This window comes from Zingiber officinale, chromosome 11A, assembly GCF_018446385.1.
Source record: "Zingiber officinale cultivar Zhangliang chromosome 11A, Zo_v1.1, whole genome shotgun sequence".
Taxonomy (NCBI): Eukaryota; Viridiplantae; Streptophyta; class Magnoliopsida; order Zingiberales; family Zingiberaceae; genus Zingiber; species Zingiber officinale.
The window spans coordinates 42,246,593-42,318,681 of record NC_056006.1 but is presented as its reverse complement, the minus strand read 5'-3'; the positions used below and the strand labels follow the sequence as shown (position 1 = coordinate 42,318,681).

The window sequence follows — 72,089 nt, the reverse complement described above, 5'->3', positions numbered from 1 at the left end:
CTAGTTAGCACTGAAAAAGAACGAGTCCGGTTGATGCTCAAGATGCTAAGGCCAGAAATAGCAATGAACGTGGCCAGCGGCGTTCATAGGCCGCAAACAGCTGAAGACTTAGTGAGCAATGCTTTTACCACCGAGCATTATCAGAACAGTATCAAACAGCAGAAGCAAGTCCTCTCAGAGTCTAAAGGCCAAGGAGGCTCAGGTACTCAGAAGCACCAGGGCCACAACTCCCACGGCTCTAACTGGAAAGGGAACTCCAGCAACAAACACAAACCAGGGAGTTACCCAAAAGGAGGACCAGCTAGTAAACAACCCAGCTATCCCAAGTGTTCCACTTATGGAAAATTTCACCCAGGAGTTTGTCGCAAGGGCACACGAGGATGCTTCAAATGTGGACAAGAGGGGCATATGGCCAAGCAGTGCCCGAACAAGACCAGTTTTCCTCAACCACAGCCGATTCAGTATGGAGGCCAGCCAGCCCAGTTACACCAGATGCAGGCTGCTTTAGACGGTCCATACATCAGCCAAGGCAGACTAGAAGCCCCCTCAGCCACGACGAACGCAAGGATCTACTCACTGGCCAGAGAAGACGTAGCGAATGTCTCGACAGTTGTTACAGGTCAAATTAGTATTTTACAGCAAAGTGCAACTGTCTTATTCGATACTGGGGCAACCCATTCTTATATATCTAGGACATTCGTCGAAAAGTTAGCAATACCTCCAGAAGCACTTAGTGGCCAATTACTTACCACACTGCCTTCAGGAGAAATTATGGCATCCACGCACTGGCTCCGAGCAGTGCCAGTCATTATAGCAGACAGAGAGCTTTTTGGTGATCTGATAGTGCTAGATATGGCTGACTACGATGTCATTTTGGGAATGGATTTTCTGATAAAGTACGGTGCCTCCATAGAGTGTCGTAAACAGAAAGTAGTATTCCAACCTGAAACAGGAGTGTAGTTTGGTTACATCGGAGAACCAAAGAGAAAAGCCAAGAAGTTTCTCTCAGCTATGAAGGCACAGAAACTACTGGATTCAGGGTGTACGGGATTCCTAGCCCATGTAGTCAGTACTAGTCAGAATAAGGACCAAAAACTAGAGGAGGTCCGAGTCGTATGTGACTACCCAGCAGTCTTTCTTGAGGAGTTACCAGGCCTAGCGCCATACAGGGAGATAGAATTTGAGATAGAGCTCATTCCTGGTACGAATCCCATCTCCAAAGCACCCTACCGCATGGCTCCAGCAGAGCTGAAGGAACTTCAGGAGCAACTACAGGAGCTGCTTGACAAGGGCTTCATACGTCCTAGTCACTCACCATAGGGAGCGCCTGTATTGTTCGTGAAGAAGAAGGACGGGAGCATGCGCCTGTGTATAGATTACAGAGCACTGAACCAAGTCACAATCAAGAACAAGTATCCTCTTCCCAGAATAGATGACCTGTTTGATCAGCTAAAGGCAGCAGCAGTGTTCTCTAAAATAGATCTCCGGTCAGGATATCACCAGGTTAGAGTTAAAGAAGGTGATATACCCAAGACAGCCTTCGGGACCAGATACGAATATTATGAGTTCGTAGTCATGCCCTTTGGCATGACAAATGCTCCAGCTACCTTCATGGATCTCATGAACAGAGTATTCAGGGAATACTTAGATAAGTTTGTTATCGTGTTCATCGACGACATTCTTATCTATTCCAGAACTCAGGAAGAACACGCAGAGTACCTGAAGACAGTACTACAGATCCTTCAGCAGAACCAGCTGTACGCCAAGTTCACGAAGTGTGAATTCTGGCTCGATCAGGTGTCCTTTCTGGGGTCACATCATCTCCAAGGAGGGTATTATGGTAGACCCTAGTAAAATAGAGGCTGTGAGCAACTGGAAAAGGCCTAAGAACGCCAGTGAAATCAGAAGCTTTTTGGGGCTAGCAGGCTATTACAGAAAATTCGTAGAGGACTTCTCCAGAATAGCCTCCCCACTGACAGCTCTTACCAGAAAGAACAGAAAATTTCAGTGGACAGAGGACTGTGAAAACAGCTTCAGCGAGCTAAAGAGGAGATTGACCAGTGCTCCCATTCTGGCTCTACCAGAAAATACAGACAGCTTTGACATTTATAGTGATGCCTCTAAGTTGGGACTAGGAGCAGTACTGATGCAAAATGGCAAGGTGATCGCCTATGCCTCCAGACAACTCAAGGACTATGAGAGGAACTATCCTACTCATGACCTTGAGCTTGCAGCAGTCGTCTTCGCTTTCAAAATTTAGAGACATTACTTGTATGGAGCTCAGTGTAGAGTGTATACAGATCATCAGAGTCTGAAGTACTTCTTCACTCAGAAGGATCTGAATATGCGACAGCGTAGATGGCTCGAACTAGTCAAAGATTATGATGTAGACATCCTCTACCACCCAAGAAAAGCCAATAAGGTGGCAGACGCACTTAGCAGGAAGTCCAGCGCCACCTTACTATCATTAGCAGCCATGTCACCGTCCCTACAGAAGGAGATCATAGATTTCAGTCTCGAACTTATAGTGGGACAACTCTCTACCATGACGTTAGAATCCACTTTGCTTGGTGACATCCAGACAGCTCGGGGACAGGATCCTGAAATTCAGAAAATCAAGCAAGGACTAGAGGGATCAGAAAATGAAGAGTTCAGAATATCCGATAGTGGGGCATTACATTTTGGTGATAGACTCTGTATTCTAGATCAGGAGGAACTAAAGAGAAAGATTTTAGACGAGGCTCACAGGACTCCCTATGCGATGCATCCGGGTTCCACCAAGATGTACCAAGACCTAAAGAGACGTTTTTGGTGGCCTGGGATGAAAAGAGACATCGCTAGATATGTTAGTATTTGTCTGACCTGCCAGAGGGTGAAGGCAGAACACCAGAGACTAGGAGGAGCTCTGCAGCCTATCCAGATTCCAGAGTGAAAGTGGGAGGATATTTCCATGGATTTTATAATGGGACTACCCAGAACCACGAATGGTTTTGATACCGTCTGGGTAATAGTCGACAGGTTGACTAAATCAGCCCACTTCTTAGCTATCAGGATATCCTACTCCATGGAGCAGTTAGCTCAGTTGTATCTCAAGGAGATTGTCAGACTACATGGAGTCCCACGAACCATTATTTCAGATAGAGACAGTCGATTCACATCACACTTCTGGGAGTGTGTGTAGTCAGCATTGGGCACCAAGTTAAAATTTAGCACAGCCTTCCATCCTCAAACAGATGGTCAGACGGAACGAGTGAATCAGGTACTCGAAGACATGCTTCGAGCATGTGCCCTAGACTTCAAGGGAAGTTGGTGCAAATATCTGAGTTTAGCAGAATTTGCATACAACAATAGTTATCAGGCCACTATCGGTATGACACCTTACGAGGCTCTCTATGGGCGGAGGTATAGATCTCCAATCTGCTGGTACAAAAGTGGTGAACAGAAAGAACTAGAACTTCAGACAGACCTAGTAGCAGACACCACAGCAGCTATACAGCAGATCCGCCAGAGGATAGAGACAACTCAGAGCTGCCAGAAAAGCTATGCTGATACACGGCGCAGACCCTTAGAGTTTTCAGTTGGGGATTCAGTGTTCCTCAGAGTAGCTCCCATGAAGGAGTAATGCGTTTTGGGAAGAAGGGCAAATTAAGTCCCATATATGTGGGACCATACCTTATCACAAGAAGAGTGGGCAAGGTAGCATATGAGCTAGAGCTACCCCAGGAAATGTCAGCTATCTACAATGTATTTCATGTCTCTATGCTGAAGAAGCATATCCCAGATGCCACTCAGGTGATTGAGCCCCAGTCGGTACAAGTCTGCGAAGACCTCAGTTATGACAGTCGGCCTATTCAGATAATAGACCGAGCAGTTAAGAAATTGTGGAATAAAGAGGTACCATTAGTAAATGTTATTTGGCAAAGTCACACAGTAGAAGAGGCAACTTGGGAGACAGAAGCCAATATGAGACAGAAGTACCCAGAGTTATTCTAAGTTCGATGACGAACTTTTTATAAGGTATGGGGGATTATAACGCCCAAAAATTTCCAAATAAATTATCAAAAATATTCTATTATTTTCCTGGAATTTTAGGATATTTTTATGGAATTTTTAGAGTAGCGGAAGTAGCAAAAACAAATATAACGTAAAATGGTATAGGCGAGAGTTGAACCCGAGACCTATGGGCCCTATGCCTTATAGAGGACTCTAGTAACCAAGTGAACCCAGCAGGGCCGTGCTGAAAGAAGAGGGAACCAATTATATTTATATTTAAGTGGGCCGAATTAAGCACTTGATATAAATAGGAAACTTAAGTGGGGATTGGTTTTTCCAAGTTTCGGCAACTCCTCCTCAACCCTCACGTCGCCCCCTCTTCCTCACCTCACGGCACACCAAGGCCCTGAAAGACCTAGGGTTTCACTCCTAGAGACGCAAGGGCACCTTCCGGCAACGACTCTGACACGAGGGTGTTCCTCCCCGCGAGAGGAGCACATAGACGCAAGAGGATCGTCGAGGGAATCGTCTCCACCGGAAAATTAGCGACTAGAATCGTAAGAAATCTAGCGCAAGAAGTAAGAAACCCCTCACCTGCAGTATAAGTAGCTCTTTTTGAGGTTTTACGCATTAGTTTAGTTGTATGCAGAATTTTAGTATGTAGGGTGTGAACTAGTACACACCATATGTTTGATAAATGTGTAGCTCAGTTAAATGCCACCATAGGCATTATAATAGCTCAGTAAATGCAATAGAAGCATTTTTACAGCATGTTCAGTCTTGTTTCAGCTTATATGGGACTACGGTCCAATGGGTGGGCACCCATAGTCGCCTCTAAGTTTAGACAACCTAGTTCTAGGTTTGGACAACCTAGTAAAAAGCAAGACAAGAATTATTAGCTATGTTCAGTATTTTACTTTTAGTAGTGGCACTGTACTGGACTAGATGTCCATTGGGTTGGGCTCCCATAGTCGTCCCTAGGTTTAGATAACCTAGTAAACCCTACTAGATTCAGAATTTGCAACCCCGGGTTTAGTTAGGGATGCGCGCACAGCAAGTACAGTTGTCGGGCCCATCAGTAGCATGATTATGTATTTTCATCTATTTATGATAAATAGCTTTCAAAACTTCACAAAATAGTTTATGTGAATACAGAGCAGCTTAGCATCAGTTAGCAGTAGTATAGCTCCGCTTTTATTTCAGTTTAGTTCTTATGGATCCACATGATGGTTTTATGCTTATCTATGATTGCCATGTATTGTAGGTGATTATGCCATGTTTTAGAATCCATGTTTAGAAATGTTCAGCATATATTTCAAATAACATGTTTTAAAAGCATAAATTGCATCGTATGCAGATTTTGTGAGGTAGATGGTTTCTTACTAAGCTCTCGAGCTTATAGATACTTCTTTTCCTTATACTACAGATAAAGGTAAAGGAAGGATGGATTAGCGGAGGCTGGAGGACAATGCTACAAAGATGTGTGTGGGCAGGAACTTGGAATGAAGACCCTTGGGAATTAGCAAATTTAAAGAATTAGAACCTTCTGTTCTTTATAAAGTTTATGCACTTTTAGAATGTTTAAGAATTTTGAATTGTGAAACCATGCTTATGCCATGCCTAGGACACTAGCTAGCTTATTGATGAGTAGTAAATCATGCATAATGTTAGTGAAGACTATTTACAATGTTCTCTAGGCATTTTAGGGTTTATTATATTGAGTTGTGTATGATCGAGCTCTGAAATCAGAGTTCTGCAGCGAAATCAGAAACTCCAATCGATCGACCGATCGATTGGAGGGACCTCAATCGATCGGTTGATCGATTGAGAGCTGATTTCCGTGAACAGTAAGCTCTGGAATCGATCACTAGATCGACCGGGGAATTAGCCTCGCGAACAGAGAGCTTCTGAATCGATCACTGGATCGATTAGTCATAGCTGGATTGATCAGCCGATCGATCCATAAATTCTTCCGTGCACAGTAGCACGCTGAATCGATCAGTGGATCGATCAGATGACTCCAATCGATCAGCCGATCGATTAGAGTGTCTGATTTCAGCTCGAAGGGTCTCAATTCAGTCTTTTGAGCAAATAGAAAGTATGAGTTCCTTCCCTAGTGTATGTATGTCATTGGAAAGGTCTTTGAACCTAATCTTACAGGCTGTAATAGTCATTAGCAGAGTAAGATTTTATTCAGCCCAGATTTCCGCACCTTATAGTTAGCACAACATAATGTGACGATCCGGCCTTACAACTTAGCCAGTAGGAGGCGGGTCGTTACACAGTGTCTCGTCGTAGTGGGAGAGTTGTTAGGCAACCTGAAAGATTCATGTTTTTGGGAGAGTCGTCAAACTTGGTCCCATGTAAAAATGAACCTAATCCCAGAACATATGAAGAAGCACTCCAAGATATAGATGCAGCATCTTGGCAAAGAGCGATGAATTCTGAAATAGAATCTATGTATTCTAATAAGGTCTGGGAGCTTGTAGAACCACCAAATGGTGTAAAAGCCATTGGATGTAAGTGGATCTACAAAAGGAAAAGAGAGGTAGATGGGAAGGTGAAAACCTTCAGAGCAAGGCTTGTAGCGAAAGGGTACACTTAGAAAGAGGGAATCGACTATGAGGAAACTTTTTCACCGGTAGTCATGCTTAAGTCTATCTGGATACTCTTATCCATTGCCGCTCATATGGATTATGAGGTTTGGCAAATGGATGTCAAGATAGCTTTCCTTAACAGAAGTCTTGAAGAAAACATCTATATGAAGCAACCAGAGGGGTTCATTGAAAAAGGCAAAGAGCATCTAGTGTGCAAGCTAAAACGGTCGATTTATGGACTGAAGCAAGCTTCAAGATCTTGGAACATCCGTTTTAATGAAGTAATCCAAACATATGGACTTATTTAGTGTCCGGATGAGTCTTGTGTATACAAGAAGTGTGATGGAAACGTGGTGGTATTTCTTGTACTATATGTAGATGACATTTTGTTAGTTGGAAATAATATTAAAGTGTTGTCGGAAGTAAGGGTATGATTGTCCAAACAATTCGATATGAAGGACTTAGGAGAATGCGCACATATTCTTGGGATCAATGTAATAAAGGATCGCAATAAAAGGATGCTGTGCTTGTCACAAGCTTCATATATTGATACAATCATAGCTCGTTTTAGCATGCAAGACTCTAAGAAAGGTTTTCTACCTTTTAGGCATAGAGTATCTTTATCTAAAGAGATGTCTCCGAAGACATCAAAAGAGATAGAGGACATGAAGGCAGTTCCTTATGCTTCAGCTGTCGGAAGCCTAATGTATGCTATGTTGTGCATGAGACCGGATATCTGTTTTGTCGTGGGCATGGTTTGCAGATATCAAAGTAACCCTGGATAAGGACATTGGACTGCTGTAAAGCATATATTGAAGTACCTGAGAAGGACTAGAGATTATATTCTGGTTTACCAAGCAGATGATTTGCTCCCTGTGGGTTACACAGATTCTGACTTCCAATCAGATAGGGACAATAGTAAGTCTGCATCAGGCTATGTGTTTACTTTAGGAGGTGGAGCCATTGCATGGAGGAGTGTTAAGCAGAAATGCGTTTCTGACTCAACCATGGAAGCTGAGTATGTGGCAGCCTCTGAGACAGCAAAAGAAGCAGTGTGGCTCAGGAACTTCCTAATGGACTTAGATGTGATTCCTGGTTTGTCCAAAATCATCATAATTTATTGTGATAATAGTGGTGTAATAGCAAACTTGAAGGAACCACGAGCCCATAAGGCGAGTAAACACATAGAGCGCAAGTACCACTTAATACGAGACATCGTAAAGCGAGGAGAAGTTGTTGTCGCCAAGATTGCATTAGCAGATAACCTGACACATCCTTTCACTAAGGCCCTTCCAGCGAAAGCTTTTGATCGGCATGTTGAAGGAATGAGAATCAGATGTATGGCAGCGTTTATGATAGCATAGTCTTTTAGTATAAGTGGGAGATTGTTAGAGTGTATACTAAAAGTCTAGTTTTTTGTAAACATTTATTTTGAACTAAAGAATCACATTGGTCAAATGTCTACATTTGTATGCTAAATGTAGTTGTTCAATTAATTTATATTGTAGATAACATGGTGTGTGGTGTCACACACAGAAGATCATGTTATCAATTCCTTATAAATTATAAACAGTAGCTCACGACTAAGATGGAAAGGAACAAACCATTGGAATAGTCGTAGTGTAATTTGGTATTAGTGTATCTTTACTATAAAATTACACTAGTACACTCTGAGTGTATTGAGCAAGACCATTTAAAGTAAGTTCTTTTTATACTAACTGAATAAAAGAATAATACCTTTTGATATTATGGAAGTGTGTGCTCTTAATCTGGATATAATAACAAATACATATATCTAGTATTTATTTCTTTGACTTATCAATGGGTGAGATTTAGTTCGATAAATCAAGAGGTCCGATAAGTTGGGAAATGATATTATTTATAGTGTGTGTTGTTGATTATAGAAGGAAACTGTGTCCTAGTAATCTAGGTTGATAATGTCTCCAAGATGAGCTCATAAGGATTGTCATGTAAACCCTGCAGATGGACTCAGTCCGACATGACAATAAGATTGAGTGGTACTACTCTTAGAGCTAGATATTAATTAAGTGAGTTGTCAGTAACTCATTTAATTAGTGGGCATTCGATATCTTAAACACAGGGAGATTAACACACTCATGATAAGAAGGAGTCCAAAATGTAATTTGGGATTGGTGCAGTAGTTCAATAATAATTCTTTAGTGGTATGAATTATTATTGATAAAATTAAGTTGGGTGTTCAAGGCAAACACGGGAAGCTTAATTTCATCGAGAGACCAAAACCAATTACTCCTCTCGGTCCCTATCGTAGCCTCTTATTTATAAAGTATTATACCCACCCATACCCACCTTCTTACCCACCTTAAGGTGGTCGGCCAAACCAAGCTTGGAGCCCAAGCTAGGGTCGACCAAACCAAGGTGAGTTGGTTTCATTAAGTGGTCGGCCCTAGCTTGAACCCAAGCTTGGTGTGCCGGCCACATTAAATTAAAAAGGATTGTATTTTTAAAATCTTTCTTATGTGGAAGCAATGGTTTTAAAAGAGAGTTTAAAATTTAAATCTTTCCTTTTATAGCTTTTTACAAAAGATTAAGTGAAAGATTTGATATCTTTCCTTATTTGTAGTTAAAAGGAAGATTTTAATTTTTGATAAAACTTTTCTTTTTTGTAACCATCCTCATGATTTAAAAGAGAGTTTTAAAATTAAAATTTTCCTTTTATAGTTTCTACAAAAGATTAAGAAAAGATTTGATATCTTTCCTTATTTGTAGATTGAAAGGAGGATTTTAATTTTAGAGAAAACTTTCCTTTTGTAAATCACCCACATGTTTTAATAGAGAGATTTTAATTTATAAAAATTTCCTTTCATGACCAACCATGAAGGAAATTTTTAAAGAGAAATTTTTATTTAAAAATTTCCAGAAACAAATTAGGAAGTTTTAATTTTGTGTTTAAAACTTTCTTTGTTTGGAGGGATTAAGGTGGCCGGCCAAATAAAGTTTGAAAGGGAAATTTTATTAAACTTTCCTTTCATTGGCAAAGAGAATAAGGAAGTTTTAATAAAACTTTCCTTATTTGCCAAGACCAAGGAATATAAAAGAGATGGTAGAGGTGCCTCACCTCAGAACAATATCTCTTCTATTGGTTCCTCTCTTTCTTGGTTGTTGGCCAGCCCCTTTCTTCCTCTCCATCTCCTATTCTTCTTCCTTGGTCGGCCACATCTTCATCTCAAGGAGTTTTTGTTGGTGGCCGGATATTGTTAGAGGAAGAAGGAGAGATAGGAGACTTTGTTTCTAGCATCCCTTGGAGCTTGGTGGTAGTGGTCGAACCTTATCTTTTCTTGGAGATCTTGTTGTTGGTTGGTCCTAGGAAGATCATACCGGTTCCACTGTACAAAAATTTTGTACAAGTGTCGAACATTTCCTAAACAACCTATTGTGTTCTTTAGAAGTTAAATTAGAAATCGCAAACGGAACTTAACATTATTGATTCCAAATTTAACTTATCTGTTCTTAATGGTTTAGATTTGGATCACAAGTGAAACTTATCACTATTGATCCAAATCAACCTATGTTATAAAGATAATTAAATATTTATTTCTAAAATCGGCTCCCAGGTCAAACATGGTGAGACACTAGGCCTTCTTGGGTATGTGATCATCCACCACTGCCTTGACAAAGCCTTTAATAGAAATTCAATATTTAATTTCCTAAAATAACATTAGGTTTAACCGAAAAGAACAATCGAATCACAAATTCAAAAAATAAAAAAAACACAACTCGAATTACAAATTCGAAAAACTAGAATCTAATGCCTCTTGTGTTTGGAATTCATACAAAGAAAAATAACTAGAATGATGCTGAAAACAATTACTAGTTATACCTTTTCTTTGTATACTAATAACCTCGAGATCTTCTGCCATATTCCTCACCTCGCCTTGGATATCGTGTGGATGACGATCCTCCAAGATGAACACCACCCAAAACCTTCTTCCTCCTTCTCTAAAATCCGGCCACCACCACCACCAAGGAACCAAAGAGAGCAAGGAGAAAGGGAAGGGAGAGAGGGCCGACCACAATAGAGAGCTTAACAAGAGAATAAGAATTGATTAAACATGAAGTCTCCCCTCCCCTTCTTTTATATTACTTGCCCAAGGCAAATAAGGAAAAGATTTTTACAAGAATTAAAATCTTCCTCTTGTTTTTCCTTTTCCCCTTTTATTTTTCCTTTTCCTTCCTCTTGATTGATTCAATTATTGATTAAATTGATTGGTCGGCCCCTTGCTTGGGCACCAAGCAAGGGTGGCCGGCCCTAAGAGAAAAGAAATAAAATTTTTTGTAAAAATTTTATAAGCAAAGTAGAAAAGCTCTTATAAAATTTTACAAACTCTTTTTTAATTTCCTAACATGGATGTTAAAAAAGGAAAGTTTTAAAAATTAAAACCAAGTTTTAAAATTTAAAACTTCTCTTCTAAAATTTCTTTTTTTTTTAACATGGTTACAAAAAAAAAAGTTTTAAATTTAAAACTCTCTTTTAAAAAACTGTGAGGATGGTTAAATAAGGAAAGTTTTAAAAACTTTTAAAACTCTCTTTTAAACCATGTGGCCTAATTCAAATAAGGAAAGTTTTAAATTTTAAAATCTCTCTTTTAAAACTTGTAGATATCTACAAAGAAAAGATTTTAAAAATTCAAAACACCCCTCATGATTTGAATTATGTGGCTGACACCCTTTAAATTAAAAGTGGTCGACCACCTTAAGGAGATTATGGCCGGCCCCTTTGTCTTGGTCAACAAGTCATGGGCCGGCCCCTTCTTGGATACCAAGATGGGCTTTTCATGAGTAGATTTAAGGCTTCATTGAGGCTACAACAGGGACCTAGAGGAGAAATTGGTTTTGGCCTTCCGACGAGCTTGAGTATCCCATGTTCGTCCCGAACACACAACTCAAGTTCATCAATAATAACTCATTCCACTAGAGAGTTATTATTACACTACCGCACCAATCCCAAATTACATTATGGGCTCTTTCTTATTATGAGTGTGTTAGTCTCCCTGTGTTTAAGATATCGAATGTCCATTAATTTAATTGAGTTACTGACAAATCATTTTAATTAATGTCTTAGTCCAAAAGTAGTACCACTCAACCTTATCGTCATGTCGGACTAAGTCCACCTGCAGGGCTTAACATGACAATTCTTATGACCTCCTCTTGGGGACATTCTCAACCTAGATAACTAGGACACAATTTCCCTCTATAATCAACAACACACACTATAAGTAATATCATTTCCCAACTTATCGGGTCTATTGATTTATCGAGCTAAATCTCACACTTTGATAAGTTAAAGAAATAAATACTAAATATATATGCTTGTTATTATATTAGGATTAAGAGCACACACTTCCATAATAACTAAGGTCTAGTTCTTTTATTAAGTCAGTATAAAAAGAACTTATCTAAAATGGTCATACTCAATACACTTAGAGTGTACTAGTGTAATTTATTAGTCAAGATAAACTAATACCTAATTACACTACGCATATTCTAATGGTTTATTCCTTTCTATCTTAGTTGTGAGCAACTGTTTATAATTTATAAAAACTGATAACATGATCTTCTGTATGTGACACCACACACCATGTTATCTACAATATAAATTAATTGAACAACTACACTTAACAAATAAATATAGACATTTAACCAATGTGATTCTTTTATTTCAAAAATAAATGTTTACAAAAGCTAGGCTTTTAGTATACACTCTAACACTTGTGGTGGTCGAAACTTGTTGGAGAAGAAGGAAGCTTGGGTGGTTCTCGTCTCGGTAAATCGTCGCCCACACGACGTCCGAGATAAGAAGAGGAATACGATAGAAGATCAAGAGGTTGTTGCTTACAAAGGAAGGTATAACTAGTAATTCTATTCCGCATCATACTAGTTTTCTTTATATAGATTTTGAAATACTAAACACAAGAGGCATATGATTCTAGGTTTCGAATTTGTGATTCGAGTTTGTGTTCTTTTCTTTTCTTTTTTGATCTTGTGATTCGATTGTTCTTATTGGTTAAACCTAGGGTTACTATAAGGAGATTGAATATTAAATTTCTTTAAAAGGCTTTGTCAAGGAAGTGGTGGATGATCCCATAACCAAGAAGGCGCCTCGCCATGTTTAACCTGGAAGCCAATTTTAGAAATAAATATTTAATCAACTTTGTAACATGGGTGGACTTGGATTAATAATGTTAAGCATCGTTTGTGATCCAAGTCTAAACCTCTAAGAACAAATAAGTTAAATTTGGAAACAATAATATTAAGTTCCAAATTTCTAAAGAACACAATAGGTTGTTAGGAATGGTTCAGGACTTGTACAAAATTTTTGTATAGGGGAACCGGTACGATATTCCGCGTATCAACCAACAGGAAAAAGGCTCAAGTGATGCTCGAGATTAAGAAGAAGCCTAAAAGAGTCATGCCCATGGTATGTAAAGGGAAAACACATAGTGTGCTTTACATGCAATGAGAAAGGACATTATCACAACCAATGCCCTATCGGAAGACAACCAAAAGGAAAAAAAGGAAGAGGCAAAGATTGAAGGGGTGCTCCTAAGGTAAACCTTGAGGTATTTGTTAGTTTCCCTACTGTTCTTGTCTGATACCGTTAACGGGTGAACCACAAGGTAGTCTCCTTGTGCTTTGATGAAGTTGTCGAGCATAGGCTCAGCAGTTAAGGAGTCTATGTTAACCCATCACGTGCACCCTTATTTATCTCTGCATCACCCACCATTTATAATGTTACATCCTTTCATGATAAACATGTAAAAAAAACTTAGTATGTTGACTTTAGTAATAGGTACCATGAAGATGGAAAGTTACATGTTCCTAAGTATAACTCTAGGATCAAGCAAGCAAATGTCATCTTCATTCTTGTAATCATTTGTTAATTCATTCTTTATGTATTTCCTTTAATTTCTTATATACCGTTTTATTGCTTGTAAGAACATTTGTAAGAGACCTTTCTACACCCAGAGGGTATTCAAGAAGGAGAAAAATAGAGGCATTTTTGGAAGTGACTCACCTAAAAAGTCATAAGTAGTGGAATAGAAACCGAGGGTTCCAAACCACATAAAAGGTTTGTATATTGTGTGTTTTTTTTTTTTGTATTTGAATTGTTTGTTTCATATTTCCATTATGCTAACTCAAATCGTAGAGAAGAATGAAAGAAATTCAAAGCATTCACCTCCTCTAGCCGTAACATTGATCCTACACATATGATATAGCTAAGGACACTTTCACATTGACCTTGTCTGTCGAAGAAGAGGAAAAGAAGATACAAATCACCAAAAGTTAGTCTGGTGTTCTTGGATGGAAAAAAGCATTAGAAAAATTTTAGAGGACTATGTGTTGTACAAAGGCTTTGAGATTAGACACATGAAGACAAAACTATAGGATGAAGTTTTGATCCTGCCCGGGAGTCGAGGTGACGGATGCTGGAGATGTGGCGCTCCTGTTGACCGTGCATGGACCTCCGAGCTGAATAGCTTGCAAGCACAAAGCGTCAGTGCCGAGCCAAGGAGTGGTTCCCCGATGATGGCCCTCCGACTCTCAAGTCAGATCTCCGGCAAAGGCAACAAGCAAGGAAAGAAATGAAAGTGGCAGCGTAACTGTAGCTACAGTGGAATGTGCATACCTTCGTCGAAGCTTGGGGTTCTATATATAGGGCTCTCGGGGGTGCGCAAGCACGCTCCTCAAGACATCACGTATCTCAAAGCTCTCCCTGATAGGACATGTCAGAAAAGTGTACTTGACACCATACCTCAACAACCCGAGTATATCCTGACAAGATAGTGGAAGCTTCCATCATACGATTCTCTGCCTGATCATGTCGCCAACCATGCTATCTATCTGCGACATGGGTCTCGAGGAGGATACCAGTTGATCCTGCCTCTGTCTGCCAGTGGGTCGAGCGGGTGGGCCGCTTGGCCAGCTTTTGTATGCTAGCGGGTCGAGCGAGGAGGCCACTCGGCTAATTCTACTATCTGGGTCAAGCGGGACGACCGTTCGGCTACTTCCATTGTCCAAGTTTGCTGGGTCGGGTTTGCACTTTGATCATTGTGATCTGATCTGTGGCCGATCCGAATGTCCACCTAGCACATGCCCAGCTACTCAGCAAATGACTTGCTGGTCGGCACCTACTTTGGTTATAGTTGAGCATCGGAAACTCGATGCAAGACCGAGCTATAATAACGTCTGACCGACCATTCCCTAGTTCGATCGGCAGATGGGGTCGCCCGATCGGACGCTAGCCCAGGGCATTGACTGCCTTGACTTTGACCTTCCACGTGGCATTGACCTCTTTGCGAGGTGGGGCCCGACCTTGTCATCGGATCACATACCTCTCCCTTAAGTCTAGTCGAAGGAGGCGGCAAGTTCGACTGACTGGACAAGGTAGTTTGGTGATTGGTTGGCCGATTGGCTAGTATGCTGGTTGGACCCCGACCAGTCTATGTAGGACTGATATTCAAGGTTGCTCGGTGTTCTGAGGGTTTGCACTTCCTTCGGTGTCTTTGGATGAGTGCGAACTGCACGGACAATGCTGACGTAGTCCGAATCTCTTCGGAATTCGTGCAAATCCCCCCATTAAGGTCGAGCACACGCCCACGTCTAATAATGGCGCCTAGTAAATGCCACCCTGTGAAAGTGTGCCACGTGTCACCGTCACAGTCGTCGCACATCCGAGGTGACAGATGTAGATGTGACGTTTGATGGTTTGAATTCAACGGTTGGATCTACGCTCCGATTCCCGTGACCTAGATCGGACGGCTCCGATCGGTCGAGGCCATCCTTTATAAAGGCTCCGCATCTTCCTTTTGCTCACTTTGTGTCTTGTTCTCCGATAGTTGCTGACGATTTTGTGTGTGCGACCAGTGCTCCGTGTCTTTGTGCTCTTCTCCCTCGGTGACTTCTCCTTTTCGTAAGCTCCTTTAAACTTTCCCGTCATCCAGTTCTTGTCATCCTTTTCTCCCCGCGCCACTATTCCGGCATGTGTTTCTTGTTTCTCCTCCCTTTCGTCCGTCGAGCTTTCTGTTTTTTGGTTTTCCGGCGATGTCGAGCTCTTCTCAACCATCCAACCCCGCTTCCGGTCTCTGGTACCATACCATGGAGACTCGGTTCGACTCGGGCGATGTTGCAAGCCTTATAAATGCTTTTGACCTTCCTTCTGACCATGAACTAATCTTGGCCTCCCCGTCCGATCGACCAAATGATCCGTCGACCGACACAGTCTGTTTCTTCCGAGACCAATTCGTGGTCGGTCTTCGATTCCCCATCCATCCCTTCATAATTGAAGTCTGCAATTACTTCCGTGTCCCTCTTACCTAGCTCGTCCCCAACTCATTTTGCTTGCTGTGTGGTGTGGTCATGTTATTCCGAATGCACAGAATTCCATTAACGCCTCGGGTATTTCATTACTTTTATTATCCCAAGCAGTCCGAGTTGGGCACCTACCTCTTCCAGTCCTGGGCTGATCTGGTCTTTTTCGATAAAATGCCAACTTCCAATAAACATTGGAAGGATTATTTTTTCTATATGTGACTCCCCGAGCGGTCGGGCTTTCATACCAAGCGGCAGGTCAGACTGCCACCTCCACCAGATCTGAAGAAATACAAGAGCCAGCCGAACTACCTCCACGCAGCTAACATGCTGGCTGACCTGAAATTTGACATCCATAAGCTGTTGCCAGAGGGGGTGATGTATATGTTCGGGCTGAGCCCCATCCGAACGAAGCTCCCGAGAAACATAGGTATGGAATTTCTCAGCCTTCTTCTCTTGAGTCTAACTGATTGATTCTTTCTTTTGCAGCTGACATAATGATGCGTGCCCAGGCAGCCGGTTTGATGAAGTTGAAGGACGTTGAGATAGAGGCGGCAGCGGTGAAAGAAATGGCAAGCCTCGGCCTGAATCCAGTGGGCTCGCACGAGGATACACCTGAGGGCGAGAGCACACCGACTGTGGACGCAGGTGCTGCTGATCGGACAACCCACCTAGAAGGGACGAGTGACCTACCTCCTGACGTGCCGCCAGCCGCTCGAACCAAAGACTCGGATTCTGAGGGTGATAGCCTTCCGCTCAATACACGTAAGTGATGCCGAACAGCCACACTGTCTCGTTCTGCCACTTCGGCGGTGCAAGTCCTAGAGCATGGGGGCACCCTATCTTCCGCAATCGCCCGTGAAGTAGTAGAAGCCATTTCCTCCGACCGGACTCTATCACTTTTCGATCTGCCACCGGACCCGATTACTGCCCAGTCGATCGCGTCTCCCCCTCCAGCTCGGCGGAGGATTCTGTGATCTGGTATTCTCCCAGCTTGAGCCGGTCAATCCTCTAGTCCCACGGCGTTGGCTCAATCGGCCCCGAGCGGCCGCCGATTCGTGATGGTCATTCTCCACATCCCAACGGAGGAGTTCCTAGTGACCGGTGATCAACCACAAACTCCCGAACATCAGATATTCATCTGCGGGCCGCTTGCCAAGGTTTGGGAGGAGGCCAGAGCACGCGCCGCAACAATGCCGCCCGGGCTGCTTGCTAACAGCCACCTACAGATGTCCACCGGGGTATGTATGCAATGAACAATTCGTGGTTTTACCTTTATTCAGTACTAATGTTTTTTAGTTCGGCGGTAGTACTAGGTGGAGAGCTTGGCGATGTGCCGATGCCTGTCACTTGTGGAGGATGAGCTCAAGAAGCTCAAGATTTTTGGTAGAGTATCATCATCCCGGGGGCCCTCGATTGCCGAATTATAGGCTGACTTGGCCAAAACCAGTAAACTTCTGGAGGTTGAGCAGAAGAAGTCTGCTAATCAGGCCATTATGCTGGGCCGCTCGAGTGCCAAGTAAAAACTTACAACCACAAGATCGAGCTGGCCACCAACAGGAAGAACCTAGCCATAGCCGACCTAGAGTTGAAAAACCAGGATGCTCAGAATCTGGCTCAGAAGCTCAAGGGGCTTGAAGACAATCTGGTCGCCGAACAAGATGATCGATCGACCGAAGTGGCTTCTCTCCAAGGTCAGCTGAAGATCCTTGAAGAAGCTTTGGAGACCACCCGCTCTTCTATGGCAACTTACTAGGTGGACGAGCTGAACCGCTTCGAGACCATGAAGTGGGCATACCTCCGCTCGGACCAGTTCCTTGACAAGGCAGTCAAGCAGATCGTTCGATCATTTGAGCTGGCCATTGATGCGATGCTTAGCCAGCTGAAGACAAATGACCACCTCTCCGAAGCGCTGTCTGATAGTGCCGTTAACCGCATCCAACTCCTCAACTTCATACCTAACGAAGCTTTTGACTACATTGCGTGAGCAAGGAGTTTGTAGGAAAAAAGTTTTGCAAGTCTTGAATGTATCCCCGCCATTCGGTGGTGCCCTTCCTGTCAATGCAAAGCATGCTCGCTCGTTGTAGCGCTCCCTTTTCCATGTTTGCGTGCAGTCTTCCCGACCGGGGGTAGTCATTAGTTATATAATCCCGTATGGATGACCCCTCCGCGGGTTTGAGCCGCCATTTGACCTCAGGAATTTATCAGGCTTTTACCTTTCGGGTTTAAGGTCGCCGCCCGACTGTCGATGGAGACCTGAGTTTAACATCGCCGCTTGACAATTTGACGAAGTCTTGGGTTTAAGTTCGCCGCTCGACCGTCGGTGGAGACCTGGGTTTAACGTCACCGCTCAACGATTCGATGGAAACTCGGGTTTAAGGTCGCCGCTCGACCGTCAGTGGAGACCTAGGTTTAACGTCACCGCTCGACGATTTGGTGAAGACCGGAGTTAAGGTCGTCGCTCGACCGTCGATGGAGACCTGAGTTTAACGTCGTCGCTCGATGATTTGGTGAAGGCTGGAGTTTAAGGTCGTCGCTCGACCGTCGATGGAGACTTGGGTTTAACGTCGCCGTTCGATGATTTTGTAAATGTTGGAGTTTAAGGTCGCCGCTCAACCATCGGTGGAGACCTGGGTTTAACGTTGCCGCTCGACAATTTGGTGAAGGCCAGAGTTTAAGGTCACTGCTCGACCGTCGATGGAGACTTGGGTTTAACGTCGCCGCTCGACGATTTGGTGAAGGCCGGAGTTTAAGGTCGCCGCTCGACCGTCGATGGAGACCTGAGTTTAACATCGCCGCTCGATGATTTGCGTTGCTACTCGACAAAGACTTTGACAGACATTTGCTTTTGATTTTAGTCCTGCACTTCAAAGGGTGCAGAGATATATGAAATACATTAATTACATCAGCGCACCTCTCATCCGGCTCGGTATAGCTGGAGATGGTTAGCGCTCCATGGACGCTCGAGTCACCTCTCGTCCATATCCTCCAAGTAATAGGCGCCCGTGCGGAGCTTCTCGGCGACCTTGAAGGGTCCGGCCCATGGGACTTCCAACTTGGTGGCGTCGCCAACCGGCTTCACCTTCTTCCATACGAGGTCACCAACCTGGAACGACCTCAGGATCACCCGCTGATTGTAGTTCTGCCTCATTCTCTGCCTATAAGCCATCAGCCGAATGATTTCTTTATCACGTGCCTCATCCACCAAGTCCAGCTCTAGAAGCCTCCGCTCGACGTTGTCTTCGCTATAGTGATGTATCCGATCGGACTCGACTCCTACTTCCACAGGGACGACTGCTTCGCCGTCATACACCAGATGGAACGGGGTTGCTCCGGTCCCTTAGGAGTTGTCCGGATCGCCCATAGCACACTGGGAATTTCATCGACCCAGCTTCCTTCGACATGGTCGAGCCAAGCCCGTAGGATTCGCAGGATCTCCCGATTGGCAACCTCAACATGTCTATTGCTCTGAGGGTATACTGCTGAGGTGAAGACTTGCTGGATGTCGTACTCCTCACACCACTCCTTGAGCTTCCGACCGACGAACTGCCTCCCATTATCCGAGATGAGTCGGCAAGGGATGCTGAATTGGAAAATGATGTGTTGCCAAATAAATTTCTGAACCATCTACTCGGTTATTCTTGCCAGCGGCTCGACTTCAACCCACTTGGAGAAGTAGTCCACTGCAACAAGCAGGAACTTTTGCTGACCGGTCGCCATAGGGAAGGGCCCCATGATGTCCATGCCCCACTTGTCGAATGGGCACGATACCATGGAAGCCTTCATTTCTTCGGTCGGTCGATGCAAGAGGTTGTCGTACTTCTGGCAGGACAGGCAGGTGACAACTATTCGAGCGGCATCTTCCTGTAAGGTTGGCCAAAAGTATCTGGCAAACAGAATCTTTCTTGCCAACGACCGGCCGCCTGGATGTCCTCTACATGAGCCTTGATGTACTTCTTACAGTATGTAGTCGGTGTCCTCTAACCCAACGCACTTGAGAAAAGGTCGGGAGAAAGCCTTGTTGTAGAGCTGATCCCCGATCAGGGTGAATCAACCAACCCTTTTCCTTAGCAGCCGGGCTTCCTCCCGATTGGATGGTGTAGCTCCCGATCGCAAAAATTCTATTAGCGCAGTCCTCCAATCACTCGGGAAGGTGAGTCCCTCCATCTAATCGATGTGCGCCACCAAAGATACCTGCTCGGTCGGCTGCGCTATAATGATCGGCGAGAGTGAGCTCGATAGTTTGGCCAATTCGTCCGCCGCTTGATTCTCCGCTGGGGGGATCTTTTGTATGATTACCTCCTGAAAGTTGGCCTTCAACTTTTCGAAGGCTTCTGCGTAGAGCCTAAGACGCGTGTTGCTTATCTCGAACGTCTCGGTCAGCTGCTGAGCGGCCAACTGCGAATCTGAGTGCATGAGGACTTGGGTAGCTCCGACGTGCCGAGCAGCCTGTAGGCCAGCTATGAGTGCCTCATACTTAGCCTCATTATTGGTCGCCCGGTAATCTAGCCGAACGGACAGCTGCATCTGCTCTTCTTGTGGGAGATCAGCAGTATTAGCATCTCACTCCCCTGTCGAGTGGCTGACCCATCTACATATATCTTCCAGATAACCTCTGGTTCAGGATTTTGCACCTCCATGATGAAATTTGCCAAGGACTGTGCTTTGATGGTCGTTCGGGGCTAATACTGGATGTCGAACTAGCTGAGCTCCGTTGTCCATTTGATCAACCGGCCGGACGCCTCTGGGTTAAGAAGGACTCTTCCCAAAGGGCTATTGGTCATCACAATGATTGTGTGCACGAGAAAGTATGGACGGAGCCTCCGAACAGCGAGCACCAGTGCATAGGCCAATTTCTCAAGACCGGTGTAGCGAAACTCAGCATCCTTTAAAATATGGCTCAGAAAGTACATAGGCTGTTCATCACCATTTTGCCTAACTAGTGTTGAACCGACCGCATGCTCGGTTGAGGACAAATAAATACGAAGTGGCTTGCCGGCAACAGGCTTAGCGAGCATGGGCAACGAGTTGAGATACTATTTAAGATCCTCGAATGCTCGGTTGCATGCCTCGTTCAATTGAAACTTGGTGGTTCGGCACAGTATCTTGAAAAATGGAAGGCTCCGGTCAGATGACTTGGAGATGAGCCACGACATGGCAGTTATCCGCCCGGTGAGACGCTGGGCTTCCTTCAAATTTCTAGGCGGCGACATATCTTGTAGTGCTTTCACTTTGCTGGGGTTCGCTTCAATGCCCCACTCGGTAACTATGTAGCCCAGGAAACATCCACTTCTTGCACCAAACAGACACTTGTTCGGATTTAACTTGATCTCATATGTCCTCATCGTCTGGCACGTCTCCTTGATATCGGCGTAGAGATCAACAACTCGGAGGGATTTGATCAGAATGTTGTCGACATATACCTCCATATTGCGGCCTATCTGTCGACGGAAGACTTTATTCATCAGTCTCTGATAGGTAGCGTCTGCATTCTTCAATCCGAAAGGCATGACGTTGTAGCAGTAGGTTCCATCAGCTGTGATGAAGCTGACCTTCTCCTGATCTTCCTGGGCGAGCGACACTTGATGATACCCTTGGTAAGCATCCAGCATACATATCAACTCGCACGCGGCAGTTGAATCTACCATTTGATCGATCTGGAGCAGAGGATAAAAATCCTTCGGCCACGCCTTATTGAGGTCTTTGAAGTCGATGCAGACTCTTCACTTATTCCCGGGCTTGGAGACCAACACCATATTTGCAAGCCAACTCGGGAATTGAACCTCCCGGATGTGGCTAGCCTCCAAGAGCTTTTCTATCTCTGCTTAGTGTTGGAATGCATATTAAAAGCCTAGCTTTTGTATAAACATTTACTTAGAAATAAGAATCATATTGGTCAATATCTACATTTATATGCTAAATGTAGTTGTTCAATTAATTTATATTGTAGATAACATGGTATGTGGTATCACACACAGAAGATCATATTATCAATTCCTTATAAATTATAAACAGTAGCTGACGACTGAGATGGAAAGTAACAAACCATTAGAATAGTCATAGTGTAATTAAGTATTAGTTTATCTTGATTGATAAATTACACTAGTACACTATGAGTGTATTGAGTAGGACCATTTGAGGTAGTTTCTTTTTATATGTTAGTTAGAGCTCTAGAGCCAATCATTTGATGATTGTATTATGGACTTGTTATATCATATTCTTATATAAATAAAGGTATTTATTTTTGGTTATTATACTTACTTGTATTGGTGCCAAATAAACTGAGTATAATAGCGTCCTTGAGTAGAATGTTCTTACCTATATCAATTGGTTAGTTGAATCAATAGTGAGATGGTAGAGGGGACACTACTCTTAATCATTCCTAGTCAAGTATTAACATTCAGGGACAATGTTAATGCAATAAGACTAGCATGTAGGTCAACTCGATGACTTGATCTCACAAGTCAATAGAGATATCAAGTTGATACATGGGTATGCATTGGAGAATGTATACTGAATGACCCGCCATGAGAAAGTATCATGGATCGTTATATAAGTGTCATATACTTTCTCATGTGACTATTAGTATGACTACTAGTCCTTAGACCTGAAGTCACCATGGTTCCCTACATAAGGAGTTATGTACTTTGGTTTCGTCAAACGTCACCCGTAACTGGGTGGACCATAAAAATGATTACTGGGTATGTAACGAATTATGCAGAGGGATGTGAGTGATGTAGATGGGATCTATCCCTCCTATATGACGGGAGAGACATCGATATTCTTGATAGAGTGAGACCACAAAGTGCATAGTCATGCCCAAATGAGTCAATATGAGATATTGAGCTCATTTGATTTAGTGAGTCTACTTGGAGTTCAAGATTTAGATTGGTCAGAGGATGATACAGTCTATGCCTCACATTGATCAATCTAGATGTCTAGTATAGAAGGGCACTTGTGATATATTGTGAGGAGTCACAATTAGTAGTCACAAGGTGATGTTGGATCTCAACATTCTTGTAACTTGGGTAGTAATGATGTGTTGCTAGATACCGCTCATTACTTATGCTCCTAAATGAGTTTAGGGGCATTGCCAACGTTACAAGAACCTATAGGGTCATACACTAAGGACAATTAGATGGAGATTAGGTTCATATGATGAACCAAGAGGATTAGATTCATGTGATGAATCAAATTGGATTAAGAGTAATCCTAATTGGGCTAATTGAGTTGGACTCAAGTTGATTCATGTGTTCAATGAGTCTAATTTAGATTATGACTCATTGAATCAATTTAATTAAATGAATTAGATTTGTTATATTAAATTGGCTTGAATTAAATGGTTGGATTAGATCAACCATGAGAGAGATTAAGTCAAGTTTGACTTGACTTGAGAGGAAGAGGAAGAGTCAAGTTTGACTTGACTATTTGCCACCTCATTTATGAGTTGGCATTAGGAGGACTAATGATGATGTGCCACATCATCATAGTTGGCACATGTGTGTACCACATCATGGAGGTTACAAACCCCTTTCCATTTAATGTGGCCGTCCACATTAATTGTGATGGAGTTACAATTGTGGTCGACAACTCAAAATGAAAGTGAATGAATTTTTCATTCAAGTGTATTCATTCTATCTTCTTCCTCCTTGAGCTCCTTCTTCTCTCCCTCTCATCCTACCTTGACCGAACCCTACTAAGGTGCTAGCACACTTTAGTTTGGTTTTCTCCCTCTCTTGTTCGTTTGGATACGTGTAGAGGATTGTCTACTTTGACAATCTTAAGATTCGACACCTTGGACGAGCGGGATTCGCGAAGGGCGCGCATCAAGGGTAAAAGGCTCTTCTCCTAGTATAGATCTAGGCTTTAGTAAACTCGTACTCGAATTTTGTTTTATTTTTTACTTCGCACGGATCCGGTGACGGGGCTTTCGGGGTTTTCGCGACGCAGAAAAACGGTTTTCGCGGCCCGAAAAACCCAACATTATACTGACTGATCCTGTCTGGAAGCTGAGAAAACGAACCTGCCGGTGTGACGTGTCTGGAAGGTTGACCGCATCCCCATGACCCGGTCGATGATCTGTCCTCTACGTTGACCAGATCGTCAGAAGTCCTCCTCCGGTCAACTGTACCTGTATCCAGCGACCGGGTCGCCCCCGGTCTCTGGTACCTCGGTGCCTGGCCCAGGGGGGCGCCCTCGGATGGATGGATGAGCTGGTCGAGCTAATGATCAAGTCGTCGTGGTCCCGGATCCGAAAAGCGACATGTAGGCCGAGACATAATGGCTCGTAGGCCGATACGCGGCACGCAGGCCGGATAACACAGATAGCTCGTAATCATAAGAGATGCACAGAGTGAAACCCAACGACTCAATGGCCGGAACAACCTCGGCTCGATGGCCGAACCCAACCTCGGCGCGATGGCCGGAATAACCCAAATAGTATCGAGCTGCGGCTATCTGGAAGGTGACGATATCCACTAAAGACAGCGGCAGTAGATGCGAGATGGGGAAGATGCGGCTGTCGGCGGCGACTGTGGCCGCGGGAAAAGGCAACGTTGGCTGCCGGTGGCGGCTATGGACGCGGGGGAAGGCAGCAGTGGCTGCCGGCGGCGGCTGTGGCCGCGGGGGAAGGTTGCTGTGCGCGCGGAGGCTGCCGGCGAGGGAGGAGAGGAGGAGAAGAAGAGTAGCGCCGGCGACTGCATCGGGCGCTGACGAAGGATGTGAGAGGGAGAACGTTCCTCCCTGGCTGGCGGCGGAAAATCACCACACGAGAGCCTCCTCTTGCGCTGTGTGAACCGTGCTCTTTATGAGCAAAAACCCTCAATCAATGAAATGACAAAACTGCCCTTTCCCTATTCCCTAACCACTCTTATGCCATCCACTTACATCCGGATCACAAGCCCCCCCTTCAAGTCTAGTCGAAGGAGGCGTGAGTCCGACTGACTGGACCGTCTATTGCAAAGAGTTGAACCACTCTCGATGTCAAAACCAAATCGCTAAACCAATAATATAATGTCGCTCGAGCGGTCGCTATAATAGTGGTGTCGTAGGAGATGGTAGCGATACAGAGCGGACCAAGTCTGTAATCGGTCCAATGCCGAGTGCGCAGCCACGCAGATACTGACCGGGCGATCGAAGAGATGACGATCGGGTGGATAGACGATCAAGCGTGTGGCCGAACGGACGATCGGAAAGATGTCGATCGAGTGAGTAGATGGCGAGCGGACAATACCGAACGGGCGACAGAGAAAATGACGATCAGTCGATCATGAAATGCTGGCCCGACGCACTGAATGAGCCGCACCGAGAATGGTCAGCGAGCGAACATAAAATGCTGTTCTAGCAATCGAGTAGCGATGAGTGGACAATGCTGAACGAGCGATCGGACGGATGCCGATCGGATGGATAGATGTCGGACGGACTATGCCGCGCGTGCGACCGGAATGATGTCGATCGGTCGGATAGATGCCGGATCGATCGGATAAATGTCGGGCGGACGACAACAAGCTAAGTGATAGACATGTAAAATGACAGCCAACCGAATGACACGTGGGATGCCGGGCGGACGATGCCGCGCGTGCGACCGTGGTGACGTCGATCGGTCAGATAGATGCCGGGCGGACGATGCCGCGCGTGCGACCGTGGTGACGTCGATCGGTCAAATAGATGCCGGGCGGACGATGCCGCGCGTGCGACCGTGGTGACGTCGATCGGTCAGATAGATGCCGGGCGTGCGACCGTGGTGACGTCGATCGGTCAAATAGATGCCGGGCCGCAAGGACTGCTCGACCCCGAACGGGAGAGATAGATGTATGATATACTGGTCCGATATACTGGTCCTCCCGGCCGAACGGCTCGGGGGCCTTCGGCTTCGAGCCCGTGGCTCGGATATAAACCTCCCGGCCTAACGGCTCGGGGGCCTTCGGTGATAACTCGACCCCGAACAGGGGAGAGAATATATGATATGCTGGTCCGTGCAGAGGTCTTCAGCCCGGGAGGTTTTATACCGACTTTCGATTTTTAACGACGGTGCTCGTCGGCGCGGATATTTATAGCCGGTCGGCGCGGCTCTCGATTTTTAACGACGGTGCTCGTCGGCGCGGATATTTATAGCCGGTCGGCGCGGCTCTCGATTTTTAACGACGGTGCTCGTCGGCGCGGATATTTATAGCCGGTCGGCGCGGCTCTCGATTTTTAACGACGGTGCTCGTCGGCGCGGATATTTATAGCCGGTCGGCGCGGCTCTCGATTTTTAACGACGGTGCTCGTCGGTCTTCAAGTGAGACTATATACCCGGCCGAACGGCTCGGGCCTTCACATCGAGCGCTGGGCTCGGATACCATATACCCGGCCTTCACATCGAGCGCTGGGCTCGGATACCATATACCCGGCCGAACGGCTCGGGCCTTCACATCGAGCGCTGGGCTCGAATACCATATACCCGGCCGAACGGCTCGGGCCTTCACATCGAGCGCTGGGCTCGGATACCATATACCCGGCCGAACGGCTCGGGCCTTCACATCGAGCGCCGGGCTCGGATACCATATACCCGGCCGAACGGCTCGGGCCTTCACATCGAGCGCTGGGCTCGAATACCATATACCCGGCCGAACGGCTCGGGCCTTCACATCGAGCGCTGGGCTCGGATACCATATACCCGGCCGATCGGCTCGGGCCTTCACATCGAGCGCGGTGATAACTCGACCCCGAACGGGGGAGATAGAACATATTATGTTGGTCCGTGCAGAGATCTTCAGCTCGGGAGGCTTATAGTCGCCGGTCCGACTGCGTCCCGACTCTTGGTCGGTCGCCCGGAGATTTATAGTCGCCGGTCCGACTCTCGATTTTTAACGACGGTGCTCGTCGGTCTCCAAGTGAGATATATACCCGGCCGAACGGCTCGGGCCTTCACATCGAGCGCTGGGCTCGGATACCATATACCCGGCCGAACGGCTCGGGCCTTCGCATCGAGCGCTGGGCTCGGATACCATATACCCGGCCGAACGGCTCGGGCCTTCACATCGAGCGCTGGGCTCGGATACCATATACCCGACCGAACGGCTCGGGCCTTCACATCGAGCGCTGGGCTCGGATATCATATACCCGGCCGGACAGCTCGGGCCTTCACATCGAGCGCTTGGCTCGCAGGCTCGGGCCTTCACATCGAGCGCTGGGCTCGGATACCATATACCCGGCCGAACAGCTCGGGCCTTCACATCGAGCCGCCGCTCGAATACCATATACCCGAGCAGCTCGGGATCGAGCGCTGGGCTCGGATACCATATACCTGGCCGAACAGCTCGGGCCTTCACATCGAGCGCTGGGCTCGGATACCATATACCCGGCCGAACGGCTCGGGCCTTCACATCGAGCGCTGGGCTCGGATACCATATACCCGGCCGAACGGCTCGGGCCTTCACATCGAGCGCTGGGCTCGGATACCATATACCCGGCCGGACGGCTCGGATACCATATACCCGGCCGAACGGCTCGGGCCTTCACATCGAGCGCTGGGCTCGGATACCATATACCCGGCCGAACGGCTCGGGCCTTCACATCGAGCGCTGGGCTCGCATACCATATACCCGGCCGAACGGCTCGGGCATTCGCTCCTAGGCAATAACCTCCCTCTATCATCCTGAACAGCGCAGGGTTTTGGTTTCCCATCCTGCCATAATAGTATGCAGCCCGGCCGAACGGCTCGGGGTCTTCGTGTTTGAGCCTGTGGCTCGGATATAAACCTCCCGGCCGAACGGCTCGGGGGCCTTCGGCTTCGAGCCCGTGGCTCGGATATAAACCTCCCGGCCGATCGGCACGGGGGCCTTCGTCTTCGAGCCTGTGGCTCGGATATAAACCTCCCGGCCGATCGGCTCGCCTTCGAGCCTGTGGCTCGGATATAAACCTCCCGGCCGAACGGCTCGGGGCTTCGCGAGCCCGTGGCTCGATATAAACCTCCTATCGGCGGGGCGCCGTCTTGAGCACGTGGCTCGGATATAAACCTCCTCGGCTCGGGGTCCGCCGAGCCCGTGGCTCGATATAACCTCCGGCGAACGGCTCGGGGGCCGGACTAATCGCATCATATAGCGATGGATAAATACCGGAAAAACCGTGATCATGAGGATGGCGAGAACTATCCGGCCATCCATCTTCACGTTCCAGATCAGGCGCGTTCCCACAGACGGCGCCATTTTGATCCTGTCTGGAAGCTGAGAAAACGAACCTGCCGGTGTGACGTGTCTGGAAGGTTGACCGCATCCCCATGACCCGGTCGATGATCTGTCCTCTACGTTGACCAGATCGTCAGAAGTCCTCCTCCGGTCAACTGTACCTGTATCCAGCGACCGGGTCGCCCCCGGTCTCTGGTACCTCGGTGCCTGGCCCAGGGGGGCGCCCTCGGATGGATGGATGAGCTGGTCGAGCTAATGATCAAGTCGTCGTGGTCCCGGATCCGAAAAGCGACATGTAGGCCGAGACATAATGGCTCGTAGGCCGATACGCGGCACGCAGGCCGGATAACACAGATAGCTCGTAATCATAAGAGATGCACAGAGTGAAACCCAACGACTCAATGGCCGGAACAACCTCGGCTCGATGGCCGAACCCAACCTCGGCGCGATGGCCGGAATAACCCAAATAGTATCGAGCTGCGGCTATCTGGAAGGTGACGATATCCACTAAAGACAGCGGCAGTAGATGCGAGATGGGGAAGATGCGGCTGTCGGCGGCGACTGTGGCCGCGGGAAAAGGCAGCGTTGGCTGCCGGTGGCGGCTATGGACGCGGGGGAAGGCAGCAGTGGCTGCCGGCGGCGGCTGTGGCCGCGGGGGAAGGTTGCTGTGCGCGCGGAGGCTGCCGGCGAGGGAGGAGAGGAGGAGAAGAAGAGTAGCGCCGGCGACTGCATCGGGCGCTGACGAAGGATGTGAGAGGGAGAACGTTCCTCCCTGGCTGGCGGCGGAAAATCACCACACGAGAGCCCCCTCTTGCGCTGTGTGAACCGTGCTCTTTATGAGCAAAAACCCTCAATCAATGAAATGACAAAACTGCCCTTTCCCTATTCCCTAACCACTCTTATGCCATCCACTTACATCCGGATCACTGACTAAATAAAAGAATAATACTGTTATTATGGAAGTGTGTGCTCTTAATTCGAATATAATAACAAGCACATATACTTAATATTTATTTCTTTAATTTATCAAAGGGTGTGATTTAGTTCGATAAATTAATATGTTCGATAAGTTGGGAAATGATATTACTGTTGGTGCAGTGGGGACCGGCAAGAGGGGGGTGAATTGCTTGCAACTAAAATTATACCTTTCTCAAAGCTTTCCAACTCTTAAAATAAAGCAACACTTAATAACAAAACAAAAAGATAGAAAGGAAATAAAACTTAGAACTTTAACCTGGTTACAACCAAGAGGGTTGTTAATCCAGGGCGATGAAAAGCACAGTAAGAAAACTCCTTCTCTGAAGGCGGAGAAGCCTTTTACACGTTGAGATCATAGAGGTTGCTTAAACAGGAATTACAGAGTTGTTTTTTCGTATCAATTTATTGTTATTCTAAAGCTGCCCGAGACCCTCTTTATATAGGGGTTCTCGAGCTTATCAGATCACCTGATCCTTCGGGATCAGGTTTGAATCGAGAGGGTTCCGTCGACCGATCCCCAGGTTCGGTTGACCGAACTTGTTGTACCTGCCCAGTCTTCCGTCCAGGTGCAGTCTCTGAGGATGAGCTTTTGTTCGGTCGATCGATCCTTATGTTCAGTCGACTGATCGACCAACGGTCTTCCAGCTGAGTTGGCCCAATCATCTTGCTCGACTAAGTCTCTGGATTAACTTCCGTTCGGTCGACCGATCAGGAGGTTCAGTCGACCGATCAGCTTCACCAACGGTCAGCTTCTGACGTGGCATTCGACGTGTTTGCTGCAGTTGGCTTCGGTTAAGGAAGGGTTCGGTCGACCGATCAATAGGTTCGGTTGACCGAACCGTTGACAAGTCAACTTCCAGTTGACTTGCTCCAGTTCGGCTCCTTGGGTGATTGCGGCCATCCGGAATAGGGCTCACCCGAACCCAGTTCCCGGCCTTCTCCTCGAGCAGGCTTTCGTCTGGCTTCTCGTCCCTCGAACGCCACGCATGTTCTTCTCGCTCCACCGGAGTACTCTTCCGCAGCTCTCTCGTCCTTCGGACGCACCGAGCCTGTCGGCTCCCTTCCCGTGTCGTCCTTCTCGCTAGCTGCGTCTTCCGCTCGACTTCCTGCGCTCCTAAGTTCCTGCACACTCAGACACAGGGTTCAGACAACATGCAGGACCTAACTAACTTGGTTGATCACATCAAAACTACTACGGGGTCCATCAATCTCCCCTTTTTTGATGTGCATCAACCCAAGTTCAAGTTAGGGTAAAAAATAGACAAACGTAATTTTAAGAAAATTACTAAACTAACAAGTATAGCATAAATTTGCAATAAATAAAATTGCAACATAGTTTAGAGAGAAAACATATATATTTTAATTTTCCTAACTCCCCCTAAACTTGTACTTTTCTCTCCCCCTTTGATCACAATAAAAACGGGGAAGCAAGTTTTTAAGATAGGAAAAATTTCTAAGAAAAATAATTTCTTAGAATTTTCAAAAGGAATTTCTAAAAAATGAAGAAACATTATTTGAATAATATTTTAAAGCATTATTCAAGTGTTATGAGAATTTTTCTAAGTTAAAATATATTTTCTAAGTTAAAAATTTCCAAAATTCCAAAACTTAGTAAAGCCAATAAAAAAAAATGTTTGTACACTTTCAAAGCATTTTAATCCTACTTTTAATGCTTTTTCAGAAAGTTAATTAAACATTTTTGTTTCAATATTTCCGCTTCCAGGTCGTGGCAAGGCATTAGGCTTTCTTGATTATTGGAGCAACAACCACTTCCTTAGACAAAGCCTTCATAAAGAAAATGTTTAATTTTCTCTCTATAAAGCTTTTAATTTTCAGAGATTAGTTTAGCACAGATTTTGGAACCCAATAGAGGTTCCTTCCTACTGAATTAATCAGGAATTTAGGTGTACATAGTTTCTTGGTATTTTCCTAATTTGACCCTAATGATGTTTAACATACTAGTTTAATTTTCCATATAACTTTATTTTTGATTTTGGAAAAATATTTACTTTTAAACATACATCAGATTTCAGTTCTTGAATTTCATTTTTTAACTTTGCATTTTCTAATTTCAAATTTTCATTTTCCTTTTCAAATTTATCTAACTCTTTAGAAAGTGCTTTAATAAAGCGAAAGGACTGAGTAGGGGTAAGATTGCGTACCTAACTTACCTGATTTGGTGAGGCTCCCCCTTCTCTGCAACTTTCCTCTTCTGATGTTCCTCCCCCTTCATCGATGCTCATCTCTGAGCTTGACTCTTCTTCTGGTTGATGGTTAGCTAGTAGAGCTAATCCTGAGAAGTCTTCGACTTCTGACTCGGAGGATAAAGAGTCGTCCCATGTCGCCTTCAGATTTTTGTGCTTGGGTCGAGCTGGCTTCTTGCTTCTTTCATTATCTTTCTGTTTGCTCTTCAATTTTGAGCAATCATCCTTGATGTACCCTTCTTCGTTGCAATTGTAGCACCGGACTGCCCTTCCTTTTTGATGACGTTTACTTGACTGCGATCTAAACTTGTTAGATTTAAAAAACTTATTAAAACGTCTTACCATTAACGCAGCTTCATTTTCGTCGATTGATGCTTCGGAGTCGGGATCGTCCTTTTCAGCTCGTAGGGCAACGTTGAGGTTCGACTTCTCTACTGGTTTTTCTATAAGTCGAGACTCGTGAAGTTCAAAAGTTGAAAACAAGTTTTCTAAACTACTTACCTCAAAGTCCTTAGAGATGTAGTAAGCATATACTAAGGACGCCCATTCTGAATTCCTTGGGAAGGCATTAAGCGCGTATCGGATGGAATCCCGATTGGTTACTTCTTCTCCAAGGTTCGTTAGTTGCGTTATCAGCTCCTTGATTCTCGCTTGGAGTTGCGCTACCTTCTCACCGTTGTTCATCCAGAGGTTTGTTAGTTGTGTCCGGAGGATGTCGCGCCGCGCCAGCATCGCTTCAGAGGTACCTTCGTGAAGCTCCAGAAATTTCTCCCAGAGATCTTTCGCTGAGTTGTAGCTTCCGATCCGACTTACCTCCTGAGGTGGCAGAACGCTGAGGAGGTGGAATTCAGCTTTTCCGTTGGCGACGAAATCGGCTTGCTCCTTCTTTCTCTACGTGTTTTCTTCTTTATCTTTAGGAGCTGCAAAACCATATTTCATAGTAATTAAAATATCAAAGTTTGTTTTAAAGAATACCTCCATTTTTCGCTTCCATGTAGCGAAATCTCCGTCGAACTTCAGGGGATGAATGTTCGCACCGGCCATTGTCTTGATCTTAGTGCTTCAAACAGCGGTTAGTCCTTCTGAGGCTGTCAGGCACTTATACCACTTGTTGGTGCAGCAGGGACCGACAAGAGGGGGGTGAATTGCCTGCAACTAAAATTATACCTTTTCTCAAAGCTTTCCAATTCTTAAAATAAAGCAACACTTAATAACAAAACAAAAAGACAGAAAGGAAATAAAACTCAGAACTTTAACCTGGTTACAACCAAGAGGGTTGTTAATCCAGGGCGATGAAAAGCGCAGTAAGAAAACTCCTTATCTGAAGGCAGAGAAGCCTTTTACACGTTGAGATCACAGAGGTTGCTTAAACAGGAATTACAGAGTTGCTTTTTCATATCAATTCATTGTTATTCTAAAGCTGCCCAAGACCCTCTTTATATAGGGGTTCTCGAGCTTATCAGATCACCTGATCCTTCGAGATCAGGTTTGACTCGAGAGGGTTCGGTCGACTGATCCCCGGGTTCGGTCGACCGAACCTGCTGTACCTGCCCAATCTTCCGTCTAGGTGTACTCTCTGAGGATGAGCTTTTGTTCGGTCAATCGATCGACCAACAGTCTTCCAGCTGAGTTGGCCCAATCATCTTGCTCGACTAAGTCTCTGGATTAACTTCCGTTCGGTCGACCGATCAGGAGGTTCAGTCGACCGATCAGCTTCACCAACGGTCAGCTTCTGACATGGCATTCGACGTGTCTGCTGCAGTTGGCTTCGGTTAAGGAAGGGTTCGGTCGACCGATCAATAGGTTCGGTCGACCGAAACGTTGACAAGTCAACTTCCAGTTGACTTGCTCCGGTTCGGCTCCTTGGGTGATTGCGGCCATCCGGAATAGGGCTCACCCGAACCCAGTTCTCGGCCTTCTCCTCGAGCAGGCTTCCGTCCGGCTTCTCGTCCCTTGAACGCCGCGCACGTTCTTCTCGCTCCACCGGAGTACTCTTCCACAGCTCTCTCGTCCTTCGGACGCACCGAGCTCGTCGGCTCCCTTCTCGTGCCGTCCTTCTCGCTAGCTGCGTCTTCCGCTCGACTTGCTACGCTCCTAAGTTCTTGCACACTCAGACACAGGGTTCTGACAACACGCAGGACCTAACTAACTTGGTTGATCACATCAAAACTATCACGGGGTCCATCAATTACTTATAGTGTATGTTGTTGATTATAGAAGGAAATTGTGTCTTAGTAATCTAGATTGATAATGCCCCCAAGAGGAGCTCATAAGGATTGTCATGTTAAACCCTGCAGGTGGACTTAGTCCGACATGACGATAAGGTTGAGTGGTATTACTCTTGGACTAAGAAATTAATTAAAGTGAGTTGTCAGTAACTCATTTAATTAGTGGGCATTCGACATCTTAAACACAGGGAGATTAACACACTCATAATAAGAAGGAGCCCAAAATGTAATTTGGGATTGGTGCGGTAGTTCAATAATAATTCTTTAGTGGTATGAATTATTATTGATAAAATTAAGTTGGGTGTTCGGGGCGAACACGGGAAGCTTAATTTCATCGGGAGACCAAAACCAATTTCTCCTCTCGGTCCCTATCGTAGCCTCTTATTTATAAAGTATTATACCCACCTATATCTACCTTTATACTCATCCTAATGGGGCTGGCCAAGCTAGCTTGGAACCCAAGCTAGGGGTCGGCCAAGACCAATAGGATGAGCCAAGTATGTGGTCGGCCAATGCTTGGAGCCCAAGCATGGTGTGGCCGGAAAATTAAAAGAATTTTTATTTTTAAATGTTTTCTTATGTGGATTCCATGGTTTGAAAAGAGAGTTTAAAATTTAAATCTTTCCTTTTATAACTTTCTACAAAAGATTAAGAAAAGATTTGATATCTTTCCTTATTTGTAGAATGAAAGGAAGATTTTAATTTTGATAAAATTTCCTTTTTTGTAACCATGTTTATGATTTAAAAAGAGAGTTTAAAATTAAATATTTCCTTTTATAAGTTTCTACAAAAGATTAAGAAAAAATTTGATATCATTCCTTATTTGTAGATTGTAAGGAGATTTTAATTTTAAAGATAACTTTCCTTTTTGGAAATCATCCACATGTTTTAATAGAGAAATTTTAATTTATATATTTCCTTTTATAACCAACCATGAAGGGATAAATTATTAGAAAAATTTTTATTTTAAAATATCTGGAAACAAATTAGGAAGTTTTAATTCTTGTTAAAACTTTCTTTGTTTGGGATTATGAGGTGGCCGACTATATTGTTTTAAGAAAAGGAAATATGTTTTAATTAATTAAATTTTTATTTTCATGGCAAAGTAATAAGGAAGTTTTTTATTTAAATTTTTCTTATTTGCCAAGACCAATGATTATAAAAGAGGGGGTAGGGGTGCCTTCATGGCGAACAACTCTATTCTATTCTCCTCTTCTCTTCCTTGGTGGTGTGGCCGACCCTTCTAGTTCTCCCTTCTCCTTTTTCTTTCTTCTCCTTGGCCGAAACTCTTCATCCTTTGGAGCTTGGAAGGTGGCCAAATATTGCTTGGAGAAGGAGGAGAAAAAGGAGGCTTTGTTTCTTACATCCCTTGGAGCTTGGTGGTGGTGGTCGAACCTCTACATCCTTGAAGGAGTTTTAGTGGCCGAAACTTGGTGAGGAAGAAGAAGGGCTTGGGTGATTCTCATCTCGGTAGATTGTTGCCCACACAACGTCCGAGATAAGAAGAGGAATATGGTAGAAGATCAAGAGGTCGTTGCATACAAAGAAAGGTATAACTAGTAATTATTTTCCGCATCATACTAGTTTTTCTTTGTATGAATTCCAAACATAAGAGGCATATGATTCTAGATTTTCAGATTAGATATTCAAGTTTGTGTTTTTTTTGTTATTTTTCGAATTTGTGATTCGATTGTTCCTTTTGGTTAAACCTAGAGTTATATAAGGAAATTAAATATTAGATTTCTTTAAAAGGCTTTGTCTAGGCGGTGGTGGATGATCACATACCCGAGAAGGACTAGTGCCTCGCCATGCAGTCCTGGAAGCCAATTTTAATATTTAATTGAATTTATAATATAAGTGGATTTGGATCAATAATGTTAAGCATCGTTTGTGATCCAAATCTAAACCATTAAGAACAGATAAGTTAAATTTGGAATCAATAATGTTAAGCTCCGTTTGTGATTCCGAATTTAATTTCTAAAGAACACAATAGGTTGTTAGGAAAGGTTCGACACTTGTACAAAATTTTTGTACAGTGGAACCAGTACGATCTTCCTAGAACCAACCAACACTCAGATGATTACATTATGTTCAGCACTGAAATCCCTCTTCCTCTGCTTCACCGATCGAGCGTCTGGTCGGACATAGAGTTCGTGCTGCGCAACTTTAGGAGAGGTCCCAAGGAGCTCGTGTGTCAACCACGTGAAGACATCGTGGTTCCGCCAGAGACATTCGATTAGATCGGCAACTATGAAGGTAGTAGCTTCCGCTCGGCTTGGGTGGATCTGCACCTCTTCCTTCTCTTCATAAATCAAAGTAGGAGGTTTTTCAGTTATGGTGCTAAGCTCTAGCCGGGGGAGTCTTCCAGGCAGACTTGGCCTCCGTCTTGACCATCTCGACGTAGCATCGTCGAGCGACCAACTGATCGCCCTTTACCTCTTCTACCTGATCTTCTACCGGGAACTTGATTTTCTGGCAGAAGGTTGAGATGATCGCTCTAAATTCATTGAGGGTCAGTCGGCCCAAAATGGCGTTATAGGATGAGGCGACATCTACCACGATGAAGTTCGTGGCCCTCTTCCTTCGGAGCGACTCCTCCCCAAGTGATATCGCTAGCTTGATTTGGCCGATTGGCTAGACCTCATTGCCGGTGAACCCATACAGCGGGGTTGTCATTGGCAGCAGCTCGCCCCAATCGATTTGGAGTTGATCAAATGCCTTCTTGAAGATGATATTGACCGAGCTGCCTATGTCAACGAATACACAGTGAATGGTATAGTTTGTAATTACCGCTCGGATAATGAGGGCATCATTGTACGGCACTTCGACTCCTTCGAGATCTCTAGGGTCGAAACTGATCTCGGGCCCGCTCGCATTCTCCTTGCTGCAGCCAACAGCGTGGATCTCCAACCGCCGAGCGTATGATTTTCGGACTCGGTTGGAGTCTCCGTTGGTCGGTCTGCCAGATATAATGTTGATCTCGGCTCGCGCCACTCTTATTCTCCTCCTCCTGAGCGGACGGTCTGCTTCGCTCACGTGCGGCTCGATCGAGCTCGGTGCTTCAACGATGGGGCTGCTGCGATGATTTCCTTACTTCCTCTCGCCGTTCAGCGCCGTGGTGCCCGTGTTGCCAGTCAGGAGAGGGAGACCGGTGGCGATAACTTCTAAGCACTGGTTGGGCGATCGAATTGAATCCGCGACAGCCGCAGATGTTGTGAGTTGCTGACTGGTGGAAGGAACAGAACATAGGAGTCCATACCTTTCCTTTGGGTTTTGAACGCCCGGAAGCTACACGCTGAACGGCGTACAACCATGTTTCCTGATGTAGTCGTGCCCCTTCGGCTCGGGGTCCTTGTGGTGGCTGATGGTTGATTGGCGACCTCCCTTCAGTCGGTGCCGATGGTTCGGACAACGTTTCCTTCCTCCTTGCCGCCTGGGCCTCTTCCACATTTATGTATTCGTTTGCCTTCTTCAGCATGTGGTCGTAATCCCGAGGTGGCTTTCGGATAAGAGACCAGAAGACATCTCCATCCACGAGCCCTTGGGTGAACACATTCATCATGGTCTCGGATGAGACCGATGGGATGTTCATGGCCACCTGATTGAAGTGTTGGATGTACGGTCGGAGGGACTCTCTGGGGCCTTGCTTCATGGAGAATAAGCTGACGCTCGTCTTTTGGTATCGTCTGTTGCTTGCGAAGTGGTGCAAGAAGGTCGTTCGGAAGTCCTTAAAGCTTTGGATGGACCCATCCGACAGCCTTCTGAACCATCGTTGTGCCGAGCCAGAGAGCGTGGTGAGTAAGACTCGGCACTTGACTCCCTCTGTGTACTGATAGAGAGTAGCAGCGTTATCGAACTTACCAAGATGGTCGTCCGGGTCGGTCGACTCATTATATTCTCTGATCGCCAAAGGAGCATAGTGCCTTGGCAGCGGATCTTGTATGATTGCTTTGGAGAATTGGCGGTTAATCTACTCGGGTGACGAATCGGCTCGGGGTGCCTTACCTTTCCATGTGTCCCGCACGGGTGCTTCATCTGAAGAAGAGTTCCTTCCTTGGTGGGCTTGAGCAATCTCAGAGGGTGTTTGAAACAATGCCCGGTGGAATGGAATCGACGCGGGTGGAGCTTCTCCATGAGTGTCGGTCGGCATTTTATTCTGCCCCCAGATGGAGAGTTGCTCCGGTCGGTCTTCGTGCGCTACTCGACCCCCTGAAGTTGATGTCGCTTGCTGAGCAAGCCGAGCGGCTAACGCTTTCTACTGCTGCTGCTAAATTATTTTTGCCGGTCGTGCCTGGATGAGTGTGTCGAGCTCCTCTTGAGTGAGCGTCACCACGTGTAGTCGTCCAGCTTCTTCTATCCTCTCGACTCAGATGCAGGTACGTTCCCATAGACGACACCAAATTTGATCCTGTCCGAGAGTCGAGGTGTCGGACGCTGGGGATGTGGTGCTCCTATTAACCATGCGTGGACCTCCAAGTTGACTAGCCTGCAAGCACAAAGCGCCAGTGCCGAGCTAGGGAGTGGTTCCCCGGTGATGGCCCTCCGACTCTCAAGTCAGATCTCCGGCGAAGGCAACAAGTAAGCAAAGAAATGAAAGTGGCAGCGTAAGTGTAACTACAGTAGAATGTGCATACCTTCGTCGAAGCTTGGGTGTTAGCTAGAGCTCTAGAGCCATTCATTAGATGATTGTATTTTAGACTTATTGTATCATATTCTATATAAATAAAGGCATTTGGATTTTGGTTATTATACTTACTTGTATTTGTGCCAAATAAACTAAGTATAATAATGTCCTAGAGTAGATGGTTCTCACCTATATCAATCGATTAGTTGAACCGATAGTGAGATGATATAGGGAACACTACTCTTAATCATTCCTAGTCGAGTATTAACATTCAGGGACAATGTTAATGCAATAAGACTAGCATGTAGGTCAACTCGATGACTTGATCTCACAAGTCAATAGAGATATCAAGTTGATACATGGATATGCATTGGAGAATGTATACTGAATGACCCGCCATGAGAAAGTATCATGGATCGTTATATAAGTGTCATATACTTTTTCATGTGACTATTAGTATGACTACTAGTCCTTAGACCTGAAGTCACCATGGTTCCCTACATAAGGAGTTATGTACTTTGGTTTCGTCAAACGTCACCCGTAACTGGGTGGACCATAAAAATGATTACTGGGTATGTAACGAATTATGCAGAGGGATGTGAGTGATGTAGATGGGATCTATCCCTCCTATATGACGGGAGTGACATCGGTATTCTTGATAGAGTGAGATCACGAAGTGCATGACCATGCCCAAATGAGTCAATATAGAATATTGAGCTCATTTGATTTAGTGTGTCTACTTGGAGTTCAAGATTTAGATTGATTAGAGGATGACACGGTCTATGCCTCATATTGATCAATCTAGATGTCTAGGATAGAAGGGCACTTGTCATATATTGTGAGGAGTCACAATTAGTAGTCACAAGGTGATGTTGGATCTCAACATTCTTGTAACTTGGGTAGTAATGATGTGTTGCTAGATACCGCTTATTACTTATGCTCCTAAATGGGTTTAGGGCATTGCCAACGTTACAAGAACCTATAGGGTCACACACTAAGGACAATTAGATGGAGATTAGGTTCATATGATGAACCAAAAAAGGATTAGATTCATTTGATGAATCAAATTGGATTAAGAGTAATCCTAATTGGGCTAACTTGAGTTGGACTCAAGTTGATTCATGTATTCAATGAGTCTAATTTAGATTATGACTCATTAAATCAACTTAATTTAATGAATTAGATTCATTATATTAAGTTGGCTTGAATCAAATGGTTAGATTAGATCAACCATGGAAGAGATTTGGTCAAGTTTGACTTGACTTGAGAGGAAGATTAAAAGTCAAGTTTGACTTGACTTTATGCCACCTCATTGGTGAGTTGGCATTGATGTGGTCCAATAATGATGCACCATATCATCATGGTTGCCACCTCATGGGAGTTACTAGTGAGTGCCACCTCATGGAGGTTACATTCCCTCTTTGATGACAACTTAATGCATTAATGAGGGGGTTACATTTGGGAAATGTGGCCGGCCACAATTTGAATGAAAATGGATTCATTTTCATTCAAGTGATCATTATTGCATCTTCTTCCTCTCAAGCTCTCCTTCTCCTCCTCATCTTGGCCGAACCACAAATAGGTGCTAGCACACTTCTTTGTGTGTTTTTCTCCACCTACGTGTTCGTGTGGATACTTCTAGAGGGGTATCTATCTTGATACTCTCGAGATCCGGCGTTTTGGACGAGCGGGATACGCGAAAGGCACGCTTCGAAGGTATAATTCTTCTTCATGTAGATCTAGAAGTAGATCTAAGTTGTAAACTCATACTCGTATCGTTTTTGAAAAGTTTTCTTCGCACGAGATCCGTTGGCTAGGGTGATTCGGGGTTTCCGCGACGCGAAAAAGCGGTTTTCGCGGTCCGAAAAACCCAACAGTGGTATCATAGCCACGTGCGAAGCTTGTATGAGTTTAGTTTTTATTTTTATGAAAAATAAACATTCTGTGAATTTCTGTAAATTTATGATTTTATGGTTTTTTATTGGTATTTTTCTCGTAGAAGCGAAGCACAAGTGTTTATACACTTGTAGGCTTCGACTACCGAGAAGTTTTTCCCGAAGCGACATCGTTTCGACCCAAATATTTTTGGGACAGCGGGATAAGGCGCTCTTGGATCGCTTAGGAGCAACTCGCGATGGTTAGATCGCGGGTAGGGGTACTACCCCTAACCCCGCAAGGGGATTTGCTCCGCGATTGCGCCCGAAATCGCTAATCGGGACTGCCGGGAAAAATTTACTCATAAAATCTGTAAAATTATGAAAAAAATTACAGAAAATTATAGAAATATATAATTTTTAATTATATATTAATTTTGTTATAGTCATGGCCCAAAAACCCAATTTGATTGGATAAAATATGTTGTAATTCATAATACGGCCTGCGCGCCGTGATGTGATGTGCATGTTGTATCTTTATTTTATTTTTTTTTTCTCACGACCTGCGCGTCGTGCCTTTCTTTTATTCTGGTTGTAAATTAGATTTAGACTCGAATGTAACTCGAGTTTCAAAATTGTAATGTACAAAATTGGAGCTGTGGAAGGTCCACTCGAGACGGAGTTACGAGGAAGGCGCGAGCAACACAAGGTGGTCAAAAGGAAGGCGCTTGAGAAGTTGACCTTAGGTTGACCATCCGATCTTCTCATTGGCTTGAGAAGATCGTAGTAGGGCCATGACATAATCACAAAATAATTTAATTAATTGCTTATATGTATGTGATGCATGTTTAATTAAGTAGTTAATTAGTGCCTAGCGATTAGATTAGATCTAAGTCGTGCACATGATGCACCCTTCGATTAGATTAGATCTATCGAGTATATGATACGCATCATCTTTTAGATTAGATCTAAATCACGTCAACTCATAATGCCTACCGTGCCGTGATACCTACCACTACCTCGATCGCATGCTGTTGTTGAATCTGCCAAAGCAAAGCAACACATACTATCTTGGTAGGGTACGGAGGGACAATCTTGGTCCCGTCTATCAACACATGGGCGAGTACAAACTCAATTAGATTGAGTATTCCTAGTTTACTCGGTTGGATCGAGTACAACTATAGGCATTCTTCCAACGGTTGGAAAGATAGGTCAAAATCACATTTATATTAACTCTCGGGCGTATTAGTCAAAGCTAACTCGAGTTTTAATATCAATGCGGATCTTGATCCTATAAACAAGAGTTGCATAGAGATGTAATTGGTAATCGTTACCTACCAATCATACTAAGTCTTGGGCGTATTAGCTAAAGCTAACTCAAGGGTTAGTATGATGTGGATCTTGTCCCACGTGAATTATAGAATTCAGTGGGAGCATCATTTAGTTAAAGGCCTAATTAAATGATTAAGAATATGATACTTATTTCTGCATTTATTTCTGTTGTAGAATTTCCATGACGTCGAATACGAACACCTTCTCTCTGCGATCTGTCCTTAAGAAGGACAAGCTCAACGGAGCAAATTTCCTGGACTGGTACAGGAACCTGAGAATAGTTCTCACCCAAGAACGTAAACTGTACGTTCTGGAGCAGCCCATTCCGGAGGCTCCTCCTGCCACTACCACGCGAGCAGACCGAGATGCTTACAAGAAGCATCAAGATGACGCATTAGATGTGTCCTGTCTTATGCTCGCAACCATGAACTCAGAGCTTCAGAAGCAACATGAGTTGATGAGCGCTTACGATATGGTTGAACATCTTTGTCACCTATATCAAGGACAAGCAAGGCACTGGAAGAGGAACTCCAAAGAATACCTGGAAGATCTTAAGAAGAAGAGAAATAAGATTTCTACTTCAAGTATACATGTTATAGAAGTCAACCTCTCTATTTCTTTATCGTGGGTATTAGATACCGGATGTGCTTCGCACATTTGTACTCATGTACAAGCGCTGAGAAATAGCAGGGCATTGACGAAGGGTGAGATAGACCTACGAGTAGGCAATGGAGCACGGGTTGCTGCTATTGCTGTAGGAACTTACCATCTATCTCTGCCCTCTAGGCTAGTACTAGAATTAGATGATTGTTGTTATGTGCCTGCCTTGACTAAGAACATAATTTCAGTTTCTTGTTTGGACAAGAAAGGATTCTCGTTTATAATAAAGAACAAATGTTGTTCCGTCTATTTAAACGATATGTTCTATTGTAGTGCACCTCTGATAAACGGACTCTATTTTCTAGACCTTGAGAGCCCTATCTATAACATAAATACCAAGAGGTTCAAGTCAAATGACCTGAACCAAACCTATCTCTGGCATTGTCGCTTAGGTCATATAAATGACAAGCGCTTATCCCAGCTCCATAAGGATGGTTTGCTGGACTCATTTGATTTAGAATCATATGAGATATGCGAGTCATGCCTACGAGGCAAGATGACCAAGACTCCATTTAGTGGGCACAGCGAAAGGGCGACTGATTTGTTAGGACTCATACATAGTGATGTATGTGGCCCTTTCAATGTCACTGCTAGAGGCAGTTATAGGTACTTCATCACGTTTACTGATGACTTCAGTAGATATGCTTATGTGTACTTGATGACACATAAGTCAGAATCCTTTGAAAAGTTCAAAGAATTCAAGAATGAAGTACAGAACCAGCTTGGCAAGAGTATTAAGATACTTCGATCCGATCGAGGTGGAGAATACCTTAGCCATGAATTCCATGACTATCTAGCTAAGTGTGGGATTCTATCCCAACTCACTCCTCCTGGAACACCACAGTGGAATGGTGTGTCCGAAAGGAGGAATCGTACCTTATTAGATATGGTACGGTCTATGATGAGTCACACAGATCTTCCGACATTTCTTTGGGGCTATGCTCTAGACACGGCAGCTTTTATACTCAACCGAGTTCCATCCAAGGTCGTGATAAAGACACCATATAGGATATGGACTGGGAGAGATGCCCAGGTGTCTTTCATGAGGATTTGGGGTTGTGACGCTTACGTTCGACGTCAAGTCTCAGACAAGTTAGGACCCAAATCCGACAAGTGTTATTTTATCGGATATCCCAAGGAAACTAAGGGATATTACTTCTACATTCCCAGTCAGCACAAGGTAGTTGTGGAAAACACTGGGGTCTTTCTAGAAAGGGACTTTGTTTCTAGAAAGACTAGTGGGAGCACGTTCGATCTTGATGAAGTTCAAGATGCGAACAATAGCACTGATGCCTCGATGGAAATTGAACTGGAACCACAAAGTGTTGTGGATGATGTTGTTCCACAAGGAGTTGAGGAACAACAACCGGTTCAAGTAGACATACCTCTTCGCAGGTCTGATAGGGTACGTCGTCAGCCTGAGAGATACTCATTTCTCTTGTCTGACCATGATGACATTGTGCTCATAGAGGATGAGCCTACCACCTATCAGGAAGCTGTGATGAGACCAGATTCTGAGAAATGGCTAGAGGCCATGAGATCCGAAATGGAATCCATGTACACCAACCAAGTATGGACTTTGGTTGATCCACCTGAAGGGGTAAAACCCATTGGGTGCAAGTGGGTCTTTAAGTGAAAGACTGTCATGGATGGACTTATCTATAAGGGTCGCTTGGTAGCTAAAGGTTTCAAGCAGATTCATAGTATTGACTATGATGAAACCTTTTCTATAGTAGCGATGTTTAAGTCCATTCGGATCATGCTTGCTATTGCAGCTTACCACGATTACGAGATCTTGCAGATGGATGTCAAAATCGCGTTTCTGAATGGAAACCTACTCGAGGATGTGTACATGACACAACCTGAGGGTTTTGTAGATCCACAGCATACTAGCAGAGTATGCAAGCTGCATAGGTCCATTTATGGACTAAAGCAAGCTTCTCGGAGCTGGAATCTTCGATTCGATGATGCAATCAAACAGTTTGGTTTCATCAAGAACGAAGATGAACCTTGTGTCTACAAGAAGGTTGTAGGGGATATAGTTGTCTTCCTCATATTGTATGTGGATGACATACTACTCATTGGGAAGGACATCCCTATGCTTCAGTCTGTCAAGACTTGGCTAGGGAGTTGCTTCTCAATGAAGGACTTAGGTGAGGCATCCCGCATACTAGGGATACAGATCTATAGAGATAGATCTAAGAGATTGTTTGGCCTAAGTCAGAGTACATACATTAACAAGGTACTCCTTCGGTTTGCCATGCAGAACTCCAAGAAGGGATTTCTGCCGATGTCACATGGCGTGAGTCTTTCGAAGACTCAAGGTCCCTCTTCTAGAGAGGAGAGAGACCGCATGGATCAAATCCCTTATGCCTCAGCCATAGGATCGATCATGTACGCCATGCTATATACTCGACCTGATGTCTCGTATGCTTTGAGCATGACGAGCAGATACCAGTCAGATCCAGGTGAAAGTCACTGGATAGCGGTCAAGAATATTCTTAAATACTTAAAAAGGACTAAAGAATATTTCTTGATATATGGAGGCAATGATGAGCTAGTTGTAAAGGGTTACAGTGATGCTAGCTTCCAGACCGACCAGGATGACTATAGATCACAGTCAGGCATTAATGGTGGTGCTGTGAGCTGGAAGAGTTCGAAGCAGGACACAGTAGCTGATTCTACGACAGAGGCCGAGTATATTGCTGCATCAGAGGCAGCAAAGGAGGCAGTTTGGATTCCCAAGTTCATCATTGAACTTGGGGTGGTTCCTAGCATTGCTGACCCCATTGAGCTCTATTGTGACAACAATGGAGCTATAGCACAGGCGAAGGAACCTCGCTCACACCAGCGGACCAAATACATACTACAGCGCTTCCATCTCATTCGAGAGATCATCGAGAGAGGAGATGTGAAGATTTGCAGAGTACCTACAGAGGCTAACATCGCAGATCCCTTGACCAAGGCTTTGGCACAGAAGAAGCATGATGGTCACACTAGGTCATTTGGGCTTAGAGCCTACACTGATTTGCACTAGTGCTAGTGGGAGATTGTTAGCTAGAGCCCTAGAGCCAATCATTAGATGATTGTATTTTGGAATTATTGTATCATATTCTATATAAATAAAGACATTTGGATTTTGGTTATTATACTTACTTGTATTTGTGTCAAATAAACTAAGTATAATAATGTCCTAGAGTAGATGGTTCTCACATATATCAATCGGTTAGTTGAACCGATAGTGAGATGATATAGGGAACACTACTCTTAATCATTCCTAGTCGAGTATTAACATTCAGGGACAATGTTAATGCAATAAGACTAACATGTAGGTCAACTCGATGACTTGATCTCACAAGTCATGGATATAGAGATATCAAGTTGACACATGGGTATACATAAGAGAATGTATACTGAATGACCCGCCATGAGAAAGTATCATACTTCTCATGTGGCTATTAGTATGACTACTAGTCCTTAGACCTGAAGTCACCATAGATCCTTACATAAGGAGTTATGTACTTTAGTTTCGTTAAACGTCACCTGTAACTGGGTGGACTATAAAGGCGATTACTAGGTATGTAACAAATTATGCGGGGGGATGTGAGTGATGTAGATGGGATCTATCCCTCCTATATGACGGGAGTGACATCGGTATTCTTGATAGAGTGAGACCACGAAGTGCATGGTCATGCCCAAATGAGTCAATATATGATATTGAGCTCATTTGATTTAGTGTGTCTACTTGGAGTTCAAAATTTAGATTGATTAGAGGATGACACGGTCTATGCCTCATATTGATCAATCTAGATGTCTAGGATAGAAGGACACTTGTCATATATTGTGAGGAGTCACAATTAGTAGTCACAAGGTGATGTTGGATCTCAACATTCTTGTAACTTGGGTAGTAATGATGTGTTGCTAGATAGCGCTCATTACTTATGCTCCTAAATGGGTTTAGGGCATTGCCAACGTTACAAGAACCTATAGGGTCACACACTAAGGACAATTAGATGGAGATTAGGTTCATATGATGAACCAAAAAAGGATTAGATTCATTTGATGAATCAAAATGGATTAAGAGTAATCCTAATTGGGCTAACTTGAGTTGGACTCAAGTTGATTCATGTATTCAATGAGTCTAATTTAGATTATGACTCATTAAATCAACTTAATTTAATGAATTAGATTCATTATATTAAGTTGGCTTGAATCAAATGGTTAGATTAAATCAACCATGGAAGAGATTTGGTCAAGTTTTACTTGACTTGAGAGGAAGATTAAAAGTCAAGTTTGACTTGACTTTATGCCACCTCATTGATGAGTTGGCATTGATGTGGACCAATGATGATGCACCACATCATCATGGTTGCCACCTCATGGGAGGTACTAGTGAGTGCCACCTCATGGAGGTTACATTCCCTCTTTGATGACAACTTAATGCATTAATGAGGGGGTTACATTTGGGAAATGTGGCCGGCCACAATTTGAATGAAAATGGATTCATTTTCATTCAAGTGATCATTATTGCATCTTCTTCCTCTCAAGCTCTCCTTCTCCTCCTCATCTTGGCCGAACCACAAATAGGTGCTAACACACTTCTTTGTGTGTTTTTCTCCACCTACGTGTTCGTGTGGATACTTCTAGAGGGGTATCTATCTTGATACTCTCGAGATCCGACGTTTTGGACGAGCGGGATACGCGAAAGGCACGCTTCGAAGGTATAATTCTTCTTCATGTAGATCTAGAAGTAGATCTAAGTTGTAAACTCGTACTCGTATCGTTTTTGAAAAGTTTCTTCGCACGAGATCCGTTGGCTAGGGTGATTCGGGGTTTCCGCGATGCGAAAAAGCGATTTTCGCGGCCCAAAAAACCCAACATTGGGGTCCTATATATAGGGCTCTCGGGGGTGCGCGTGCACACTCCTCGAGGCATGCATGCATCTCAAAGCTCTCCCTGATAGGATGTGTCAGAAAAGTGTACCTGACATCATATCTCAATAGCCCGAGCATATCCTGACAAGACAGTGGAAGCTTCCATCGTACGATTTTCTGCCTGATCATGTCGCCGACCATGCTGTCTGTCTATGACACGGGTCTCGAGGAGGATACCAGTTGATCCTGCCTCTGTCTTCTAGTGGGCCGAGCGGGTGGGCCGCTCGGCCAGCTTTTGTATGCTAGCGGGCTGAGCGGGGAGGCCGCTCGGCTAATTCTGCTGTCTGGGTCGAGCGGGACGATCGTTCGGCTACTTCCATTGTCCAAGTTTGTTAGGTCGGGTTTGCGCTTTGATGGTTGTGATATGATCTGTGGCCGATCCGGATGTCCGCCCGGTACATGCCAGTTGCTCGGCAAATGACTTGCCGGTCGGCGCCTGCTTTGGTGATAGTTGAGCGTCGGAAGCTCGATGCGAGACCGAGCTGTAATAACGTCGGACCGGCCATTCCCTAGTCCGATCGACAGATGGGGTCGCCTGATTGGACGCTAGCCTGGAGGATTTACTGTGGCGTTGACCTCTCTGCAGGGCGAGGCCCGACCTTGTCACCGGATCAAGTTTGTTTGTAAAGTTACTGTGATTAGAGAATTATTGCTAGAGGACCTCGAAAATTTAGGATCACTATTTTTTAAAACTATGGACTTGCTCAAAATATCTGAGAAAAGGTCGGGACCATAAAAATTGCTTAAGTTCTTGAATTACTAGTGAGATTCAAGAGCAAGTTATGACTAACAAGAAGTATACCCCAAGGATGATTATAACAAACATTCAAAAAAGGTTTGGAGTGACAATTTCTTACCAAAAAGTATTGTGAGACAAAGTCCAAGCAATGCTTAATGTATATGAGGATTGCATTGATTCCAACAATGACATGTACACACTTGCTAGATAATTAAAGATAGAGATAATCAAATAATGATGCATGTAAGTTTTCCACATGAACATTTTCAACGGATCTTTTGGTCTTTTAATGCTAGTATGCAATCATTTTCTTTCATCCAGTTATTAGTATAGTTACTTGCCACCTAATAAGGAAGTACCCAGAGATTTTAATTATGCAACTAGTATGCAATCATATTCTTTCATCCAGTTATTAGTATAGTTACTTGCCACCTAATAAGGAAGTACCCAGAGATTTTAATTATGCAACTAGTGTTGATGGAGCCAATAGATTATTCTCAATTGCATTTATAGTTGAAAAAAATTAAAAACATACATAATTAGGAATGGTTCTTAACAAAACTTCATAATCAGGTTGTAGGGGAAAGATCTACATCAATTATAAGTGATCAAAATCCAAGCATTCTTCATATAGTTAAAGATGTTTTTTCTAAATCACATTGTGGATACTATCTTGTGGATACTATCTTATGCACCTATCAAAGACTTTGTATCAAATTGTAGAGACAGAGGCAACCAAGTTGCTTTAGACTGCAACATGTGCATGTATTGAACTTACTTATAATAAATGCACGAGGAAGCTCCCTAAAAATTCCCTTCAGGAAATTTTAGGGTATGGAGCCGTGAAGCGGTGGGCTCAGTCACGTTAAAAAGTTTACCCTACCTTAATTTAGTTTAACAACTGATCTAGAGGTATTCTGGATATGACGTTGTTATCCGTTGACTGAGAAATCGGGTTCGAGCCCTCTTATCAACTATTTATCCGTCGGATATGTGGTACTGAGGCTCCCCAAAAAATCTCTTGGGGGTTTTTGGGGTATGGGGCCGCGAAGTGGTGGGCCTAGTCACATTAAAAAATTTACCCTACCTTAGTTTTAACAACTGATTTAGAGGTATTCTGGATATGACGTTGTTATCCGTTGACTGAGGTGTTGGATGTCTTCTTATCAACTCTTTATCCGTCGGATATGTGGTACTGAGGCTCCCCAAAAAATTCCTTCGCGGGTTTCTGGGGTATGGGGCCGCGAAGTGATGAGCCCAGTCACGTTAAAAAGTTTACCCTACTTTAGTTTATTGATCTAGAGGTGTTCTGGATATGACGTTGTTATCCATTGACTGAGGTGCCGGGTTCGAGCTCTCTTATCAATTAAGTGGTACCGTTCACCCAAAAATTCCTTCAGGGATTTTTGGGGTATGGGGCCATAAAGCGGTGGGCCCAGCGCATGAGGTGTTGCCACCATAAGGTCTGAGGTTCGAATCTCGGCAAAACCGAGGTAAATGCCTCTTTTATTGCTAGTCACTATTTCAAAGGCTGGTAGTCGCCCATGATTTACCTTCTCCGTGTTGGCTCTAGGACGGGTTAGCGGGGGTGTTGGGGGTGAGCGTATTCACCTTTTGCCACCATGAAGAAGATGAGGTTGTACTCCAGGAGAGTTATGAATGGGTTAGCAAAGTGGAGATAGAGAAATGGACTAATGCCTTTCTTTGTGGCCACGGGTATCATATAGTCTCTTCCAATTGTTTAAAGTGCATGAATGCAATCCTGAAGGTCCTCTCATGATGGTCTAGTGGCTAGCTCATGAGATGATGCTATCATGAAGTTTGGGATTCGAATCTCGGCATAGCTGAGATAAATGTATCCCTCATGCGTCAATCACTCTTCCAAAAGTTAATAGTTACCCATTATTTATCTCTTCCGTGTTAATCTTGGGATGAATTGACGAGAGCCGGAAGTGAGCGTAGTCACTTTTTATCACTATGAATGCAATCCTAAAGTTCACATGTGAATTATCAATTTGTGATATGACTGAATAGACTAGGAGAAAGCAATCTAAAAGGTTTTACATATGTAGGTTGTTTGATGAAAAAATGTTACCTAGGATGACTTCTTTCGTCGAAGATATCCTCACCAAGTATAGCCGTTGCGGCATGCATTATGCTATTCACCTATGTTCTGATATGAAATTCCTAAGTCAGCACAATTAGTGGAATCTACATTGTGTATACAGTGAGGAGACATTGCACTTGTCATAGGTTCGATGACAAAGGGTTTTCATAGATGCAATATGTGCATTTGGTCATATTTTTATATGATTCTTATTCAGCATTTCACCGATGAGTAGATAAATTTTTAAAATATTCAAATTATATATCATAATTTTAAAATTATTAAATTATATACCCACTTCATATTTTACCATGGCCCTCAAATTAATTCGATTAAAAAAAATTAATTGATTGATTTTTTTTTCAGTTGAATTGATTTTTTTCTGTCTTTGAAAAAATTCATAAGTGGATTTCAGTTAAAATCGGTAGACCTAAAGATCTCGAAATGACATTAAATCAGTTCCTATGTGATTGTCTAATATTTCTTATTGTAAAAAATACTATTAAACATCAATTTGACCTAATATATTAAAAACAGTAATTTTTTAAACACGAATATGTTTGAAAAATGAATTCGTGTTTAAAAAATCACTACTCTCAATATATTCGGTGAAATTGATGTTTGATAGTATTTTTATAATAAAGAGAACTAAACAAACAAATAGGAACTGCTTTTATGTCATTTCGGGCTCTCTAGGTCTATCATCTAGTTTCAATCTAGGCTAAGGTTATTAATGAAAACATGTTAGGTTTAGGTAATCAGTAATTTTCGAGTAATGATTTATACACAATAAGTCAGTAAAAAGGGCATGCAGTCTGAAAATAAAAAATCTTTAAAAAGTTTGGTACGCACGTTTTTCATTTTCATTTTCTGAAAACGCGCGTTTTCTAGAAAATAGAATATGACTTTTTGTCATTCTCTGTTTTTCTAGAAAACACTATCTATTTTTTTAGAAAACAGAAACAAAAAACGCAAACCAAACATTATTTTTCAGAAAACGCGCGCTTTTCAGAAAATGAAAATGAAAAACACACGTACCAAACGCCCCCTAAGATTTTTCTTGATTTCGAGTTAATGATTTTTTTTAATAAAAATATCCTAAGATATTTATACTTTGGAATTAAATACCTCTAAATTTTTTTATAACAAAAATTTTATTTTAAATTATAAAAACTAAATAAAAAATAAAAAATGTGATATTTTATGTAAAAACTAAAGTTATATATATATATAATCGTAAAGTCACGTAAAGTAAAAAAAAAATAAAGAAATAAATCATAAAGTTTTAAAAAGAAATAATAATAATAATTTATATGATACTTTGAAATTAATAAGTAATACAGTAAAATATTAAATTAAATTATATACTAAAATCTTTAAATAAATAAATTTTTTTGTTATATTATATACGTTAAATCCAACAACATTAAGTTATATTTTATTATTCATAATCTTGGTTATGTGATTATCTTATAATCATATAATTAAAATTATATATGATAATTTGAACTAAATACATGATTGAAATTGCTATAACTTCCAAGGTGATCTAGTGAAACGCTAGGAACATTAAAATCTTAAATTTGTCATTCCAACGGTTTCATATGATCAACTTTACAACATTTGAGAGAAAGTAAATCGGAAAGTCATAGTTGGTTAACGTAGAGAGGATTTTTTTTCTCAACTTTATCGAAATTTGAACCCTTATCCTATGATAACAACTATGTCCCACACTAGTCAACTCAATCCTATCCCGAGGATAAATTGGAGAGCTCTTAGGGTGCGTTTGGTTCAAGTCATCATGTATAACCTTGGTTATGTGATTACCAGGTAATCACATAACTAAGGTTATGGGGAATAAAACATAATCAAATGTTGTTTGGTTCAACCTAGATAATACAACAAAAACTTGTTTGTTTGAAGGTTTTAATAAATACCCTAGTTTAATATTTTACCATATTACCCTCAGTTACAAAACCAACTATACATAATAATAATAATATTATTATTATTATTATTATTTATTTTTTAATATTTTTTTACTTTTCTTTTTCCTGTATAATTTTTTACTTTTTTATGTGTTTTTTATTTTTTAATGTTTTTATATTTTTTTATTTTTTTACATTTTTAAATTTTAATTTTTATTTATTTTTAAAATTTTTATAAATTTTTTATTTTTTATTTTAAAAAAAAAATAAATTTTTTAAATTTTTTATTTTTAAAATTTATATTTTTTTTATTTTTTTAAATTATTTATTTTAAAAAAATATTAAATTTTTAAATTTTAAATTTTTTTAAACTTTTTTGTTATTTTTTTACATTTTAAAATATTTTTTTACATTTTTTCTCTTTTTTTCATGTTTTTTCTGATCGGAGGGTATTTTTGGTAAAAAAAATTCGTTAACCCCGGAATAAAAAAAAATCTTAATTTTGTGAGGTTTTCCGATTCCGGGCTGTATGACCTTTTGCTGACGTGTCGGGCATGGAACATTACTCGGGAATCATCGAATACCTAAACCAAACAAGATTTTTGTTGATAACCTTGGAGGGATAACCAAGGTTACCAAGAATAACTCCGAATCAAACACATCCTTAGGGTAATAGTTTAATGGTTAGGTCCTTCAACAAATAATCAAGAAATTTAAGATTCGAATCTTAACTACGACATACTGCAAAAGATTTTTCTTCTAATAAAATCTGGATCTAAAAATATTACCGTATGGATGTACCTCAATAAGTATTTCTTGTACTCTGGACTTCCATCCACGATCGACCTTGTTCATATTTTTTTAAATTTTATTTTATTATTTTATTTTATTTTTTAAAACTCCTGATTATTTTAATAAGATTGTGGCTTAGTGTTTAGGGTATGTTGCGCAATAATTTTTTTCAAGCGTCGGGTTTAGCAATTTAAAGTTTTTTACTTTAAGTCTAAGAATGAGAGTATAATATTAAGTTTAAAAATATTATTCAATGAAAAAATTACATTACATACTTACAAAGTATGCGACATACCATTCACATATATTGATATGCTCCTGACTGTTTGTCCGCGATGCATGTTCGTTGAAATGATCCCGACACCCCCAGAATAAATGTTAGAATTTTTTTTTTTTTTACGTCCGACTCCTCTGGCGCAGATGCCCTGATGGACAATGGAGCATATTATATATAAAATTTATATATGTTTACATTTTAAAAGAAATGAAACATTTGCATTTTTTTTTTTTTGTCCTCGCGAAGCATCACGACAACCGATGATTACTTTTCGTGAGGCCGGAGACAGCAGAACGCCTATCATTACTCGTGTGGGATGTGTTACAAGATGGAATGCAGAACATTTCTTACAATTACATCTGACTCCGTTGATAGTGTAACCCTGGAACACGAGTCGGCAGATGGCAGCCCGGGTGGGCCTATTTGTTACAATTCTCCTCGCCAAATTCCAAAAGCTTCTACTTCGAAGCTATGCAGAAGCGACGCCGAGCAGAGGTCGGCGGCGGAAACGTAGCGGGTGACAGTAAATGGTCGGAGCTGACGGCGGAAGTGCTCGCGTCCATATTTTCACTGATCCCGACGGACGAGTTGGCGAGGACGATGTCGTTCGTCTGCCGCTCTTGGCGGGACGTACTCGCGGAGCCCTACTGCTGGTCTATCGTCAACTTGGAAGATTGGTGCCGCCGCGTCGACCGCACCGACGTCATCGATTTCGTCGTCCGCCATCTCGTGCGCCGCAGCCGGGGCACCATCCGCCGCCTCTCCGTCTACCACCTCGGAGACTCCGGATTCGTCCACGCCGCATCGTAGTAATTACGCACCCCACCTAATCGTTCGCATCTCGCTCGCTAATCTTTCCTGTGTCTCTGTTCCATCGCATATGCCTCCTCTTCTGATTTAGAGTCACTCGCTCGGTTTTTCATGAATGCGGACTGCGATTAATAATTATATTTCGAGGCATTTATCTCCTTCTTCGGAATGAGATTTTTCTTCTATTCTTGCAGTTGCAGATCGCTCGGCGTGCTCGAAATGCCAGTGAGTTTTGTGAGTGACAAAATGGTAAAGAAGCACGAGAGTATACTTGCTAATCTCACTTTGCTGGACATTAGTCACTGCGCCAACATCACCGCCGGAGGCATCGAGGTGCTCGGGAAGAACTGCAAGGCGTTGGTCGATCTGAGGAGAAACATGCCGCCGCCGGAGATAACCCACGACGATGATCTACCTTCCCTGGTGGACGAAGGGGAAGCCATGGCCGTGGCAAACAGCATGGTTGGGCTTCGACATCTCGAGCTTTCGTATGGGAGGTTCAGCGATAAAGGGTTGGTGGCGATCTTGAGCAACTGCACCGCGCTTGCCTTTCTTGACATCCGAGGTTGTTGGTGCGTTCGACTGGCAGGCGACGTCGAGCCGATGTGTCAGAGAATCGAAACCTTCTTCGATCCTTGGGAGAATCATATTTTCCTGGAGGATGATGATTCGTCTGAAGATGTGATAGAGATTTCTAGTGATGAAGAAGATGAAGCATGAATGAATGAATTAAGGAGCAATTACTTGTCTGGCTGGCTGGTTCGTCTCAGCTAACTGATTAAATGCAAAACTCGTTCGGTTAGGGTCAAGTTGCTACAACATATGTGGTTGTGATTTTGATTGGAAGTTTTCGGAATTTAGCTGATTTATTATTAGAGCAGATAATTGTTTTTAAACTTTTAGAATATCAATATTTAAAAGAATGTTTTTTTTAAAAAAAAGTTGACAAAAAATATCACGCTTTTTTATAATGAATAATGAACCACATTGTGAAGCCGGGGAGTTCAAAAATAAAATGCGACAGAGTAATAATGCGAATTATTATTTTTTTAATTAAATGCTCAAACTATTTATTGGGTTAATAAAAGGTTAAATAAAGGAGATAATGGCAAGAAACATGGGTGAAGGCAGAAATTAAAAAAAAAAAAAGAGAAAATCTTCCTCATTGAGAACCACATGATTAAATTATTATTGATAAAATTTTTGTTATTATTGATAAAATTTTTTAACATATAACTAAGAGAGAAATAAAATATAATCTAATATTATTTGTTAATTTAGATAATATAATAAAAATTTATTTATTTGAAGATTTTAACATATAACCACTTTTAATATCTTACTATGTTACTTTTTGTTATAAAATTAAATATTATTAATTTTTATTTTGAATTCTATGTTTTTTTTATTTGAATTTTAAGTTTTTTTTCTTTTTAAAATTTAGGTTTTTTTTTTCTTTTTAAACTTTACGTTATTTTTTTTAGTTTGCGTTTTTTTTCCTGTTTGAACTTTACGTTTTTTTAAATTTTATGTTTTTTTTTCTTTTTAAACCTTATGTGTGTGTTGTTGTTTTTTTTAACTTTATGTTTTTAATATCTTTTTTACTTTCCTTTATATATATATATATATAATATTTTCAAAAATACAAATTTATTTTTTAAATAAAATATCACATATATTTGTTTTTTATTTAGTTTTTATAATTTAAAATAAAATTTTTGTTATAAAAATTTTAGGAGTATTTCTATCCCAAAGTATAAATATCGAATGATATTTTTGGTAAAAAACTTTTGTTAACCTCGGAATAAAAAAAACTTTATTTTTTCGAGATTTTTTGATTTCTGGTTGCATGTCCATTTTGATAATATGCCATATATGGATCATTATTTGAGAAGTATCGATTAACTAAACCAAACAAAGTTTTTATTGATAATCTTTATAACTAAGATTATCAAGAATAACTCCTAACTAAACACACCCTAAGATGAAAAAAAAAGAAATAAATACTAATATAAAGGAAAATATTCATAATCTTAAAATCTCTAATTAGATTAAAAATTAATAAAAACACTCTAAATACCAAACTCAATAAAAATAATAAAAAATAAAAAATAACTTTCTTAATTTGATCTTTCGTTTATATCATTAAAATTACTTTCTCAATTTATTCTTCTGTCTATATCATTTTTTTATAGTAGAGAAAATTCACCCTCTAATTTAGAATAATACCGGAAGATAACCCAGAAGAAAGATCATCTAATACCAAATTAGTAAAATCTACTAATAATTGTTGGATTTTAGCAATCCTCATCATTCATCCGACGAGCACAACATCATAGAAGATGCTCTTGTCCATCTGCGTGTCCCTCAGAATTCTCCACCAATTTGATGGCGCTATGTAGTTGCTTAAGTGTCCCCATTTGGGTTGCTTTATGTTACCATATTCATCCAAAGGAGCATCAAAATCATATGGTGTTACTAGAAAAGGATCTACTAGAGTTCAACCAAATTTTATTCCTCTATGGTACATATATATAATAATTTTGATAATTGTCTCCAGGAGCAAAAAAGTAAGCCACTGCATAAGCTTCATCTTGATCGTGTTTATGTGGTTGACTGTCTCCCTAAAGGTAGATTCGTTATTTTAATGGTCCTCTTAGTTCCGACCCTACAGATATGGAGGGAGGTACATGTAGGCACACATGCTATAGGTGTATGGTGGGATAAACTGCATGTCATTAGTTTATGAAAAACAACTCCTAACTATTACGTCAATGATGTCATGCGCCCACCGTTTGTGCTATGTCGTGGGATCCTTAAGCTTGGAAGCATCCTGTCTAATCTTCTGTCTGCGTTAAGAATCCATTGCATGTATTTATTGTAGGAGGTGGAGCATCTTCTAGTGGGCACATGATCCATGATACTGCCATATTCACACACTATTGAAGGTATTGTTTACTGTATCTCCATACTTGTCAATGAAGTTGCCATACTTGTTCTCAAGTGGAGGAAGAATCATTGGTCCATCCAGAGATGCTAATAGATTTTCCTTTGAATTCCAAACTAATATAGCGGATAACTATTAAATCCGTTGATTCACACACGAATATCATAAACTATAAAAAGAAGAATAGGGAGAGAGTAAGAAATAATATAAGAACAATAAAATCTATTGTTGATTGATATTTGTCCTAAGCACAATACAATATATAATGTTCAAAAAGTACTTGGTCAATTGATCAATTAATAAATAACAAAATTATTCTAAGAATAATTCTGAGAATTATTCTAATAATTATAACAGAATTATTAGAATAATTTAAATACTAATTTGATTTGATTTGATGATTTGATTTAATCAATTTTGATAATTCTCTTTTATCTATTTTACCCCCCGATAAATTTAACGGGAGATCTTTAACGTTGAGTTTGCTTGCTAACTTATTGAAACGTTGTTTGGATAATAGCTTAGTAAAGATATTAGAGATTTAATCTTTAACAGAAATATAAGAGACGGATAACTGCTGAGTTGCCACACGTTTACGAACAAAATAGAAATCAATTTCCACATGTTTTGTATAAGCATGAAAGATTAGATTTGCTGTGAGATATGTTACTCTAATATTGTTACACCAAATTTTTGGTACAATATTTGATGCAAGTTGAAGTTCAGAGAGAAGTGATTGAAGCCAAATAATTTCTAATGTTGTATTTACTATAGCTTTATATTCTGCCTCAGTGCTTGAACGAGATACTGTAGGTTGCTTTTTCGAATTCCATGACATAAGATTTCGTCCAAGAAATATTGCATATTTACTAGTAGAGTGTCTATCTTAGGAGAACTTGCCCAATCTGCATCACTATATGCTTGTAAATCTCGAGACGATTGACGATAAAAAAGAAGACCATGTAGAATAGTATCTTTGAGATATCAAAGTATTCTTTTTACATTATCCCAATTTTGTTTAGTTGGAGCATGCATGAATTGACAAGCACGATTTACCACAAAAGTAATATCAGGGTGTGTGTGTGTTAGTTAGAGCCCTAGAACCAATCATATGATAATTGTTGTATGGACTCGATGTATCATATTCCTATATATTTATAAAGGCATTTTCTTTATGGTTATTATACTTACTTGTATTGGTGCCAAATAACTAAGTATAATAACATCCTTGAGTAGAAGGTTCTTATCTATATTAATCGATTGGTTGAATCGATAGTGAGATGATATAGAGAACACTACTCTTAATCATTCCTAGTCAAGTATTAACATTCAGGGACAATGTTAATGCGACGAGACTAGCATGTAGGTCAACTCGATGACTTGATCTCACAAGTCATGGATATAGATGTTGGGTTCTTCGGGCCGCGAAAACCGCTTTTTCCAGTCGCGGAAACCCCGAGTCACCCAAAGCCGTAGATCTGTGCAAAGATTCGTAAACAAAAAACTTTTCGAAAAACCTTTTCTTGTACGAGTTTGTAAAACCTTTAGATCTACACTAGATAAGGGTTATACCTTCGAAGCGTGCCTTTCGCTTATCCCGCTCGTCCAAGGAGTTGCCGGATCTCTAGACCGTCAAGCGCCGGTCCTCTAGAAGTATCCACACGGACACGTAGGTGGAGAAAACCTCACACAAAGGTGTGCTAGCACCTTGGTGAGATTCGGCCAAGCAAGGAGGAGAGGGAGAGGGAGAGCTTGAGAGGAATGAGGAAGATACACCACACTTGAATGAAAATGAATTCACACATCAAACCCAAAGTGGTCGGCCACTATACATTGTGTAACTCCCCATTAAATGCAATTAATGTGAAGTTATTATGAAAATGACTTTGTAACTTCCATGAGGTGGCACCCATGATGATGTGGAACATCATTATTGGTCCACCTAATGCCAACTCACCAATGAGGTGGCAAAAGGTCAAGTCAAAATTGACCTTTGGTCTTCCTTCTCAAGTCAAGTCAAACTTGAACCAATCTCTACCATGGTTGATCTAATCTAACCATTTGATTCGAGCCAACTTAATATAATGAATCTAATTCATTAAATTAAATTGATTCAATGAGTCAAAATCTAAATTAGACTCATTGAACACATGAATCAACTTGAGTCGAACTCAAGTTAGCCCAATTAGGATTACTCTTAATCCAATTTGATTCATCAAATGAATCTAATCCTCTTGGTTCATCATATAAACCTAATCTCCATCTAATTGTCCTAAGTGTGTGACCCTATAGGTTCTTGTAACGTTGGCAATGCCCTAAACCCATTTAGGAGCATAAGTAATGAGCGGTATCTAGCAACACATCATTATTACCCAAGTTACAAGAATGTCGAGATCCGACATCACCTTGTGACTACCAATTGTGACTCCTCACAAAATAATGACAAGTGTCCTTCTATCCTAGACATCTAGATTGATCAATATGAGGCATAGACCGTGTCATCCTCTAATCAATCTAAATCTTGAACTCTAAGTAGACTCACTCGATCAAATGAGCTCAACATCTAATGTTGACTCATTTGGGCATGGCCATGCACTTAGTGGTCTCACTCTATCAAGAATACCGATGTCGCTCCCGTCATATGGGAGGGATAGATCCCATCTACATCACTCACATCCCTCTACATAATTTGTTATATACCCAGTAATCACCTTTATAGTCCACCCAGTTACGGGTGACGTTTGACGAAACCAAAGTACATAACTCCTTATGTAGGGATCCATGGTGACTTCAGGTCTAAGGACTAATAGTCATACTAATAGCCACATGAGAAAGTATATGACACTCATATAACGATCCATGATACTTTCTCATGGCGGGTCATTCAGTATACATTCTCTAATGCATACCCATGTGTCAGCTTGATATCTCTATATCCATGACTTGTGAGATCAAGTCATCGAGCTGACCTACATGCTAGTCTTATTGTATTAACATTGTCCCTGAATGTTAATACTCGACTAGGAATGATTTAGAGTAGTGTTCCCTATATCATCTCACTATCGATTCAACTAATCGATTGATATAGGTATGAACCTCCTACTCAAGGACGGTATTATACTTAGTCTATTTGGCACTAATATAAATAAGTATAATAACCAAACAAATGCCTTTATTAATATACAAGAATATGATATACATGAGTCCATACAATCATTAAATGATTGGCTCTAGGGCTCTAACTAACAATAGAAATATCAAGTTGAAACATGGGTATGCATTGGAGAATGTATACTGAATGACCCACCATGAGAAAGTATCATGGATCATTATATGAGTGTCATACTTTCTCATATGACTATTAGTATGACTATAAGTCCTTAGACCTGAAGTCACCATGGTTCCCTATATAAGGAGTTGCATACTTTGGCTTCGTCAAACGTCACCCGTAACTGGGTGGACTATAAAGGCGATTACTGGGTATGTAACAAATTATGCGGAGGGATGTGAGTGATGTAGATGGGATCTATCCCTCCTATATGATGGGAGTGACATCATCATTTTTGATAGAGTGAGACCACTAAGTGCATGACCATGCCCAAATGAGTCAATATGAGATATTGAGCTGATTTGTTTAGAATGAGTCTATTTGGAGTTCAAGATATATATTGATTAGAGGATGACACAATCTATGCCTCAATTTAATCAATCTAGATGTCAAGGATAGAAGGACATTATCATATATTATGAAGGGTCATAATTAGTAGTCACAAGGTGATCTTGAATCTCAACATTCTTGTAACTTGGGTAGTAATGATGTGTTGCTAGATACTGCTCATTACTTATGTTTTTAAATGGGTTTAGGAGGATTGCCAACGTTACAAGAACTTATAGGGTCACACACAAAGGGCAATGTTGGGAATTTCGGGCCGCAAAAATCACTTTTTCGCGTTGCAGAAACCCCGAACCCCAAGCCACCGGATCCGTGCGAAGTAAAATAAAACAAAAATTTTACGAGTACAAGTTTCTTACATCTAGATCTACACTACGAGAAGGAAGTTACCCTCGATGCGATGCCCTTCGCAATCCCGCTCGTCCAACGGTTCGTCAGATCTTGAGATCGTCAAGCGTACGATCCTCTAGAAGTATCCACACGAACAAACTAGGTGGAGAGGGCAAACAAAAGGTGTGCTAACACCTATGAAGTGTTCGGCCAAGGAGGAGGGGAGGGAGAAGAGAATGAGAGCAAGAGGAAGAAGATGGAATAAAATGCCTTGAATGAAAAATGAATTCCATTCATCACAATAAGTGGTCGGCCACTATTGTAACCTCCTCTCATTTAATGTGGCCATTAAAATGAGGAGATTTGTAACCTCCATGAGGTGGCACACCCATGTTCTAAACATGATGATGTGTAACACCATTATTGGCCACTTAATGCCAACTCACAAATTATGTGGCATAAAGTCAAGTCAAACTTGACTTTTCCTCTTCCTCTCAAGTCAAGTCAAACTTGACATTATAACTCCCATGGTTGATCTAATCCAACCATTTGATTCAATCCAATTTAATATAACGAATCTAATTCAATTAATTAAATTGATTCAATGAGTCATAATCTAAATTAGACTCATTGAACACATGAATCAACTTGAGTCCAACTCAATTAGTACAATTAGGATTACTCTTAATCCAATTTGATTCATCACATGAATCTAACCCTCTTGGTTCATCATATGAACCTAATCTCCATCTAATTGTCCTTTGTGTGTGACCCTATAGGTTCTTATAACGTTGGCAATGCTCCTAAACCCATTTAGAAGCATAAGTAATGAGCGGTATCTAGCAACACATCATTACTACCCAAGTTATAAGAATGTTGAGATCCAACATCACCTTGTGACTACTAATTGTGACTCCTCACAATATATGACATTGCCCTTCTATCCTAGACATCTAGATTGATCAATGTGAGGTATAGACCGTGTCATCCTCTAATCAATCTAAATCTTGAACTCCAAGTAGATTCACTAAATCAAATGAGCTCAATATCTCATATTGACTCATTTGAGCATGACCATGCACTTCGTGGTCTCACTCTATCAAGAATATCGATGTCACTCCCGTCATATAGGAGGGATAGATCCTATCTACATCACTCGCATCCCTCTGCATAATTTGTCACATACCCAGTAATCACCTTTATAATCCACCCAGTTACGGGTGACATTTGACGAAATTAAAGTATATAACTCCTTATGTAGGGAACCATGGTGACTTCAGGTCTAAGGACTAGTAGTTATACTAATAGTCACATGAGAAAGTATATGACACTCATTTAGCGATCCATGATACTTTCTCATGGCGGGTCATTCAGTATACATTCTTCAATGCATACCCATGTGTCAACTTGATATCTCCATATCCAAGACTTGTGAGATCAAGTTATCGAGTTTGACCTACATGCTAGTCTTATTGCATTAACATTGTCCCTGAATGTTAATACTCGACTAGGAATGATTAAGAGTAGTGTTCCCTATATCATCTCACAATCGATTCAACTAATCGATTGATATAGGTAAGAACCTTCTACTCAAGGACGCTATTATACTTAGTTTATTTGATACCAATACAAGTAAGCATAATAATAAAAAACCAAATACCTTTATATATAAGAAATATGATACAATAAGCATATACAACAATAATCAAAGGATTGGCTCTAGTGCTCTAACTAACAATCTCCCACTAGCACTAGTGCCAATCAGTGTAGGCTTTAAGCCCCAATGACCTAGTGTGACCATCATGCTTCCTCTGTGCCAAAGCCTTGGTCAAGGGATTTGCGATGTTAGCCTTTGTGGGTACTCTGCAAATCTTCACATCTCCTCTCTCGATAATCTCTCGAATGAGATGGAAGCGCCGTAGTATGTGTTTGGTCCGCTGGTGTGAGCGAGGTTCCTTAGCCTGTGCTATAACTCCATTGTTGTCACAATAGAGCTCAATAGGGTCAGCGATACTAGAAACCACCCCAAGTTCAGTGATGAACTTGCGGATCCAAACTGGCTCCTTTGCTGCCTCTGATGCAGCAATGTACTCGGCCTCTGTCGTAGAATCAGCTACTATGTCCTACTTCGAACTCTTCCAGCTCACAGCACCACCATTTATGCAAAACACGAACCCTGACTGCGATCGATAATCATCCTGGTCAGTCTGGAAGCTAGCATCACTGTAACCCTTTACAGCTAGCTCATCATTGCCTCCATATATCAAGAAATATTCTTTAGTCCTTCTCAAGTACTTAAGAATATTCTTGACCGCTATCCAGTGACTTTCACCTAGATCTGACTGGTATCTGCTTGTCATGCTCAAAGCATACAAGACATCAGGTCGAGTACATAGCATGACGTACATAATAGATCCTATGGCTGAGGCATAAGGGATCTGATCCATGCGGTCTCTCTCCTCTTTAGAAGAAGGACCTTGAGTCTTCGAAAGACTTACGCCATATGACATCGGCAGAAATCTCTTCTTGGAGTTCTGCATGGCAAACCGTAGGAGTACCTGTAGGACCGTTGGGCCGGCTAGAAGGGTTGGTAAATAACCTGTCAATTAAAAACAAACAACCCTTCCTCGAACGATTAAGCTAACACTTGTAAAATGAATTAAGCAGATAAATAAAAGCATAAAAGAAAAGACGAGGCACCAGATGTTTACTTGGTTACAACCGATGTGGTTGTTAATCCAAGGAAGATTAAGCTCAAAAACTCCTTCAGGCGGAGAAGCCTCTTACAGTGTTTAGGCACAGAAAACAGAAGATTAACTACAACTAAAGCATACAAGTGTTTGGAAATAGAATGATCATGATTATCGAAAAGCTTCTGGACCAAGGCTATATTTATAGCCTTGGTCGGGGCGCCTGGATGGGTTCCGGGCGCCCTGGGGGGATAAAATTTATCCCCCAACGGTTGGATCGAGTCAAAGCTCGATCCTGTGAAAAAGTCCCTTCCGGGCGCCCCGGACAACTCCGGGCGCCCCGGAGCCAAAAGTCAACCCAGTTGACTTTTGGTCCGTGCTCTCTTCTCTGGTTCAGCTCGCCTCTGGTCCGGGTCTTTCTGCTCCGGCTCCGCTTGCTTGGGTGATCTCTGACATCCGGAATAGGGCTCACCTGAACCCATCTTCCGGTCTTCTCGAGCGTGCTTCCCTCCGGCTTCTCGTCCCTCGGAATTACGGCGTGTTCCTTCTCGTCCACCAGCGTCCTCATCCGCAGACTTCGTCCCTCGGTCGCACCCCGTGCCGACCTTCGCGCTAGCTGCGTCTCTTGCTCCCCGAGCAATCTTCCGCTCCGGCTTTCGTACCTCGGAACCACCGCGCGCACTTTCTTCTCGTCCGCCGGTGTACTCTTCCGCAGCACCTCGTCCCTCGGACGCACACCATGCCGTCCTTCTCGCTAGCTGCGTCTTCCGCTCGAGTACCTGTGCTCCTAAGCTCCTGCACACTTAGACACAAGGTTAGAAACAACGCAAGACCTAACTTAACTTGTTGATCACACCAAAACAACCTTGGGGTTCCAACAGTACCTTGTCAATATATGTACTCTGACTTAGGCCAATCAATCTCTTAGATCTATCTCTATATTTCTGTATGCCTAGAATGCGAGATGCTTCACCTAAGTCCTTCATTGAGAAACAACTCCCTAGCCAGGTCTTGACAGACTGAAGTAAAGGGATATCTTTCCCAATGAGTAGTATGTCATCCACAAACAATATGAGGAAGACAACTATATCCCCTACAACCTTCTTGTAGACACAAGGTTCATTTTCATTCTTAATGAAACCAAACTGTTTGATTACATCATCGAATCAAATATTCCAGCTCCGAGAAGCTTGCTTTAGTCCATAAATGGACCTATGCAGCTTGCATACTCTGCTAGTATGCTGTAGATCTACAAAACCCTCAGGTTGTGTCATGTACACATCCTCGAGCAGGTTTCCATTCAGAAACGCGGTTTTGACATCCATCTGCAATATCTCATAGTCATGGTATGCTGCAATAGCAAGCATGATCCGAATGGACTCAAACATCGCTATTGGAGAAAAGGTTTCTGTTGGGTTTTTCGGGTCGCGAAAACCGCTTTTTCGCGTCGCGGAAACCCCAAAACCCCTGTCACCGGATCCGTGCGATGAATAAAAGTTTGTAAAACTACGAGTACGAGTTTACCAACCTATAGATCTACACTAGAACTATATGTTAAAGAGTTTTACCCTCGTAGCGTGCCCTTCGCGAGTCCCGCTTGTCCAAGGAGATGCCGGATCTCAAGTTGTCAAAGTAGATAACTCTCTATGCGTATCCACACGAACTAATTAGGTGGAGAAGACCAAACAATAGGTGTGCTAGCACCTAGGTGGTTCGGCCAAGGAGAAGAGGGAGAGGAGAAGGAGAGCTTGAGGAGGAAGATAGAATGAATGAGAATTACTCATAAAATGAAAACCCCTCTCCTAGCATTAGTGTGGCCGACCACAATTGTAACTCATTCTCATTTAATGTGGCCGACCATAATAAATGAAAGGAGACTTGTAACCTCCATGAGATGGCACACACATGTGCTAGCTTTGATGATGTGGCACATCATCATTGGTTCTCCTAATGCCAACTCACAAATGATGTGGCATAAAATCAAGTCAAACTTGACTCTTCCTCTTCCTCTCAAGTCAAGTCAAACTTGACTTAATCTCTCTCATGGTTGATTTAATCCAACCATTTAATTCAAGCCAATTTAATATAATGAATCTAATTCATTTAATTAAATTGATTCAATGAGTCGTAATCTAAATTAGACTCATTGAACACATGAATCAACTTAAGTCCAACTTAATTAGCCAAATTAGGATTACTCTTAATCCAATTTGATTCATCATATGAATCTAATCCTCTTGGTTCATCATATGAACCTAATCTCCATCTAATTGTCCTTAGTGTGTGACCCTATAGGTTCTTGTAACGTTGGCAATGCCCCTAAACCCATTTAGGAGCATAAGTAATGAGCGATATCTAGCAACACATCATTACTACCCAAGTTACAAGAATGTTGAGATCCAACATCACCTTGTGACTACTAATTGTGACTCCTCACAATATATGACAAGTGTCCTTCTATCCTAGACATCTAGATTGATCAATGTGAGGCATAAACCATGCCATCTTCTAATCAATCTAAATCTTGAACTCCAAGTAGACTCACTAAATCAAATGAGCTCAATATCTCATATTGACTCATTTGGGCATGGCCATGCACTTCGTGGTCTCACTCTATCAAGAATATCGATGTCACTCCCGTTATATAGGAGAGATAGATCCCATCTACATCACTCACATCCCTCGCATAATTTGTTACATACCCAGTAATCGCCTTTATAGTCCACCCAGTTACGGGTGACGTTTGACGATACCAAAGTACATAACTCCTTATGTAGGGAACCATGGTGACTTCAGGTCTAAGGACTAGTAGTCATACTAATAGTCACATGAGAAAGTATATGACACTCATATAACGATCCATGATACTTTCTCATGGCGGGTCATTCAGTATACATTCTCCAAAGCATACCCATGTATCAACTTGATATCTCTATATCCATGACTTGTGAGATCAAGTCATCGAGTTGACCTACATGCTAGTCTTATTGCATTAACATTGTCCCTGAATGTTAATACTCGACTATGAATGATTAAGAGTAGTGTTCCCTATATCATCTCACTATCGGTTCAACTAACCGATTGATATAGGTAAGAACCTTCTACTCAAGGACGCTATTATACTCAGTTTATTTGGCACCAATACAAGTAAGTATAATAACCAAAAACAAATGTCTTTATTTATATAAGAATATGATACAATGAGTCCATACAACAATCATCAAATGATTGGCTCTAGGGCTCTAACTAACAGTTTCATCATAGTCAATACCATGAATTTGCTTGAAACCTTTAGCTACCAAGCGACCCTTATAGATAAGTCCATCCATGTCAGTCTTTCTCTTAAAGACCCACTTACACCCAATTGGTTTTACCCCTTCAGGTGGATCAACCAAAGTCCATACTTAGTTAGTGTACATAAATTCCATCTCGGATCTCATGGTCTCTATCCATTTCTCGGAATCTGGTCTCATCACAGCTTCCTGATAGGTGGTAGGCTCATCCTCTATGAGCACAACGTCATCATGGTCAGACAAGAGAAATGAGTATCTCTCAGGCTGACAACGTACCCTATCAGACCTACGAAGAGGTATGTCTACTTGAACTGGTTGTTGTTCCTCAACTCTTTGTGGAACAACATCATCTACAACACTTTGTGGTTCCAGTTCAACTTCCATCGAGGCTTCAGTACTATGGTCCGCATCTTGAACTTCTTCAAGATCGAACGTACTCCCACTAGTCTTTCTAGAAACAAAGTCCCTTTCTAGAAAGACCCCAGTCTTTGCCACAACTACCTTGTGCTGACTGGGAATGTAGAAGTAATATCCCTTAGTTTCCTTGGGATATCCAATAAAGTAGCACTTGTCGGATTTGGGTCCTAATTTATCTGAGACTTGACGTCGAACGTAAGCCTCACAACCCCAAATCCTCATAAAAGACACTTGAGCATCTCTCACAGTCCATATCCTATATGGTGTCTGTTGGGTTTTTCGGGCCGCGAAAATCGCTTTTTCGCGTCGCGGAAATCCCGAAACTCCGTAGCCAACGGATCCGTGCGAAGAGTATAGAACAAAATTTTACATGTACGAGTTTACTAACTAGATCTACTCTTAGATCTATATGTTTAGAAACTCCCTTGATACGTAAAAGACACCTGGGCATCTCTCCCAGTTCATATCCTATAAAGTGTCTTTATCACGGCCTTGGATGGAACTCGGTTGAGTATAAAAGCTGCCGTGTCTAGAGAATAGCCCCAAAGAAATGTAGGAAGATCTGTGTGACTTATCATAGACCGTACCATATCTAATAGGGTACGATTTCTCCTTTCGGATACACCATTCCACTGTGGTGTTCTAGGAGGAGTGAGTTAGGATAGAATCCCACACTCAGCTAGATAGTCACGAAACTCATGGTTAAGGTATTCTCCACCTCGATCTGATCGAAGTATCTTAATACTCTTTCCAAGCTGGTTCTGTACTTCATTCTTGAATTCTTTGAACTTTTCAAAGGATTTTAACTTATGTGTCATCAAGTACACATAACCATACCTACCGAAGTCATCAGTAAATGTGATGAAGTACCTATAACCGCCTCTAGCAGCGACATTAAAAGGGCCACATACATCACTATGTATAAGTCCTAACAAATCAGTCGCTCTCTCACTGTGCCCACTAAAGGGAGTCTTGGTCATCTTGCCTAGTAGGCATTACTCGCACGTCTCATAAGATTCAAAATCAAATGAGTCCAGCAAACCATCCTTATGGAGCTGGGATAAGCCCTTGTCATTTATATGACCTAAGTGACAGTGCCAGAGATAGGTTTGGTTCATGTCATTCGACTTGAACCTCTTGGTATTTATGTTATATATAGGACTCTCAAGGTCTAGAATATAGAGTCCGTTCATCAGAGGTGCACTACAATAGAACATGTCTTTTAAATAAACAAAACAACATTTGTCCTTTATTATAAAAGAGAAACCTTTCTTGTCCAAACAAGAAATTGAAATTATGTTCTTAGTTAAAGAAGGCACATAACAACAATCATCCAACTCTAGTACAAGCCTAGAGGGCAGAGATAGAAAATAAGTCCCTACAGCAACAGCAGCAACCCGTGCTCCATTGCCTACGAATAGGTCCACATCGCCCTTTGTCAATGCCATGCTATTTCTCAGCGCCTGCACATTAGTACAAATATGAGAAGTACATCCGGTATCTAATACCCATGATGAAGAAATAGATAGATTGACTTCTATAACATATATACCAGAAGTGGAAGTCTCACTCCTCTTCTTCTTAAGATCTTCTAGGTACACTTTGCAGTTCCTCTTCCAATGCCCGGTCTGACCGCAGTAGAAGCATGTAGCATCCTTGGCGACCCCTCCTTTAGGCTTCAGTGCCTTGCCTTTTCCCTTGGCTTGGGACTTTCCTTTGCCTTTGGGCTTGCCCTTGCCCTTGCCCTTGTGTTTCTGAACCATCAGAACAGAGTGGGGCTTATGTTGGGTTTTTCGGGCTGCGAAAACCCCGAAACTCCCTAGCCAACGAATCCGTGCAAAGAAAAATTTTCGAAAAACTACGAGTACGAGTTTACCTAGATCTACACTTAGATCTACATGGATAAAATCTTATACCTTTGATGCGTGCCCTTCGCGAGTCTCGCTTGTCCAAGGAGATGCCGGATCTCTAGTTGTCAAAGTAGACAACTCTCTAGAAGTATCCACACGAACAAGATGTGTTCTCTAACACACAAGGATGGAGAAGAGAACACCACAAGTGTGCTAGCACTTCTTGATGCTCTCGAATGGGATTGGACGAAGAAGAAAAGAAAAGAAGAGAACACACTCCTCTAAAATCTCTATGTGACTTTCACTAACCTTTCTTCTTGGATTAGACTCACTCTCCTTTCTTCTCCATTGCTTGAAACCCACGACCAAGAGAAGAGAAGAAGCAAAAAGAGTGCTTGAGGAAGAAGATGATGTGAATGTGAGTGAATGAAAAAATTCATTCTCATTCAAAACCAAAAAGGTAACCCCCATTCTCATTAAATGTGGCCATTAAAGAGAATAGATTTGTAACCCCCATGAGGTGACACACTTTGATGATGTGGCACATCATCATTAGTCCTCCTAATGCCAAATCACTAATGATGTGGCAAATAGTCAAGTCAAACTTGACTCTTCCTCTTCCTCTCAAGTCAAGTCAAACTTGACTTAATCTCTCTCATGGTTGATCTAATCCAACCATTTAATTCAAGCCAAATTAATATAATGAATCTAATTCATTTAATTAAATTGATTCAATGAGTCATAATCTAAATTAGACTCATTGAACACATGAATCAACTTGAGTCTAACTCAATTAGCCCAATTAGGATTACTCTTAATCCAATTTGATTCATCACATGAATCTAATCCTCTTGGTTCATCATATGAACCTAATCTCCATCCACTTGTTCTTTGTGTGTGACCCAATAGGTTCTTGTAACGTTGGCAATGCCCCTAAAACCATTTAGGACCATAAGTAATGAGCGGTATCTAGCAATACATCATTACTACCCAAGTTACAAGAATGTTGAGATCCAACATCACCTTGTGACTATTAATTGTGACTCCTCACAATATATGACAAGTGTCCTTCTATCCTAGACATCTAGATTGATCAATGTGAGGCATAGACCTGTTAGTTAGAGCCCTAGAGCCAATCATTTGATGATTGTATGGACTCATGTATATCATATTCTTGTATATCAATAAAGGCATTTGTTTGGTTATTATACTTATTTATATTAGTGCCAAATAGACTAAGTATAATAGCGTCCTTGAGTAGAAGGTTCATACCTATATCAATCGATTAGTTGAATCGATAGTGAGATGATATAGGGAACACTACTTTAAATCATTCCTAGTCGAGTATTAACATTCAGGGACAATGTTAATACAATAAGACTAGCATGTAGGTCAGCTCGATGACTTGATCTCACAAGTCATGGATATAGAGATATCAAGCTGACACATGGGTATGCATTAGAGAATGTATACTGAATGACCCGCCATGAGAAAGAATCATGGATCGTTATATGAGTGTCATATACTTTCTCATGTGGCTATTAGTATGACTATTAGTCCTTAGACCTGAAGTCACCATGGATCCCTACATAAGGAGTTATGTACTTTAGTTTCGTCAAACGTCACCCGTAACTGGGTGGACTATAAAGGCGATTACTAGGTATGTAACGAATTATGCAGAGGGATGTGAGTGATGTAGATGGGATCTATCCCTCCCATATGACGGGAGCGACATCGCTATTCTTGATAGAGTGAGACCACTAAGCGCATGCCCATGCCCAAATGAGTCAACATTAGATGTTGAGCTCATTTGATCGAGTGAGTCTACTTGGAGTTCAAGATTTAGATTGATTAGAGGATGACACGGTCTATGCCTCATATTGATCAATCTAGATGTCTAGGATAGAAGGACACTTGTCATTATTTTGTGAGTAGTCACAATTGGTAGTCACAAGGTGATGTCGGATCTCGACATTCTTGTAACTTGGGTAGTAATGATGTGTTGCTAGATACCGCTCATTACTTATGCTCCTAAATGGGTTTAGGGCATTGCCAACGTTACAAGAACCTATAGGGTCACACACTTAGGACAATTAGGTGGAGATTAGGTTCTTATGATGAACCAAGAGGATTAGATTCATTTGATGAATCAAATTGGATTATGAGTAATCCTAATTGGGCTAACTTGAGTTCGACTCAAGTTGATTCATGTGTTAAATGAGTCTAATTTAGATTTTGACTCATTGAATCAATTTAATTTAATGAATTAGATTCATTATATTAAGTTGGCTCGAATCAAATGGTTGGATTAGATCCACCATGGTAGAGATGGAGTCAAGTTTGACTTGACTTGAGAAGGAAGACCAAAGGTCAATTTTGACTTGACCTTTTTGCCACCTCATTGGTGAGTTGGCATTAGGTGGACCAATAATGATGTTCCACATCATCATGGGTGCCACCTCATGGAAGTAACAAAGCCACTCTCTTAATGGTTTCATATTAATTACAATTAATACAATTAATGTGATTTTATGGTTTCATATTAATTGCAATTAATGCAATTAATGTGAATTTTGAAATGTGGCCGGCCACTTGGTTTTTGGGTGAAAAAATTCATTTTTCATTCACTTGTGTGCATCTTCCTCCTTCTCCTCTCAAGCTCTCCCTCTCCTCCCTTGGCCGAACCACATAGGTGCTAGCACACCTTGGTTTTTGGTCATCTCCATCTAGTGTGTCCGTGTGGATACTTCTAGAGGACCTTCGCTTGATGGTCTTGAGATCCGGCATCATTTGGACGAGCGGGAACGCGAAGGGCATCGCATCAAGGGTAAACACTTTTTCCTCATAGATCTAAGTAGTAGATCAGTTTTTGAACTCGTACAATAAATAGTTTTTCGAATTTTTATACGAATCTTTGCACGGATCTACGGCTTTTCCGCGACGCGAAAAAGCGGTTTTCGCGGCTCGAAGAACCCAACAGTGGTATCAGAGCCACGTGCAAAGACTTGTACGAGTTAGTTTTTGGTTTTTGGAAAACAAAAAGCTTCTGTGATTTTCTGTAAAAATTCAATTTTTATGTTTTTATGGGTAATTTTTCCTTATAGGCGAAGCACAAGTGTCTTGGAACTTGTAGGCTTCGGCTATCGGGAAGAATTTTCCCAAACGGCTTCGTTTCGACCCAAAATCTTTTGGGACAGTGGACTCGGGTGCCTTTAGATCGCAATGGAGCAACTCACGATGGTTAGATCGTGGGTAGGGGCGCTGCCCCTAACCCCGCAAGGGGATTTGCTCCGCGAT

At 42.2% G+C, this 72,089-nt stretch overlaps 1 protein-coding gene across 1 annotated transcript; it reads left to right on the top strand.

Annotated features, from left to right (window-relative positions):
* Positions 1-24,441: 24,441 nt before the first annotated feature.
* Positions 24,442-54,312, top strand: LOC122031367 (F-box protein FBW2-like). Its single transcript, XM_042590486.1, has 3 exons — positions 24,442-24,528; positions 53,158-53,588; positions 53,787-54,312. Exons 1-3 carry the CDS (start codon positions 24,442-24,444, stop codon positions 54,310-54,312), a joined length of 1,044 nt encoding a protein of 347 aa, XP_042446420.1.
* The last annotated feature ends 17,777 nt before the right edge of the window (positions 54,313-72,089 follow it).

Excerpts from the sequence above, each read along its gene's own strand:
- LOC122031367 (XM_042590486.1), top strand. The coding sequence starts at position 24,442 with ATGGGGAAGATGCGGCTGTCGGCGGCGACTGTGGCCGCGGGAAAAGGC. Across the intron at positions 24,529-53,157 it reads GGCTATGGACGCGGGGGAAG|TGTAACCCTGGAACACGAGT; the intron begins GCAGCAGTGGCT and ends CTCCGTTGATAG. Across the intron at positions 53,589-53,786 it reads GGATTCGTCCACGCCGCATC|TTGCAGATCGCTCGGCGTGC; the intron begins GTAGTAATTACG and ends CTATTCTTGCAG.